At 41.6% G+C, this 71,983-nt stretch overlaps 1 protein-coding gene and 1 pseudogene across 1 annotated transcript; both read left to right on the top strand.

Annotated features, from left to right (window-relative positions):
* The first annotated feature begins 13,032 nt into the window (after nucleotides 1-13,032).
* On the top strand, nucleotides 13,033-14,823 carry LOC100653521 (ribosomal L1 domain-containing protein 1-like; annotated as a pseudogene).
* Nucleotides 14,824-43,559: 28,736 nt separating this feature from the next.
* Nucleotides 43,560-49,943, top strand: LOC100653805 (nuclear RNA export factor 2-like). The gene is made up of 17 exons (XM_023541157.2): nucleotides 43,560-43,808; nucleotides 44,226-44,317; nucleotides 44,567-44,628; nucleotides 45,282-45,365; nucleotides 45,476-45,580; nucleotides 45,699-45,779; nucleotides 45,902-45,971; nucleotides 46,127-46,215; nucleotides 46,332-46,439; nucleotides 46,613-46,722; nucleotides 48,439-48,475; nucleotides 48,907-48,975; nucleotides 49,062-49,117; nucleotides 49,253-49,360; nucleotides 49,455-49,513; nucleotides 49,618-49,733; nucleotides 49,831-49,943. Exons 1-17 carry the CDS (start codon nucleotides 43,585-43,587, stop codon nucleotides 49,885-49,887), a joined length of 1,527 nt encoding a protein of 508 aa, XP_023396925.1. The 5' UTR covers nucleotides 43,560-43,584; the 3' UTR covers nucleotides 49,888-49,943.
* The last annotated feature ends 22,040 nt before the right edge of the window (nucleotides 49,944-71,983 follow it).

Genomic DNA, 71,983 nt, shown 5'->3' with positions numbered 1-71,983 from the left:
GATGAGGAACATGGCAAGACCAGTGAATTCCATGAGCATGGGCCCAATGCCACACTTCGTTTGCTGTGAAGTGGGTCCTTTGATCTGAAGCAATGCTGTGTGGGATACCATGACGATGGATAAGGCATTCTGTAAGTCCACTGATGGTAATTTTGGCAGAAGCATTGCACGCAGGGAAGGCAAATCCATATCCAGAGTAAGTGTCTTTTCCAGTAAGGACGAAACGCTGCCCTTTCCATGATGGAAGTGGTCCTTTGTAATCAACTCGCTGCCAGCTTGCTGGCTGATACCTCAAGGGATGGTGCCATACTGGGGACTCAGTGTTGGTCTCTGCTGCTGGCAGATTGGGCACTCAGCTGTGGATGTAGCCAAGTCAGCCTTGGTGAGTGGAAGTCCATGTTGCTGAGCTCATGCATAACCTCCATCCCTGCCACCATGGCCACTTTGTTCATGAGCCCATTGAGCAATGACTGGAGTAGCTGGGGAAAGAGGATGACTGGATTCCACAGAACATGTCATCTTATCCACTTGATTGTTAAAATCATCCTTTGCTAAGGTCACCCTTTGGTGAGCATTCACATAAGACACAAATATCTTCACGTCTTTGGCTCATTCAGAGAGGTCTATCCACATACCACTTCTGCATAAATCCTTCTCTCCAATTTTCCAATCGTGTTCTTTCCATGTCCCTGACCATCCACCTAAACCATTGGCCATGTCCCATGAATCAGTATACAATCACACATTGGACCATTTCTCCTTCCAAGCAAAGTGAACAAACAGGTGCACTGCTTGAAATTCTACCCATTGGGAGGATTCCCCTTCACCACTGTCCTTCAGGGAGGTCCCAGAAAGGGACTGTAGTGCTGCCGCTGTCCACTTTGAAGTGGTGCCTGCATATTGTGCAGAACCATCTATAAACCAGGTATGGTTTTTCCCTTTTTCAATCAGCTGAGGCCACAGGTGCAGACTGGGAAATGGAAGAAGTGGAGATCATGGGGTTTGGGCCACTTCCTCATACAACTTACTTGTGCCTTCAGGTCCTGCTCAGGCCCGATCTCTTATATACCACTTCCATTTAATGATGGAGGGCTCCTGTGCCCATCCAACTTTATGACTCTGTGGGTCAGACGACACCCGGTTAATGATGGACAGTTCAGGCTACATGGTGACTTAATGTCCCACGGTTAAGTGTTCAGTCTCTACTAAGGCCCAGTAACGAGCCAAAAGCTGTTTCTCAAAAGGAGAGTGGTTATCTGCAGAGGATGGCAGGGCTTTGCTCCAAAATTCTAAGGGTTTGCACTGTGATTCACCAATAGGGGCCTGCCAAAGACTCCAAACAGCATCTCCATCTGCCACTGACACTTCTAGCACCATTGGATCAGCTGGATCATATGCCCAAGTGGCAGAGCAGCTTGCACAGCAGCCTGAACCTGTTGCAGAGCCTTCTCTTGTTCTGCGCCCCACTCAAAACTAGCACCTTTTTGAGTCACTTGATAAATAGGCCAGAGGAGCACACCCAAATTAGGAATGTGTTGCCTCCAAAATCCAAAGAGGCCCACTAGATGTTGTGCCTCCATTTTAATTGTAGGAGGAGCCAGATGCAATAACTTATCCTTCACTTTAGAAGGAATATCTCAACATGCCCAACACCACTGGACCCCTAGAAATTTCATTGAGGTGGAAGGTGCCTGAATTGTTGTGGGACTAATTTCCCACCCTCTAGCATGCAAATGTTTTACCAGTAAGTCCAGAGCCATTGACACTTCTTCCTTACTAGGTCCAGTCAGCATAATGTCATCAATGTAATGGACCAGTGTGACGTTTTGTGAAAGGGAAAGTCAATCAAGGTCCCCATGGACTAAATTATGCCATAGGGCTGGAGAGTTGATGTAGCTCTGAGGCAGGCAACTGAAGGTGTATTGCTGGCCTTGCCAGCTGAAGGCAAACTGCTTCTGGTGGTCCTCCAAAACAGGTATGGAGAAAAAGGCATTAGCCAGATCAATAGCTGCATACCAGGTATCAGGAGATGTATTAATTTGCTCAAGCAATGAAACTACATCTGGAACAGCAGCTGCAATTGGAGTCACCACCTGGTTAAGTTTTTGATAACCTACTGTCATTCTCCAAGATCCATCGTTTTTTTGAACATGCCAAATAGGAGAGTTGAATGAGATGTGGTGGCAATCACCACCTCTGCATCCTTCAAAACCTTGATGGTGGCAGTAATCTCTGCAATCCCTCCAGGAATGCAGTATTGTTTTTGGTTTACTATTTTCCCAGGTAGGGGGAGTTCTAATGGCTTCCACTTGGCTTTCCCTACCATAATAGCCCTTACTCTACTTGTCAGGGATCCAATGTGGGGGTTCTGCCAGTTGCTGAGTATATCTATTCCAATTATGCATTCTGGAACTGGGAAAATCACTACAGGATGGGTTTGGGAACCCACTGGACATACTTAAGATGGACATAAGCTAAGACTCCATTAACAACCTGACCTCCATATGCCCCCACTCTGAATGGTGGGCCACAGAGATGTTTTGTGTCTCCTGGAATTAGTGTCAGTTCAGAGCCAGTATCCAGTAATCCCCAAAAAGTCTGATTATTTCCTTTTCCCCAATGAAGAGTCACTCTTGTAAAATGCTGTAGATCCCTTTGGGGAAGGCTGGAAAAATATTAACAATAAAAATTTTTGGCAGTGTATTCCCGTCTTTCCTCAAAGGGACCCGGCCTCCCCTTCATTCAAGGGGTTGTGGGCCGTTAAATGCACTCAAATCTGGGGATTGATTGAGGGACCATGACTATTCTGGCAATTTGAGTTAGACTGCTGTTCACCTGATCCAGAATTCGTCTGTTTGTACAGATCAAGTAAATATTTAGTAGATTTCCTATCTATTTCACTCCTAGGGACACCATGGCTGAGTAGACAACACCATAAGTCCATACGAGTCAGAATATTCTGATTACCGCTTTGACTCCGCTGTCCATTACTGTAACCCTGTACACCTTGTCTTTGTCGACTGAGTGCAACCACTTGGCCCCTACTACCACCAGGTCCAATCAGCCCCATTGTAGTTAGGCATCTTAATTCATTTAGGGCACTTCCCACTGTCAAATCTGATTTACATAAAATAGCAATCACAACAGTATTCAAGACTGCAGAAGCTCCCTTCACAAATTTGTTCCTCACAGTTGTGGTAAAAGGTGTGTCCTCTGGGTACTCCAGGTGTGGTTCTGTAGGTATAACCTGATAAACCCACTCTAGCACGCCAATTTCCCTAAGCCTTTGGATACCTTCTTCTACAGTATACCAAGGTAGGCCTGGTACTCCAACTTGATTTAGTGTAGGCCACCCTGTAAACCATGCTTCAGCAATCCGACCAACGAAGCTGTTAGGTTCTTTCCTAACTTCTTGACCTGAAACACTGAATGAAGAACCTGTGCTTAGTAGACCTATATCAATAAACTCAGAGTGATCCATGTTTATGCTCCTTGCACCATTATCCGATACCCTTAATAGCCATTCCCACACATATTCCCCAGGTTTCTGTTTGTACATATTAGAAAATTCAAGCAGTTCTTTTGGAGTGTAGCATACCTCCTCCTGGGTCACAGTTTGTACTTCACCGTTTTGGCCTCACTAGGACTTAAGTCTATCTATAGGTCTAGAAGCCAGAATCAGTAATGTGGAATTGTTTTGAGAACATTCAGCATTGTCTTGTGAAGCATTTGCCTCAGATGATGCCCCAGGCAACGACTCAGGCAAGGGCTCTTTAGAGGCAGCTGGGTTAGGGCTAATCTCATTGGATGGGAGTGGAGGGGCTAATGATTTTTCTGGGCAGGGTGGTGTAGCAGACAAGCATGAAATAATCTCTTCAGATAGAAGTGGTTCTGCAGGCAGGAGTGATTCAACAGAATTTAGGGGCTCAGTGTCTCCTGCTTCCGGATTATCTGCCCGTATGTCCTCATCCCAAGTTTCAGGATCCCATTTCTTCCCAATCAATGCCCTTACTTTAACTTCAGACACCTCTCTAGGTTGGCAGTTGAGCTGGCATTGTAATTCGGCCACTCTTACAATAAGGCTCTGGGTTTGGTTTTTGGCAATTTCAGCTCTGTTACTACAATAAATAAGGCTTTCTTTCAAAGCACAAGTGGGAGACTTAGGTAATTTATGCAGCACTTGAGCTTTGACTCTGAAGCCATGAGTTCATCTCTCTCTTTCACCAGTTTGTCTAGTGAAAGTAGGACCAACCAACAACCTTTCTTATACTTCTCTTTCTGACAAAGCTGTAGAAAGATATCACACATGTGTTCACCCTGAGCCTCGCCTTTCACCAATTCCTGATCTAAAAAAAAAAAAAACCAAACCCAGTGCCATCGAGTTGATTCTGACTCACAGCAACCCTATAGGACAGAGTAGAACTGCCCCATAGAGTTTCCAAGGAGTGCCTGGCGGGTTCGAACTGCTGGCCTTTTGGTTAGCAGCTGTAGCACTTAACCACTACGCCACCAGAGTTTCCATGCCTGATCTACTGGTGGTGATATTTTTGCATAATTGTATCGCCGCCTCACTCCATGGATTAGCAGTGCCCTTTTTACTGCTGGAAGCAGAGCCATCAACATTTTTAAGACTAACCAGACTTGAGAACCAATTTAGAAAACTCATCCTTACAATTTTGTTTCTCTAGAACCACTCTCAAGGTACCAAATGTCTTAGGCTGGGTTCTCTAGGGAAGTAAAACTTTTAAGCATATAAATATACAGATTTATATCAAGGAAATGGCTCACACAATTGTAGACGCTGAAACTTCCCGAGTCCATGTATCAGGATAGAGGCTTCTCTCAACTCACCTAGGCACCAAACCAAACCTAACCCAACCCAGTGCCGTCGAGTCGATTCCGACTCACAGCGACCCCATAGGACAGAGTAGAACTGCCCCATAGAGTTTCCAAGGAGCGCCTGGCGGATTCGAACTGCCGACCTTTTGGTCAGCAGTTGTAGCACTTAACCACTAGGCCACCATCACCTAGGCACAGGGGCTGGCAAACCCAAAATTGGCAGGTCGGAGAGCGGGGCTTCCACTCTCAGGCTGTGAAGATCAAAGAATTCCACAATCTGCAGATAAGCTGATAGCTCAAGTTCCAAGAGCTGGAGGCCAGACTAACAGGAGGCAGTGCAGAATCCAGAGTAAGTAAAAAAGCCAGAACATCTACTTATATTTGGATGCAGGCCACACCCCCAAGAAAACTCCCTTTCAACTGATTGGCTACTCACAGCAGATTCAGTCATGGGAGTGATCACATATAAACCCTGAGAATCATGGCCCAGCCAAGTTGACACACAACCTTAACCATCACAACTAGGGAAGAGCTGCCTCCTCAAAGTAGAACTGATCTTAATGACGTGGATAGAGTCAAGCTGTCGGGGCCTTTATTTGCTGAAGTGGCATGACTCAAAATGAGAAAAAACAGCTACAAATATCCGTTAATAATTGGAACTTGGAATGTACAAAGTATGTATCTAGGAAAATTGGAAGTTGGCAAAAATGAAATGGACATTCCATGCACACAAAGGAATACTATACAACAATAAAGAACAGTGATGAATCTGTGAAGCATCTCACAACATGGATGACTCTGGAGGGTATTATGCTGAGTGAAATAATTCAATCACAAAAGGACAAGTATTGTATGAAACCACTACTATACAAACTTATGAAAAGGTTTACACAGAAAAAGAAACAATATTTGATGGTTACAAGGGAGGGGAGGGGTGAGAGGGAAAAACACTAAATAGGCAATAGATAAGTGGTAACTTTAGAGAAGGGGAAAACAGTACACAATACTGGGGAAGCCAGCACAGCTTGCCCAAGGCAAGATTGTGGAAGCTCCATAAACCAAAAATATGAAACCAATTGCCGTCGACTCCGACTCACTGTGACCCTATAGGGAGGACAGAGTAAAACTGCCCTATAGAGTTTCTAAGGAGCTGCTGGTGAATTTGAACTGCCAACCTTTTAGTTAGCAGCCAAGCTCTTAACCACTAAGCCACCAGGGCTCCATAGACACATCTGAACTCCCTGAGGGACAAAATCACTGTGCTGAGGGCTGTGGGGACCATGGTCTTGGGGATCATCTAGCTCAATTGGCAGAAGATAGTTATAAAGAAAATGTTCTACCTTCTACTTTGGTGAGTAGCATCTGAGGTCTTAAAAGCTTGTGAGTGTCCATCGAAGACACTCCACTGGCCTCACACCATCTGGAGCAAGGAAGAATGAAGAAAACTAAAGACACAAGGGAAACGGTTAGTTCCACAGTTTCCACCAGACTAAGTCCAGCGCAACTAGATGGTGCCTGGTTACCACCACCGACTGCTCTGACAGGGATCACAGTAGAGGGTTCCAGAAAGAGGTGGAGAAAAACGTAAAAAGATATTCTAAAAAGAAAAAAAAAAGAAATGGAACACATAAAGATCAATATACCAGGCATTAGTGAGCTAAAATGGACTGGTATTGGTCATTTTGAATTGGACAGATTCTTATGCCTGGAATGACAAATTGAAGAGGAACGGCATCACATTCACTGTCGAAAAGAACATTGCAAGGTCAATCCTGAAGCACAATGCTGTCCATGATAGAATAATATCTATACGCCTACAAGAAAGACAGTTAATATGATTATTATTCAAATTTACCCACTAACCAATAAGGCCAAAGACGAAGAAATTGAAGATTTTTACCAACTTCTGCAGTCTGAAATTGATCAAACATGCAATCAAGATTCATTGGTAATTACTAGTGATTGGAATGTAAAGATTGGAAACAAAGAAGGATCAGTAGTTGGAAAATAAGCCCTTGGTGTTAGAAAATGATGCAGGAGATCACAGGATAGAATTTTGCAAGACCAATGACCTATTCATTACAAATACCTTTTTTCAACAACATAAACAGCAATTATACATATGGACCTCACCAGATGGAATACACAGGAATCAAATGGAGTACATATGTGGAAAGAGACTATGGAGCTCAATATCATCAGTCAGAACAAGGCCAGGATCTGAATGCAGAACAGACCATCAATTGCTCCTATGCAAGTTCAAATTGAAGCTGAAGAAAATTAGAACAAGTTCATGAGAGCCAAAGTACAACCCTGAGGCCCTGTGCCATCCTCACAATTGTTGTTATGCTTGAGCCCATTGTTGCAGCCACTGTGTATTGATCCATCTGGTTGAGGGTCTTCCTCTTTTTCACTGACACTCTACCAAGCATGATGTCCTTGAGCATATCCCACCTGAATTTAGAGATCATCTCAAGAACAGATTTGACACATTGAACACTAATGACCAAAGACAAGAGAAGTTGTGGGATGATATCAAGAACATCATACATGAAGAAAGCAAAAGGTCATTAAAAAAAAAAAACAAGGAAGAAAGAAGACCAAAGTGGATGTCAGAAGACTCTGAAACTTGCTGTTGAAAGTAGAGTAGCTAAAACGAATGAAAGAAATGATGAAGTGAAAATGTTGAACGGAAGATTTCAAAGGACAGCTCAAGAAGACAAAGTAAATTATTATAATGAAATGTGTAAAGGCCTGGAGTTAGAAAACCAAAAAGGAAGAACACACTCAGTATTTCTCTAGCTGAAAGAACTGAAGAAAAAATTTAAGTCTTGAGTTGTAGTATTGAAGGATTCTACAGGGAAAATACTGAACAACACAGGAAGCATCAAAAGAAGATGAAAGGAATACACAGTCACTGTACCAAAAGAACTGGTCAACGTTCAACTATTTCAGGAGGTAGCATATGATCAAAAACAGATGGTATTGAAGGAAGAAGTCCAGGCTGCACTGAAGGCACTGGCCAAAAAAAAAAAAAAAACAGACCTCAGGATTTGACAGAATACAAATAGAGATGTTTCAACAAACTGATGCAGCGCTGGAGGTGCTCACTCACGTATGCCAAGAAATTTGGAAGACAGCTACCTGGCCAACTGACTGGAAGAGACTCATAGTCATGCTCATTCCAAAGAAAGGTGAGCCAACAAAATGTGGAAATTATCAAACAATATCATTAATATCACACACAGGTAAAATATTAGGGAAGACCTTTCAAAAGCAGTTGCAGCTGTACATAGACAGGGAACTTCCACAGATTCAAGCCAGATTCAGAAGAGGACGTGGAACCAGGGATATCATTGCTGATGTCAGATGAATCTTGGCTGAAAACAGAGAATACCAGAAAGATGTTTACCTGTGTTTTATTGACGATGCAAAGTCATTCAACAGTGCGGATCATAACAAATTATGCATAAGATTGGGAAGAATGGGAATTCCAGAACATTAATTCTGCTCATGCAGAACCTGTACATAGACCAAGAGGCAGTTATTCGAACAGAACAAGGGGATACTTAGTGTTTTAAAATCAGGATAGATGTGTACAAGGTCGTATCCTTTCACCACATTTATTCAATCTGTATGCTGAGCAAATAATCTGAGAAGCTGGACTATATGAAGAAGAACAAGGCATCAGGATTGATGAAAGACTCATTAACAACCTGTGATATGCAGATGACACAATCTTGCTTGCTGAAAGTGAAGAGGACTTGAAGTACTTACTGATGAAGATCAAGACTACAACCTTCAGTATGGATTACACCACAACATAAAGAAAACAAAAATCCTTACAACTTGACCAATAAGAAACATCACGATAAATAGATAAAAGAAGATTGAAGTTGTCAAGGATTTCATTGTACTTTTATCCACAATCAACACCCATGGAAGCAGCAGTCAGGAAACCTAACGACATATTGCATCGGGCAAATCTGCTGCAAAAGACCTCTTTGAAGTGTTAAAAAGAAAAGACGTCACTTTGAGTACTAAGGTCTGCCTGGCTCAGCCATGGCATATACTAGGCACTCAGTATTTGTTGAATAAATGGATGAAGGACTGAATGAATGAATAAGGAGTGGTGATATTTTTTAGAGTAGGAAAGTTGACAGAAGGAATTTCATTCCTCAGATATTTTCCCTATATTATTCTGTTGTCAACACTCATCCTCGAATAGCTTCCTGTCCCTTGTTTTCCTCCATATCTTCTCTTTTTTCCCCATGCCACCCACTTCTCACAATCCATGGCTTCAAGCACTCTTCAACCAACTTCCAGCCATAGATTCTGGACCAACCGCTTGGCAAAACACCAACCTTGTAATGCATATTGGGTACACTTGCCTTTATTTCAGGACTGGATATTGCTTGATCTTGGGGTTCAGGGTTCCTTGTGCTTACCTAACCCCTCTTTTCTTCTCTGGAGATATGTATTTTAGTTAACCTCTCTCCTGTACCCTACACTGTGCAGAAGGAGCTGAAGTTAGAAAAGGTGGAACAGGTAGATCCAAGACAAGATGTATGCCCACACCCAGACCCACCTCTTCTTCCCTCACTGATTGCCTCCTCCACTACCTCAGCTTCATACTCACTGACCCCCATCTCTACCTTTGAAGCTGACCAAGCAAAATGATATGATGTCCCCCAGCAAGCTCTTGACCTCCAGAGACTCCACTCAGTCTCAGATACGGCTGAGAACAGTAATTATAGGGCAGGCGAGGGCAGAGGGGTCTTAGTGGGGGAGGGACACTAAGAGGGAAGTTATTTGTTGATGTTCTTTCTTACACTTTATGGAGATATAATTTATGTACTATACAATTCACCTATTTAAAATGTACAATTTAGTTTTTTTTTTAACTTTGTTGTGCTTTAGGTGAAAGTTTACAACACAAATAATTTCTCATTCAAAAATTTATACACAAATTGTTTTGTGACATTGGTTGTAATTCCAGCAACGTATTGGCACTCTCCCCCTTTCCCTTTACACCCCAGGTTTCCCACGTCCATTCATCCAGTTTCCTTGTCCCTTCCTGCCTTCTCGTCTTTGCTTTTGGGCAGGTGTTGCCCATTTGGTCTCGTAGACTTGACTGAACTCAGAAGCATGTTCCGCTTGTTTGTTATTGTTTGTTTTATAGGCCTGTCTAATCTTTGGTTATTCATAAGGTTTTCACTGGCTAATTCTTATCAGAAGTAGACTGGCAGGTCATGAAAAAGACAGGAATGAAAGAAAAGACCAAAATGGATGTCAGAAGAGACTCTGAAACTTGCTCTTGAAGGTCAAGTAACTTAAGCAAAAGGAAGAAACGATGAAGGAAAAAACTGAACAGAAGATTTCAAAGAGCAGCTTGAGAAGACAAAGTGAAGTATTATATTGAAATGTGGAAAGAACTGGAGATCGAAAACCAGATGGGAAGAACACACTCAGCATTTCTCAAGCTGAAAGAACCGAAGAAAAAATTCAAACCTCAAGTTGCAATAGTGAAGGGTTCTATGGGGAAAGTATCAAATGACGCAGGAAGAATCAAAAGAAGATGGAAGGAGTACACAGAGTCACTATACCAAAAAGCATTGATCAACGTTCAGCCATCTCAAGAGGTAGCATATGATCAGGAACCGATGGTACTGAAGGAAGACGTTCAAGCTGCCCTGAAGCCATTGGCAGAAAACAAAGCTCCAGGAACTGACAGAATATCAATTGAGATGTTTCAATAAACGGATACAGCGCTGGAAGTGCTCACTTCTCTATGCCAAGAAACTTGGAAGACGGCTACCTGGCCAACCAACTGTAAGAGATCCATATTTATGCCTATTCCCAAGAAAGGTGATCCAACCAAATGCAGGTATTATTGAACAATACCATTAATATCACACACAAGCAAAATTTTGCGAAGATCATTCAAAAGCTGCTGCGGCAGTATATCAACAGGGAACTGCCAAAAATTCAGGCCAGATTCAGAAGAGGACATGGAACTAGGGATACCATTGGTGATGTCAGACGGATCCTGGCTGAAAGCAGAGAACACCATAAGGATGTTTGCCTGTGTTTTACTGACTATGCAAAGGCATTCAATTGTGTGGATCATAACAAATTATGGACAACACTGAGAAAAATGGAATTCCAGAACACTTTATTGTGCTCATGAGGAACCTGTACATAGATCAAGGGGCAGTTGTTCAGGACAAGGAGATACTGTGTGGTTTGAAGTCAGGAAAGGTGTGCATCAGGGTTGTTTGTATCCTTTCACCATTCCTATTCAAATTGTATGCTAAGCAAATAATCCGAGAAGCTGGATTATATGAAGAAGAACGGGGCATCAGGATTGGAGGAAGACTCATTAACAACCTGCATTATGCAGATGACACAACCTTGCTTGCTGAAAGTGAAGAGGACTTGAAGCACTTACTAATGAAGATCAAAGACCACAGCCTTCAGTATGGATTGCACCTCAATATAAAGAAAACAAAAATCCTCACAATTGGACCAAAAAGCAACATCATGATAAACAGAGAGAAGACGAAGTTGTCAAGGATTTAATTTTACTTGGATCCACAATCAACACCCATGGAAGCAGTGGTCAAGAAATCAAACGATGCATTTCATTAGGTAAATCTGCTGCAAAGGACCTCTTTGAAGTATTGAAAACAAAGATGTCACCTTGAAGACTAAGGTGCACCTGACCCAAGCCATAGTATTTTCAATTGCATCATATGCATGTGAAAGCTGAACAATGAATAAGGACGGAAGAATTGATGCCTTTGAATTGTGGTGTTGGCAAAGAATATTGAATATACCATGGACTGTCAAAAGAACGAACAACTCTGTCTTGGAAGAAGTACACCCAGAATGCTCCTTAGAAGCAAGAACGGCAAGACTGTGTCTTACATACTTTGGACCTGTTGTCAGGAGGGATCAGTCCCTGGAGAAGGACATCTTCCTTGGTAAAGTACAGAGTCAGTGGAAAACAAGAAGATCTTATGAGATGGATTGACACAGCAGCCGAAACAATGAGCTCAAGCATAACAACGATCATGAAAATGGCACAGGACCAGGCAGTGTTTCATTCTGTGGTACATAGGGTCGATATGAGTCGGAACCAACTTGATGGCACCTAACAACAACAATCTTTGGCCGAAAGGTGGACTTTGAGAGTGGCTTCAGTTCTGAGTTAGCAGGGTGTCCGGGGACTATACTCCTGGGAGTTCCTCGAGTCTCTGACAGACCAGTAAGGCTGGTCTTTTTTTTGGAATTTGTAATTTTGTTCTACATTTTTCTCTCCAGGACCCTCTACTGTGATTCTTGTCAGAGTGGTTGATGGTGGTAGCCGGGTACTATCTAGTTCTTCTGGGCTCAGGCTGGTGGAGGCTGTGGTTCCTGGGATCCATTAGTCCTTTGGACTAATATTTTTCTTGTGTCTGGTTTTCTTCATGTTCCTTTGCTCTGAACGGGATGGGACCAATAGATGTATCTTAGATGTCCACATGCAAGCTTTTAAAACCCCAGACACTTCTCACCGAAGTAAGGTGTAGAACATTATCTTTATGAACTATGTTAAGCCAATTCACCCAGATGTCCCCTGAGACCATGATCTCCAGCCCTCAGCTCCAGTAACTTGGTCCCTCAAGATGTTTGGACATGTCTATAAAGCCTCTATGATTTTTCTTGGTCAAGTTGTGCCAACTTCCCTTGCATTGTGTGTTGTTTTTCCCTTTGTCAAAGTTAATATTTGTCTACTATCTAGTTAGTGATTTCCCTCCACCATCTCTCCCCTCCCTCATAGTGTTTTTTTTTTTTAGTATATTCACAGAGTTATGCATTCATCACGACAATGTAATGTGTAGGCTTGTCTGTTTTTCTTCTTTTATTTTGTAAGATTTCTCCATATATTTTTAGTATGATTGCTTTGCCTAGAAAATATATTAAAAAGATTTTTCCCAGTCTCCCACTTGTCTTTTTATTTTATTTATGGTGTCTTCTCATAGAGAAATTATTAGTTTATGTGTATGTCTCACTGCTTTATTCAGTCCTCATCACGACCTTGTGAAATTGCTAAAACTTCCTCCGATTTACAGACACGGAAACCAAGGTTCGGAGAAGTGATAAGCCCCAAGACTCTAACTTGGGATCCTAGCCCGGGTATCTAGGACAATGCCAGTGCAGGTGGGTGCTGCTGTCATGGAGTACAGAGGAAGGCATTGGAGAGTGAAAACACTTAGATTAAATTCCAACAGTGCCTTGGGGAGAGAATTTCCTGGGCTGTAACCTTTGTTAGTGAAAACGCCAGCTTGTTCTTAATAACCACACCCAGCAGTTAGAGTACAGTTTAGCACAGTATAAGTAGATGCTCAGCAAATGCTTGTTGAAGCTCTCTTCCCCATGACCATCTCCCTGGGCAGAATTCCTGCTCCCCAATAATCCTTCTGGAAACTCTCCCAGCCTCTCAGATATTAGAAACCAGAACGAGCCCTAGCCCCTTAATTCTGGCTGCGGGCCTGGGTTCATGCGTGCACGGGAGGAGTTAGCTTGCTCTTTCCCCGTGTTCCACTGCACGAGGTGAGGGCGGTAGGAAGGACTCGGCTTTGACCCCAACCTCAGCCTCGGCTCAGCGACCCTTGCTGCAGCAGAGCCGCGGCAGGAGCTGGACAAAATACAGGTTAAAAAAGCAGTGAAGGCTCTGTTGGTGCATTGACAGTCCAGAAAAACACGCTAATGAAGTGCTTTTAAATGAGAATGAAAATTTATTTTTGATGGCGGTGGTATGGAAAATTCCAAAGAAAGAACTCAGGGTCAGATTATCCTTGCCTTACGGTATTCGATCAGATTTAGCAGAAATCTGTTTATTTACCAATGACGAGTCCAATTTAACTCCTGAGAAGATGGAACATTTCTATAGGAATATTTTGAAAAAGCATAAAATTAAAATCATTTTTCAGGTTATCCTATTCTGAACTTAAAAAAAAAAGAATATAAACCCTATGAAGCCAAGCTCTGCCTCTTGGGTAGTTTTTACTTCTTCCTTACTGATACAAGTATTAGGAGGCTTTTACCCTCAATTATAGGGAAACATTTCTATCTCTGAAAGAAAGTCCCAGTATGTGTAAACCTCCTGGCCAAGGATTTATTAAAAAGAAATCAATGACTGTCTTGGTGGAACTATCATGAACATCTCTAAAAATGGCTCTTGGAGCATATCTGCATTGGTCACACTGGAATGCTGATCCAGCACATTGTTGAAAATGTCGTTGCTGTCACAAAAGGGCTTTCAGAAAAATAGCCAGAGAAGTGGGGAGTGTGAAACTCTTAGACCTGAAAACTGAGAAAGCAGTTGCCCTTCCAATCTTTTCTTTGTTCATCAGTGCTTTTTGTGAAGGGAAAGGAGGACCTCTTCCCGGCCAGAAGAAAAAAGAGGCAAAGAAAAAGCAAAAAGAAAAGCTCCAAAAAAAGGAGAAAAAGGGAAATGCAACAGGCTGCAAAGACTAAATCAGCCCAAACTAAAGACAAAGTGGCAGCTGAAGTCAATGGTGCTCCAGCACCCCAGATCCCAGAAGGGAGAAACCCCAGGAGAGAAAGAGGAAATCCACAGAGTAAAAGCCCAGCTTAAAGTGGGAGATGAATCTGAGGATGAAATTCCACTGCTGGTGCTAGTGGAAAAAAATACCTGCTAAGAAAAAAAATGTAGAGATGCAAAAAGGTGCCACAGTAAAGGAGTCTCCAAAAAAGAGTCCTGGTCCCAACACACCTGTTGGGAAGAAGAGAAAAGCCTCCCCAGCTCTGGAGACCCCTAAACCTTCAAAACCAAGAACCCCAGGTAAAGGCCCAGGGAAGAAGCCAAGAATCAAAGAAGAGGCAGAGAAAGAATGAAACTCTGCACCAGAGAAAAAAGACCTGAGACAGACTACAAAGAAGCCCAGGCCCAAGTTCTTCAAAACTCCTAATAGATTTTCCTGAAAAACACCCCAGAACCCCAAACAACAGCGAAATAAACCCAAACTTCCCTAGCCAACCTAAAATCAGTGGCTCAAGCAGAAGGAAAACCAGAGTTATCTGAAGCTTTAAAAAATACTCAGGTCCTGGCCCCTGTTGAAAACTTCCCCAAGAGTGAGGCCTGGGCTTAAATATTTTTAAAAATCTCCACAGATAATTCTGGTACATGTTCCTGGGTGTAACAACCTGTGTTTTGAAGTAAAACCTATTTTTAATTGCTCTTCTGTGTATTTGCTAATAGAATGAGGAGAAAACACAGTGCTTCTCTGTGGTTGTGTTTTCTTACTATTAAAGTGTAACATTTGCTTCTGAGTATTAAAAAGAAAGAAAGAAATGGGAGCCCTAGAGACTGACCCTCCCACTAATGTAACAGGAAATTTCAATCCCTCTTTACAATAGGTGAAGGGTAAATGGGCCAGCTTCTTTTAGGAGTGATTCTTCAAGTATCTGCTCACCCATTAGCTGGCTGACAGAAAAAACTGCTCACACCATAAAGCTGAGAGCCCCACTGTGGAAGCTCCAGTGAGGTGAAGCCCCTCATCTTTGCAACAGGAACGCAGTCATAGTGATGGGGTCCCCATGCAGTCCCATCGTTCATCCACTTGGGTCTGAAATATGCACTATTAGGCTCACTCTTTGGTTTAGACCAGTGCTTTTCAAATTATGCTCACTAGAGCTCCTAGGGTCAGTAAAAGTGCTTGAAGGGATGATGGGAGATAATGAAGGGGTAGTCCATGTTTTCATGTCCTCTACCTCTTATGGGCTTCCCCTTTGTGATTTCATTTGAAGAAACTATTCCACAGCAGAGGTTTAGTGTGGTACAAAGAATGAAAGAAACGTCTCCACTTAACACCCATCCTCCTTAGTTCCTTAGCTCTAGTGAGTGCAGGACTGGAAGCCGTGAGTTCTTCCCTAGGAGAATTAAATAAAAGATGTGAAAGATTGGCATCTCCCAGTTCCCTGGTTGAGGGCACTGGCTCTGAGGCTGTGGTCCTGTGACGAGAAGTGGGAAAGCTCTTCTCTTAGATGCACCTCGGTATAAATTCTGGATCTGCCCTTTCCAAGTGGGGTAACCTAAAAATAAAGATCATATCATCTGCATGGCTGGGGTGTTGGGGGAATTAAATGAGAGCACTTGAAGCCTCTTTAACACAGAATCAAATATTTGGCAGAGTTCGTGCAAATAATACCAGCTTCCCGATATTTCTCAGAACTTGCTGGAATTCATCTCTCACCAGAGAAAATGGATCAGGGCTCTTAGACAGTGACATTGTTCCCATTTATAGTCTACACAGAATGGCTCTGTGGTTTGCTTCCTGGAATCCTGGAGCATCCAACTTGGGATTTCCTAATCCTTTGCCTTTTCCTGGGACACTGCACTCTCCACCCACCTACCTGAGCAATCCCACAGGCATGAATAAAAAAACATGCTAGGGATGGTAACAGGGAACAGAGAATCACTCGTGCAAACCTGACGACTTTTCAGCCACAGAGGACCCCTCCCTATAAGCGTTTTCTCTTTGAATTCTGACAGTTCTGAGATCCAGGGATATCAGGTCCCCTTTGGAGAAGCACAGATAAATCCCAGAAAGGACAAGAACACGCATAGCTAGGAGAACATGAATTACTGAAAACCCAGGCAGACACCACTTGAGGAACCTTGATCATAGGCTGTTCCCCATCTTTGCTCACTGGAGTCTGTCTCTGGGCCTGATGGTGCTTGTGCCCACCCCAGGAAGGCTGAGGAGATGAGGGGATGTGTAAATTTTCCAGGTCTACCTACAGTCTAATTAAGCTCTGCATAGGTAGCCATAACCACAAACTAAGACTGGGTTCTTCACTCCTTTTTGCTTATAAACCCAGCCCAAACCCCTTACTGCCAAGAGTCATTTCCGACTCATAGCAACCCTATAGGACAGAGTAGAACTGCCCCCCATAGAGTCTCCAAGGAGCACCTGGTGGATTCAAACTGCTGGCCTTTTGGTTAGCAGCTGAGCTCTTAACGCCTGAGCCACCAGGGCCCCTTTTTGTTTATGTTGTTGTTGTTGTTAGGTGCCTTCAAGTTGATTCCGGTTCATAGCGACCCTATAGGACAGAGTAGAACTGCCTTACAGAGTCTCCAAGGAGCGCCTGGTGGATTCCAGCTGCCGCCTTTTTTCGTTAGCAGCCATAGCTCTTAACTACTATGCCACCAGGATTTCCTTTTTGCTTACAGTCTCTCTCTCAAAAAAAATAGCAACCAAAACCATTGCTGTCAAGTCAATTCTGGCTCATAGAGATCCTATAGGACAGAAGAGACCTGCCCCATAGGATTTCCAAGGCTATAATCTTTAAGGAAGTAGACTGCCACATCATTCTCCCTTGGAGCCACTGGTGAGTTTGAACTGCTGACCTTTTGGTTAGCAGCCGAGCACTTAACCACTGCATGACCAAGACTCCTTATAGTCTCCATAAATATTATTTATTACATATTAGTACACAAATTAAAAAAGCAACATTAGTATATTACAAATTTTCATCAAAATTAGAAGTTAATTTTATTGGAAATGCCTTCCTTTGACATTCTGAACAATTTTATTAAGCATGAAATTATTTGTCATCAGATATTTATCTTTAAGCATTTTGATAGTCTCCGCCCTTCAGAATTATTTTATTTTGAAATTTTAGTTGGAAATCTTGTTTTACATTTAATCTCAGAAATTAATAACCTCTAATTTATAAAATGAATTATACCTGCTCATAGAAACTTCAAATAGATGTGAAATATGAAATCAGCAGAGCAGAAGCAAATAATATGTAAAAAACTGGAGAAATTATTTTTTATCAAAATAATTTGATAAAAAAACTTATCAAAAAGTATAGGCTTGTCACAATTTCAATGTGTTCATGTATTCATCAGTATTTTGAAGGAAAAAAAAGCCCCTCTTAATTTCTCCTCATTTGAAATAATAACATCAGAGATTAAAACACCCATCAAAACAAAAAATATATATTGTTTTGAAAAAAATTAAATATATAATGTTACATAAAAATAGGTTAAATATATTTCACTAGGTTGAACATAGTTTTCTTTTCCAGTTAAATTTTATTTCAATTGGATTTTAATCTTTGGTATTGAGTGATATTTTCAAAGCTGCAAAATTACATTTGACTCATTTAGAATCTTTCCATATTCTTGGGTCTGTTTCTGAGGTTTACATTTAGTTCCACTAATACTTTTGTCAGTTTTTTTTTCTGCAGTGCTAGTCTGTGTGATGGGCTAAAGATGGCTACAATCCCTTTGCCAATCCTCACATTTAGAGGTAGAGCCAGTACTTCTCTGTTTCAATCAGGATTGGCCCTGTGACTTGCTTCTGCATTTTTTTTCCTGAGCTTAGAACACTCCTTGGAATCCAGCTGCCGTACTGTGAGAAGCCCAAGCTGGAGAAGTCACATGGGAAACTGAGACAATATGGGCAAAAACCCCAGCTGAACTTCTACCTGACAACTAGCACCAATTGCCAGCCATGTTTCTTTGGTATGCCTCATCCCCACTCCCCATCTCCTCCCACTCTGGACCCAGGAGGTAGGACTCCAAAAGGCGAAAGCCTTAAAGCCCTAAAATTACACTAGCACGGTGCCTAGACAGAGTTTCCAGGCCGTGATGCAGAGATGGGGAACCCAGACAGAGCCTGGTGGTCTCCCTGAGTTGACGAGAGAGCCCTGAGAGTCTGAAGAGGCCAAGGAGACTAGATTTCACAGAGCAGAGTCTGGAGGGAAGGCAGCTACACAAAAGGAAATTGAGAGGTTTGGAGAGCACTGAGTAGCATATGTGTGTGAGGAAACTTCCCAAGGTCAGGGAAATAATTATTTTAAAAGACTAGCAAGGAGGAGCTCCCCTTCTGAAACAGTAATGTGAGAAGCTCCTTGGACACCCACAACACTGGTGAAAATCATAAAAAAAAAAAGAAAAAATGGAAAGTATCTTAAAATGGTGCTAAGGACACACAGAAAACGAAGAACCATTTATTCAAGAAAACCTACTAAAACTTGGTAAGAACAGTGAGAGTGGGTGGGATTTGAGTCAAGATCTACATGCTCCCTTCCTTGTCTCAGCCCATTAAGACAGAAATTCCACTCCCAGGGAGTGCAACCAAGAATACAGTACTCCCTCTTCCCACATCTCCCAGATTAGGTCTACAGTATATACCCAAGAGGGGCAGGACATCAGCACTTATCATCCTTCCTCCAGTTACCTGTTGTAGAGGCTAAGTTCCGGATAAGTGTGGCCAGAAAGTTGTGGGGGGGGGTCCCTTATTCCACCCAACCCTCATTTATGGGAAGCCCTGGTGGCATAGTGGTTAAGTGCTACAGCTGCTAACCTAAAGGTCTGCAGTTCAAATCTGCCAGGTGCTCCTTGGAAACTCTATGGGGCAGCTCTACTCTGTCCTATAGGGTCACTATGAGTCGGAATCGACTCGGCGGCAGTGGGCTTGGTTTTTTGTTTCCTCATTTACGGGACACAGGCTCTACTTTGCAGCCTCCACTTTCGGTGTGGTGTACTGAGAATACTGAATCCCCAATCACACTCTTTTTATCCCTTATAAATATAGATGCAAAAATCCTTAACGAATAGTAGCAAACTGAATCCAAAAGCATAATAAAAGGATTATACACCATGAACAAGTGGGATTTATCCTGGGAATGCAGGGGTGGTTGAATGTTAGAAAATCAATCTATGTAATATACCACATTAATAGAACAAAGGTAAAGAGCCACATGATCAATCTGAAAGCATGTAGAAAAAAGCATTTAATAAAATTCAACACTCTTTCATGATTAAAACACTCAACAAGTTAGGAATAGAAGGGAAATTCCTCAATCTGGTAAAGGGCTTTTATGGAAAAGTCCACAGCTAACATGATACTCAGTGGAGAAAGACTGAAAGCTTTCCCCTTAAGATCAGGAACGGAAAAAGAATGCCTGCTCTCACCACTGCTATTCTGTATAGTACTAGAAGTCTTAGCCAGAGGAATTAGGCAAGAAAAAGAAATGAAAGGTGTCCAAATCAGGAAGGAAGAAGTAAAACTATCCCTTTTCTCTGATGACATGATCCTGTATACAGAAAACCTCAAAGAATCCACAAAGACAGCTAGTAGAGCTAATAAATGAATTCAGCAAGGTGACACAAGATCAACACACAAAAATCAGCTGGGTTTCTATATATCAGTAACAAGCATTCTGAGAAGGAAATTAAGGAAGTAATTTCATTTACAATAGTATCTAAAAGAATAAAATATCTATGAATAAATTTAACCAAAGAAGTGAAAAAAAAATTGAACACTAAATCTATAAATCATTACTGAAAGAAATTAAAGACCTAAAAATATGGAAAGATATTCTGTGTTCATGGATTAGAAGACTCAATATTGTTAAGATGTCAGCACTACCCAAAGCTATCTATAGATTCAACACAATCTCCATCAAAATTCCAACAGCCTTCTTTGCAGAAATGGACAAGCCAATTCTGAAATTCATATGGAACTGCAAAGGGCCAAAGCAATCCTGAATCTTGAAAAAGAAGAGCAAAGTAGGAGAACTCACACTTCTTGATTTCAAGATATACTGTAAAGCTACAGTAATCAAAACAGTCTGGCATTGATATAACAATAGACATAAAGACTATTATAGTGGAAATGAGAGTTCAGAAATAAACCTGTACATTTACTGATTTTTTACAAGGGTGCTAAGTCCATTCAAGGGGAAAAGAATACTCTATTAAGTGGTGCTGGGAAAACTGTATTTTCACATGCAAAAGAATGAAACTAGACCAATACTTCACACTAATACAAAAATTCACTCAAACTGGACCAAGGACCTAAATGCAAGAACTAAAACCATAAAACTTTTAGAAGAAAATATAGGGACAATGCTTTGGGATCTAGTTTTTAACAATGGATTCTTAGATACGACACCACAAGCATGAGCAACAAAAGACAAAATAGATACGCTGGACTTCACCAAAATTACAAACTTTCGTTCATCAAATATCTTTGTCAACAAAGTGAAGAGACAACCTACATATTGGGAGAAAATGATTGGGAGCCATATATTAGGTAAAAGTTTTTAATATCCATTATATATAAATAACTCCTATAAGTTAACAACAAAAAGACAAACAACCCAATCAAAAAGTGTGTAAAGGAATTGAAGAACATATACAAATGGCCAAATGAAATGATGCTTAACATCATTAGTCACTGTTGTTGTTATTAGGTGCCGTTGGGTCAGTATCGACTCATAGGGACCCCATGTACAATGGAATGAAACACTGCCTGGTCCTGCGCCATCTTACAATTGTTATTATGCTTGAGCCCCTTGTTGCAGCCACTATGTCAAACCTTCTCCTTGAGGGCCTACCTCTTTTTTGATGACCCTTTATTTTACCGAGAATGATGTCCTTCTCCAGGGACTGGTCTCTCCTGATAACATGTCCAAAGTATGTGAGACAAAGCCTCGCCATCTTTGCTTCTAATGAGCATTCTGGCTGTAGTCATTAGGGAAATGCAAATAAAAATCACAATGCGATATCATTTAATCCCCATTATGATGGTTATGTTCCAAAAGAAAGAAAGAAAAACAACAGGTGTTGGTGAGGGCATGGAGAAATTGGAACCCTCATACATTGCTGGTGGGATTGTAAAATGGTACAGCCACTGTGAAAAACAGTTGGCACTTCTTCAAAAAGTTAAACATAGACCATTTGTCCTGGCAGACATCTAGGTCAATTGGCATAACATAGTTCATAAAGAAAATATTCTACATTCTACTTTGGTGAGTAGCATCTGCGGTCTTTAAAGCTTGGGAGTGGCTATCTAAGACATGTTTATTGGTCCCATCCTGTGTGGAGCAAAGGAGAGTGAAGAAAACCAAAGACACAAAGAAAATATTAGCCCAAAGGACTAAAGGACCACATGAACCACAGCCTTCACCAGCCAGAGCCCAGAACTAGATTATGCCCGGCTACCACCACCACCACCAATCGCTCTGACAGGGATCACAAGAGAGGGTTCTGGACAGAGCTGGAGAAAAATACAGAACAAATTCAAATTTACAAAAAAAGACCAGACTTACTGGTCTGACAGAGACTGGAGGAACCCCCAAACCTATGGCCCCCGGATACCCTGCTATCTCAGAACTGAAGTCACTCCTGGAATCCACCTTTCAGCCAAGAATTAGGTCTATAAATAAACAATAACACAAGTGAGGAACGTGCTACTTAGTTCAATCAAGTATATGAGACCAAATGGGTGACACCTGCCCAAAAGCAAAGACGAGAAGGCAGAAAGGGACAGGAAAACTAGGAGAATGGACCCAGAGAGACTGGGGTGGAAAAGTGGAAAGTGCTGTCACATTGCAGGAATTGCAACCAATGTCACAAAACAATTTGTGTATAAATTTTTGAAAGAGAAAATAAGTTGCACTGTGAACTGTTACCTAAAGCACAATAAAAAAAAAAAAAAGTTAAACAAAATTATCATAGGACCCAGTCATTTCCTTCCTGGGTATATACCCAAAAGACTTGAAAGCCAGGATGTAAACAGATACACGTTCACTAATGTTCATTGGTGCACCTTTCACAACAGCTGCAAAGTGGAAATGACCTAAATGTCCAACAACAAATGAACGGATAAACAAAATGTGCTACACACATACAATGGAATATTACTCCGCCATAAAGAAAAACGAAGTCCTGATACATGCTTCTACATGGATGAACCTTAAAAGCATTATGTGAGTGACATAAGCTAGTCACAAAAGGACAAGTATTATATGATGCCACTTAGATGAAATATCCAGAATAGGAAAATGTATAGAGATCAAAGTTTATTAGTGTTTACCAGGGGTAAGGAGGAGGGGGAACGAGGGAGTCACTGCTTAGGGGGCACTGAATTTCTGTTAAGGGTGAGGAAAAAAATTGGAAATGGATACTGATGATGGCTACACAACACCATGAACATAATTAATGTCACTGAATAGAACATGTGAAAAGGGTTGATATGGCAAATGTTTTGTTATATATACATTTACCACAATTTAAAAATTTTGTCTAAAAAACACAAAACATCCATGTGAAAAGAAAATTTAAATAATCTAATCACCCAGCCTACAAATATGTATATTTGAAAACCAAATGTCAAGACAAAAATATAAACTTTTAACAAATACGGCTTAGTATCAAAGTTTGTGATGTAGTTTTCTTTCTTTCTTTCTTTCTTTTTGCTCGTATTTTGTCTTAGGATGCATCCACGTAGTCAAACTAGTTTGATTCTGGTCATCGATTCTTTATTTACTAACTTCTTGATTGACCAAGCTACCTGAGCAATCTGGCCAATGAACCATTTTATAACAGTCAACATACTTACAGATATTTTCAATAGAAGAAAAAAATCACGGACTATCCCACATTCTCATCAAGTATAATTACTGATAATAGTTTATCACTGATAGGTTTGTTACAAGAAACAAATTATAAAATTCATCCTACAATCCCTTGCAGGAGAATGTGTTTCCTTTAGGAACTACACTAAAAAAAGTAAGCTTCCTCTTCTGCAGTGTCTTTTAAGTTCTGCCTGATGGCATGTATTTTTTAGGATGTTGAGTTTGTGCTTGCTGAATTCACCAGCCAAAGATTTTGTTGGTAGAGTACAGTTTTATGGTTATGGTAACAGATATAAAAATAATTTTAATCCCAATTACACTTAAAAACCCATTGACGTCAAGTCAATTCAAACTCCTAGTGACTATAGGACAGAGTAGAACTTCCTCATAGGGTTTCCAAGGAGCTGCTAGTGGATTGGAATTGCCAACCTTTTGGTTAGCAGCTGAGCTCTTAACCACTGTGCCACCAGGGCTCCCAATTACACTTAGTCATATATATGTTCCATGACTGTTTCTCCATAAGTGACTTGAGTGAATTTAAAAATAAATTTCCAATTTTTCTGGTTTGTCAAACCTATATGTATTGGTTTGTATTATTAGAGACACTCTTAATTGTTGGTTTGCATAAAATTGTCTGTTATTAAGAAAAAAACTGGTACTCTAGACTAAATTCAAATTTCAGAATCTAGTTCTGTAGTTGATTTCCCGTGTACCCATCAGTTTTTAGAAAGCAGAGGACATACCATGATTTGTTTAGATTTTGTAGGAAAAACTAAGTTCGCTAGAATACTTGTACATTTTGAATTATAATAGGGCCCAGACAGACTATACGAAGTAGTTAATTAGGAAATCATCTGGTAATATTAAAGAAGTATAAAGTCGATTGATATCATTTAGTCCCCAAAGCCTAAATTTCTTCTGAAGAAAACTGGCTAAGCTCACTCATTCCCATCATATGCAAATTTATTCACCACCAGAATATAAAGTGTGATATAGTAACAAGAAGGAGCCCTGGAGGCACAGTGGTTAAGCGCTGGGCTGCTAACTGAAAGGTCAGCAGCTGGAACCCACTAGTGGTTTCGAGGGAGAAAGATGTGGTAGTCTGCTTCCATAAAGATTTACAGCCTTGGAAATCCTATGGGGCAGTTCTACTCTGTCCTATAGGCAGGAGTGGATTATCCAATATGCAAGGTAAGCATGGTGCTTACCTTGCTTTCAGGATCATCTGTAGTGAACAATTTCACATTTTTCCATCACATCAAAGACCCTACTTCTAGGTATAGCTGGCATCTGTCTCTCTCCTAACCCCACAGCACCTTCCTATAGAATCAAAGCCTTTTATCAAATTTAAGATCTTTAACAGAGGCCAGTGGCCCAGTAAGCAAGGTAAGCACTTTTTTGTGCATATTTACTAATCCGTAGTGAACAATTTCACACGGGTGGCAAGGAAGGTAAGCACAGTGCTTATCTTGCCTATTGGCTAATCTGCTCCTGCCTATAGGGTTGCTATGAATTGGAATCGGCTCAATGGCAATGAGTTTGGTTTATAGTAACAAGAAAACAGTTTGGCTGCTTATATAAAATAGTTTGGCTGCTGATACAAAAACTGATCTGGAAATATTTTCAAAGAGAGTAGTAAGAATTTTTTTGAGAAGCAGAAAAAAAAAAGTTGCATTGAGCAGATAGTAAGAACCAAGTTGGGACAATGTAAATTTCCCTTCTAATAACATAAAAATCCTTGACTAACAATTGTTTATTTTTTCCTGGTCTTCACATGGAGGGGGTTTTCAAACTGTACCAGAGTCATATCGTCACAATGACGCAGCTCATGAGAAACACCCTATAAGGGACCTCTACCTTGTCATTTCTCCCCATCCTTTGGCCGACAGATGTTCTCCCTCTGGATGGGATCTGCTATTTGCATGCTGTGGCAGTCCCCAAAGAGTGAGCGCATTACCCAGAGCTGTAGGATTTCACATTGTGTTGGGGGTGGACACATTGTGCAATGGGACTTTTTTTGTGCAAAGTGCTCGATGCAACTTTTTTTTTGCTTCTCAAAAAAATTTTTTTATTACTCCCTTTGAAAATATTTCCAGATCAGTTTTTACATAAGCAGCCAAACTGTTTTATATATCTCACACAGAGCACCGTGTGTAACTGCTTCCCCCTTTTCCATTGCTTGACACTGAGAGGAAAGTGACTTCTAGCTAAGTTAATGAATTTCATAAGGGAACAAAGAAAAACATGTTTTGATTACAGTTTCCATAATGATACAGCCCCATCTGACCATTTCTCCTGTACAGTGTTGATGGGTAAGTCAATTTTATTTTTCTGAAAGTAAATTCAGAATTAAGTTGTATATATTGGCATTTGACTCAAAAGCATTTGAGTATTTATGTTTCACTTAACCCATCATAACCCTTCTGTTACTCTCCTTTCTCACTTCTCTGAGTTAGGTAAAACTGTTCCTCCTGAAGTCACAAGCTCTGACCTTCAAAATGTCCATCACAAAACAAAAAGGAAAAGTTGTTTCCAATTAACCCCACCACATTGTATGTAAGCGGAATGGCTTATCAACCTGCCTCATGTAATAAACACGAAAGAAAAAAAAAAAACAACTAATTTGTTGCCATCGAGTCGATTCCCTATAGAACAAAGTAGAACTGCCTTATAGGATTTTCAAGGAGCAGCTGGTGGATTTGAACTGCTGACCTTTTGATTAGCAGCTGTGGCTCTTAACCTCTTCAACACCAGGGCACCACAATAAACACAGCACCTGCTAAATGCAGTGTCTAAGCTGCTAGCATATATGGACCTCGGACATAACAGCTGTTTATCCATAGAGTTACCTCCCCTCCAAATGCGCATTAGAGAGTGCTGACAGACTCCAGTGATGTAACTCAATATTTTTTAAATCCTAAGAAACTCCGGATAATCATCTCAGAGGAAGTGTGACTTATGTATTAGGTTTGAGAGGATCAAAATCTGCCTCTTCAAAAAATAAAAGTTACAATTAGAACCCCAGAGATTTTCCTTTGGTGAGAGAAGTTACCCCTAATCATCATCAATGTTATGTAAGTCCTAGTCAGTTGCCGTCGAGTCGATTTCGACTCATAGTTAGAAAGATAGTGACCCCATAGGGCAGAGTAGAACTGCCCCATATAGTTTCCAAGGAGCACCTGGCGGATTCGAACTGCAGACCTCTTGGTTAGCAGCTGTAGCACTTAACCACTATGCCACCAGGGTTTCCAGTTAAGTGGGCTGTATGTAATTCTGCTGTGTCTTACATTGTTAATCTGTCCATCCACATGTAATTAAAGAAACTAGGGGTGGAACAGACATCACGTCTTGACGTCAGATTCCACGCTGTGACTGCATAGGTGCTTCTTAAATCCAAATTGTGAGTTTCTTATTAGACTCTACTGTAAATATGTGGTCACATTTTCACATCCCGCATTTCTATCGCGATAGAAAATTTGGCCCGCTGGGTTTTCTTCAGTTTGTATTGGTAACCAAGCCACATTGCAGGGACCTAGCAAAATAGTCTCACTACTTGTATAGCATTAAGGTTGTCTAAGCTAGCAAACCAGAAGGACCACATTGAATTTATTTTGGACATGTAGACAAAGTTGCAATTTCCCGTAAAAATTGGCAAAAAAGATGCTAGTCAAATTGCAATTTTTAAAACTACAGTGTATACTCTCCTTTTCCTGTCTCTGTTCTTTCTAAAGAGGTGCATGCACAATATAAATACAGTAAAAAAGAAAATTTTTTTTAAATACAGTAAGGTCTAATTAATTCAGATTCCACTCATTTATAATTTTTGTATTCCAGGCAAGAGTCAGATATGATGTTTAAGCTTTGCAACATTTCTCTTTTTAGTGATTATTTAAAAGAAGGAAATGTTATCAACTAACATCTAGCACTTTATATCCTCCTTTTATATCCAAGTATTTTATGTATTAATAAGTTTTATCTATATATTAAAATAAATCTCTTAAAGTCCCTAATTAGATTCAACTTTGGTTCTAGTTACTGCTGGTAAAAAAAAAATAGTACTTGAAAGTATTTAAAAGGCTTTTCAAAGAGATCTTCATTGAGCTCAACCTTTCAGTAACTGAGGCTGGCTTCCCAGTTCGTCTGAATTAATAATACTGAATTAATATTAATTTTCTTTGGGGAATCTGGTGGGTGATGAGAACATAGAGTCTGGAGCCAAACTGCTTGAGGGCGAATCCTGGCTTCACCACCTACCTACAAGCTCTGTGACCTCTTAGGCAAGTGATGTAATCCCCCTGTACTTCAAGTTCCTCATGTGTAAAATTTGAGTGCTAATAGTACATCCTCCACAAAGTTACTGGTATGAAATGAGTTAACCTTTTAAAGTGCCTGTCACTCTATGAGTCAGAATCAACTAGACAGCAACGGGCTTGATTTTTTTGTTGTTGTTATACTCATTTTTTTTCTCAAAATTAACAACCAAAACTCATTAGGTTTGCTTTAATTTTGTTTAGACCAGGTGGAATTAAGTCATCAACGCTTCCATTTACACACTGCTTAGGCTCTTGCAATGCTTCCTACAGGATGGCAACAGTTATGGTTTTAGGGAGGACCTATTTTATTGTTGTGTAGTAATTTTTCTGTATTAAAGATTTATTAGACAAAAACTCATAAAATTGGCACATTAAGGAGGGGTAGGGTAAAGTTCAAGCTTGTGTGCTGTGGAAGGTCCCTTGGAGGTACCACTATCATGGGGGAGTCCAATAACATGGCAATCTCAGATCTCCAGGTCACAGGAACACTAGGGTTTCCGGAACAATGCAGATCAGGAGAATTCTACAATCATTGGACCCTACTGTCAGGAGGCCAGCCTAGCCCTCCCAGGCACCTGAGTATTGTGGGCTCCTAACACTGCGGGTCACATGATCCTCTCATTTTGTGGATGCTGCAGTCGTGTGATAGGCACAGCCCTAGTCTTGTCAGCACCATGGACATTAAAACCATGACATCATGTGGTCTCTCTAGTCATGCGACCACTATGGTCACGTGGTAGGCCTAGCTATTTCCGTCAGACGAGCATTGTGGGCTCTGGAACGCTGTGCGTCACGTGGATCCTTCCGTTAGATAGCCCCCTAGTGGCTACCAGCATGCGGAAGGCTCGGCCCGGAAGGCTCGGCCCTAAAACTCACATCGATGACCTCCTTTCTGGGTCACCTGTATCCTATGGTCACTGGCATCCTATAATCACGCGTCAGGCTCTGTCCTCTCAGTTTGTGAAGACTGAGAGCTCCTGAATCTTGAGGTGAACGTCCCCCACGAGGCAAGGACCTAGCAATGAGATAGGGCCGTATAGTCACACGTCACGCAGATCTTTTGGTCACGTGACCCTTTGGTCACGTACCAGGCCCCGCCCTCTGTTAGACGTCTCCTGAGTTACAGTCGTGCGTAGCCTTCTGAGGAGATAGAGTTCTGAGGTGAAGAGGAGTTTGTTTAGAACTGCGTTCTCTGCTCTGCCTCAGGCCGAACTTTGATCAGACTGTGGTTCAGATCCCGACCATTCCACAAAGTTTTACACCTAGCCTTGGTGAGCGGGCTGTACTCCTGTAGGAGGGCGCTAGCCGGTACTAGAAGTTTACTCAGAGAATTGGGCGCGAAGGAACAGCCTAACGGGCCAAGGCCTCGAAAAATCCGGGAAGGTCCGAGGAGGGGGGGGGTTGGATGTGGTCAATATTTCACTCCTGACAGAGAAAAACTGTGAGTGTTTGCGACCTGATCCTGGCCTCCCAGAAACTGTTATTGGTAGGGCGGGAAGTAGAGGAAGAAAAATCACCGGAAGGGGCTTATAGATCATCTGTCATTGGTCATCTGTGGGGGGGGCTCTCCCCCCCACAATAAAAATCTACCCTTGTCTATCGTTCTGTCATGTTTACTGTCTGTGTAGTGTGATGACCTCCTTTGCTCTTGCTCTGATCACATTTTTGTTAAGGACACCAGAAACAATTGCAAATCTAATCTTAATTTCTGTCTCTTACATGCTTCTACAAATATTCTCTTTATTCCTTTGACTTCTTTTCCCAGTAAACATTCTAAACATAAGCTTAGGGAAGCAGCAAAGGAGAGAGAGAGAGAAATATATTTTTAAATAATTCAGTATTTCAATGAAAGTGTCAAAGTAGCCATCATGTGAAAATTCAGAATTTATTTCTTATACTTAATTTGAAGTTCGTAGTTTTACAAAGTACCTCTGAAGTGTCACCGTAATATATTTGTGTTTAGAACCTCTAAATGGCTTAAACGAGTCCAGGCAGACTCTATTTGTTTCTGTTTTCCCCGTGATTTTCTAAGCATGGCTTCTTGGACTCTTTGAAAACTCCCTCCTTTTCTTCAAGTGAAAAGTAATAATTTAAGGAAAAATATTAAGTAAAATTATAGTGATGTGCACATTTGGAATATCATGAAAATGGTGCTGGATAAATAAAGTTCAGTAAATAAGGCCATGCTTACTTTTATGGGTGATTTAAACATTGTTTGATAGATGGTTGAAGAATATTGTCACTTGTTATATTTTTACTACATGTAGATTAAATAATCCACTTTGGTTTTCTCTCATTTCAGCGTTTCCAGGCTTGTTCTGCAGAACTCTAGGCCTGAGATACAGCAACCACAAAAATGTACTCTACTATAAAGAAATGTGGGACATACGAAAGTGAAGGTAAAAGGACTTCCATAAAAATACTGTACGTTTTTTAAAATAATATGCTAGTATGCATCGTGAATCTCAAAGGAAGGGTTAATTTCCCCAATTTTCGTAGAAATAGAACATTTTTCCACAGAACATTTGAAGTACTAGTGTTCTTCAGAAAATATTTTGGAAAACCCTGTTCAAATTAAATCTCTTCTACCTTCTACCTTTGTTTACTGACAACAATGGAATGTTTGTTTACTAAATAATTATAATCTGTTCTTCTCATTAAGAAATTATATATTGCCCTTTAGCTCATTTTATCTTATTTCATTAATCATTCTTCCTCCTGCTTTAATTTTTCCACTTTTTAATTCTTCAGAAAACCAAAAAATCAAACCTATTGCCATCGAGTCAATTCGGACTCAACTTGACCATACAGGACAGAGTAGAACTGCGCTATAAGGTTTCCAAGGAGTGGCTGGTGAATTAGAACTGCCGAGCTTTTGGTTAGTAGCCAAGCTCTTAACCACTGTGCCACCAGGGCTTCAGTTCTTCAGAGACACTCCCAATTTATAAGCATCCTTCTGATAACATGGTGGCAAAAAATAAATGCATAAATGAAAGTCACTAGGAAGTGTCTATAGGGAAAAATAAAGTGCCCACTATTGAAAGTCGGAATCAATATACCTTTCGGGATGAGCAGAATTAACACCTCTCATTCTACACAAATATTCCACATTTTTTCAAAAGTATGATTTATTACTGTTTAATAATTATGGCTGCAATTTTTGAGTCGCTGTTATAGGGTCGGAAACCCTGGTGGCATAGTGGTTACGTGCTAAGGCTGCTAACCAAAAGGTTGGCAGTTTGAATCCACCAGGCATTCCCAGTAAACTCTATGGGACACTTCTACTTTGTCCTATAGGGTCGCTATGAGTCGGAATCGACAGCAGCAGGTTTTTGGTTTTTTATTATACGGTCGCTATGAGTCAGAATTAACTCGATGGCCACGGGTTTTTTTTTTTTTTATTATATGTCAGAGGAGCCCTGATGGTGCAGTGATTAAGCACTCACCTGCTAACCAAAAGGTCAGCAGTTCGATCCCATCAGCTGCTCCGTGGGAGAAAGATGTGGCAGTCTGCTTCTGTAAAGGTTACAATCTTGGAAACCATATGGGGCAGTTCTACTCTGTCCTATAGAGTTGCTATGACTCGGAATCGACTTGATGGCAACAGGTTTGATGGATTATATGTCAAGCACTGTGATAACCTCATTTAACCCTCAAAAAATCCTGAGAGGGTGTTATTTTAATTTGCAGGTGAAATGTATGAGCCAATAGAGGCTGGGCTATGCTGTGGTAATAGACAATCCCAATATCTCAGTGGCTTAAACCAGAAAGGTTTATTTCTCACTCCTATTACATGTCCATGGCAGGTATATGTCCATCATAGGATGGTTGATATTGGGTGTGTGAGCTATTCTCATTGGAATGACTCAGAGACCCAGACTGACAGATCAGCCACTGTCTTGAAAATTGCCAGTCACTGTGCCAGAGGGGTAGAGGGCTTTGAAGGGTCTCTAAACAACAACTGTGTATTCTGGCTCCGAAATAGCCCATGCCACTTACAGTTCATTGGCCAGAACCAGTCACATACATGGCCCTGCCCAAACCAAGGGGGTCAAGAAGTGCACCCTTACCAGGTGCCTGGAAGAGGAGAGGAACAGAAATACTTGGCAAACAGCTCCTCTGACTACTGCAAGAAGGAATTGAGGCTCAGAGAGATTAAATACTTGCCTAAAATCACATAGGCAGTAAGTGACAGAACCAGGATTTGAATACAAAACAAACAAAAAAACAAAACAAACCAAAACCAAACCAAACCCACTGCCATCCAGTCGATTCCGACTCATAGCGACCCTATAGGACAGAGTAGAACTGCCCCATAGAGTTTCCAAGGAGTGCCTGGTGGATTCGAACTGCCAACCTTTTGGTTAGCTGCCATAGCGCTTAACCAGTACGCCACCAGGGTTTCCATTTGAATGCAGATATGTGTGATTTCAAAGCCCCTGTTCTTTCCATTCCTACTCCTTTCTACACTGCATGCTCGTCTCCTAAATGAAGTTCATACGTATTTATAATAGAAATCCCTTTACTTTGGTGCTGCAGTCCCCTCTTCCTTAAACATCTGCTATTTGATCATTTGAATTAAATAGATGTGATGGTATTGGTTAAAATCCCCAGTATTGACAAGGTTCAGATCTTTCCCAAGCAAATCAGTGTATGGGATATTTTGATAACCATTGTGTTTAAAAAAGAAAATAAATAAAACCTGATGGTAGAGTTAAAGACTTACTGTATCATTTCTCTAATAAAAATAATCTCATGTCTTCCTGCTACTGTCTAGGAAAAACTAATGAAAAGCAGAAATTAATAACAGATAAACAGTTGATCAGAAATGCTAGTGTATACTTTCACCAAAAAACAACTTAAAAAAGTATTTTGAGCTACTTTTTCATTCAAACATGGTTAAAAGCTAAATAAGTTCTAAAAATGCTGTGTCAGTGCTTACAAAAGATAAGATAATAAAGAAACCTCTGGCAATATGGATCAAGAAAATTAAAGAGAAGTTACAGATACGCCACATTTGCAATCAAAAAGGTGTGAATACAGTTACAGCAATGATCTAAACAATAAGAATATTATGAAAAATACATGCTGATAATTTGAAAATTCAGAAGAAAATGGATAAATTCCAGGAAAAATATAACTTTCCAAACTGACTGAAGAAGAAATAGAAAACCTTAATATTATTTAAAGTATTTCAAAGAAGGATTCTATGTGGAGGCAAAATTATTGGCCTATCTCGATTAGTCATATAAATGCAAACTATCTAAATAAAGTAATAGCAAACTAATCCAGCAATGGCTAAAAAGGATATTTCAGAATGGCAAAGTTGTGTTTATCCCAAACATGGAACATTGGCTTAATATTGGGAAATCTATAATGTAATTGAATATAGTTATAGAATAAAGGAGGGAGAAGACGACTATTATCACAAAAGATCTAAAATAAAAGGTATACAATAGAATTAAACAGCCATTCACCATTAAACAACAACTCAGGAAACAGAATAGATATTTCTTTAAGCTGATAGTGAGTATTTTTAAAAAATCGTATCAAACACCACAAGTGGGTGACTTTAATGAACAGAAATTTATTCTCTCACAGTTTAAAAAAAAAAGTTTAGGAGGCTAGAAACTCAAATTCAGGGTGCCAGCTCTAGGGGAAGGCTCTCTCTCTCTGCCCTGGGAGAAAGTTCTTGTCTCTTCTCAGGTTCTATTCCGTGGCTCCTTGGTAATCTTTACGTGGCATCTGAGAAGAGACGTAACTAGGGTATGGTAGGTATTGCACCAGCCCTGATGCCACTGAGTAATTTCTTTTAACCCCGTGCAGCCAGCAGCATATCTGTGAAAAATGACGCCTATGGCAAGCCCTGAAATTGCGCCCCTGTCCAAACATCTGACACCCCTCTTTTAGATAACTTTACCATAATATCAGCTCCAAAATACAAGTCAAGCTCATTAATCTTTTAATTAACACATTACTGTGCTTGAGGAAGGACGTTGGGCGGCACCGGATTAATAGAAACTGTTCAGGGGCACCAAGAGCCCCAGGCCAGTGCAATACCCTAGATATACCATTGGTGGCATGGCATCTGTCTTTCCCCATCTCTGCTTGCTTTCTTGGTTGCTTGCTCAATCTGCTTTTTAATATCTCAAAAGAGATTGACTTAAGACGCACTGTACACCAATACAGCTTCATTAACAGGTATAAAACAAAAAACCAAATCTGTTGCCGTCAGGTCAACTCTAACTGTTAGCGACCTTATAGGACAGAGTAGAACTGCCCCATAGGATTTCCAAGGAGCAGCTGGTGGATTTGAACTGCTGACCTTTTGGTTAGCAGCCGAGCTTTTAACCACTGTACCACCAGGGCTCCATTAACAGGTACACGGTTTAGGATTTACAACACATATTTTTGGGGGGACACAGTTCAAACAAGAGTAACAATAACTCAGGAAGCTGAGAATAGAAAGATATTTCTTTAAACTGATAATGGGTATTTAAAAAATTATATCAAACATCGTACTTAATACTGAATCATCAAAACCATCCTCTTTAAAATAAGAAACAAGAATAACCCGTATAAACAGCACTGTTCAATATCATGGAAACCCTGATGGCATAGTGGTTAAGAGCCATGGCTGCTAACCAAAAGGCCTGCAGTTCGAATCCACCAGGTGCTCCTTGGAAATCCTATGGGGCAGTTCTGCTCTGTACTATGGGGTTGCTATGAGTCAGAATCGACTCTACGGCAACAGGTTTTTTTGAGGTTCGATATCATACTGAGTCTCCTGGGCAGTCCAGTAAGACCCCAAATACATAAATAAATGTATAAAGGTAAAAAGAAACAATATTGTCAATATGATATGATATGTCTTTATTTAAAACTCAAGAGAATCTAAAGGGAAAAAAAACTACGGTAATAGAAATAACAGTTTTGCTGGATGTAAGACTAATATACACAAGCAAATTGCATCACATATAAAATACCATTTGCTTTGTGAATATACCATATACGATAGCAATAAATATAAGATATTGTGGAATATACTATGAATTGGCTCACATGGCACCTACTCCAACACTCTTTATTTGTTTTCCTGTACTATAGAGACCAGGCGCTCCTTGGAAACTCTATGGAGCGGTTCTACTCTGTCCTATAGGGTCACTATGAGTTGGAATCGACTCGACGGCACTGGGTTTTTTTGGATAGAGACTAGTGGAAACCCTGGTGGTGTAGTGGTTAAGTGCTATGGCTGCTAACCAAAAGGTCAGCAGTTTGAATCCACCAGGTGCTCCTTGGAAATGATACGGGGGCAGTTATACTCTGTCCTATAGGGTCACTATGAGTCAGAATTGACTTGATGGCAAAGGGTTTGGGTTTTTTTTCGGTTTTTTTTGGATAGAGACTAGAAAGCTAAAAACAAGAAAGGAAAGCTTCTGTGTGTGTTTGTGTGTATTTCTGTATATGATCCAGATGTTTACTGGTGATTGGGCACTTGCTCTAAGTTAGAGTTCAACAAACGTTTTCTGGGAAGGGGCAGATAATAAATATTTTAGGTTTTGTGGGCCATTAGGTCTCTGTTTTAACTATTCAACAGAGTATTGAGAAAGGAGCCATAGACACGGCATGGCTGTGTGCCAGTAAAACTTTATTTGTAGATGCTGCAATGTGAATTCAAATAATTTTCAGGTGTCAGGAGACATCCTTCTTTAGATTTTTTTTCAGTCTTTTAAATATGCAAAAACCATTCTCAACTTGCAGGCCATACAAAAACAGGCCACAGGCTGGCTCTGTGCTAATAGAATCAGTAGGTCCTCAAAACAGCACTTGACAGAAATTCAGCCAAATGGCAAGCATAAACCAAAAGCTGGTGCTTAAGCGCAGTGTTTTTCAAATGTGGATGCGTGCTCCAATCACGTGGATAGTTTAAAAATGTTGGTATCTGAGTCTGACCCCAATTCTGCTTTCATTGTTCTGGGGGTAGCCTGCTCATAGTGATTTCTTCAATTTCTCGCAAGTGCTTCTGATATGTAATCAAGGTTGAGAACTACCTGAACAATTTAAAATGATATAGTTTAAGTGTTGTACGATATTTCATTAAAAAAATTATAGCTGTGAATTTGGAATAACAATATTCCAATAATAATAAATACATAGCTATGCCAGAAAATATGAAAGAAAAATTCCCATGTAAGAAATGGAGAAGAATTTCTTTTTTAAAAAGGAAGGAAATGGGAAAACAATGGGAGAACAGGACCACCACTGGTTGGGGCAGGGATGAAGCTACACCACTGGTGGGGCCAGAGCCAGATATGGATTAAAGCCAAGTTTCCGTGGGCTCGGGGTTGATTCAGCAGTGTACCCTTCTCTGCAGGAGAGAGTCACAACCCAGGGTAAGCTTGGAAGAGACACAACAGATGCAACAAATGAAATGATTTGCACTGAGGGCATAGAAAAAATAGAAAAGGCTGAAAGGACTTTAAAATAATAGTTCCCCAGAGAAATAAAGGTGGGGTAAAATAATTCTAGAAAAGGCAAAACTAATCTATAGTGACAGAAAGCAAATCAAGGTTTGCATGGGGTTGTGGAATGAGGAGATGGAACCTTGTAGGGCAGGGTATATATTCTATGTCTTGATTGAGGTGTGGTTCATCCTGATCCCTCATTTTTATGTACAAGGAACCTGGGGTCAAAACAGGTTGGGAGAATCACCCACTGTGATGTGTCTAAATAATCAGAGAGAAGCTACTCAGATCTGGTTATCAATACGAATTAATTCTGTTATGCTGTGTAATGAGTCAGGAAGGTAGTACTTCTCCCCAAGCACCTGACAAAACCCCGTTCCAGCCGCACACATCATTTTACACAAGGAAAGCCTAGGCATGAAAGTATAAATGTTCGGCGTTCCAACCACTGACATTCTGATGTGCTCCTTTACCTTGACTTCTTTATGTTTCTATTTATACACAAAAACATAGGCTTTCATTAAGATTTTCTTCTGAGGAATCATACTGTGATGTACAGTTTTATATCCTAAAATTTTTTCCTCCAGGTGCTTTCCATGTATGTACATATTTAGCTCACTTAATTCTCACAATAACCTCCTGAAGCAGATAGTGTCACTATCCCCCATTTAGGAAAAAAATAAAAATCAGGAACTAGAGACACAGCAAGGTCAAAGTTATCTTCCCTGGACCATTTAGCCCCAGGATTCAAGCCCTGATCCATCAAACTCCTACTTCCACAGCCAATAACATGTGACTCTGTGTTAGGGCTGAGGTGAGCATTGGGGACGGGACTCACTCAGGGTCCTGTGGGCAGTGCTCGGCATGGTGGCTGGGACCAACACCCCCTGACTCCAGCCTCTCTGCATGAGACCCATCATTGCACTCTGTTCCCCAGTACCATCTCTCCTTTCTCAGATCCATGTAGGAACTGCTTCGCCAATGACCAACTATGAGGTGAAGTAACAGGGCAGACAAGATACGTGCAGACAGAAAGGAAGGTTTCCAGAGGGGTGTGCCTTGACTCCAAGGACAATCATTTCTACCCCTCTCCTGACAACATCAACCACTCTCTGCTCCCCTTGTCCTTCTGTCCTCCAAAGCCTGTAAAGCACAGGCATATAATTGTACATATTTAAGCAGAGAGTGTTTTGCACGATAAATCCATAAACTGAAATGTCTGGATTAAAGGGTAAGCTTGACTTTTGAATGGTTAAGCACATTGTAGGAAAACAGGCGCTCACACGCTGTTAGTGGCAATGTAAATATTATGATATATCCTTAGGGAAAAAACTCGCGTGTTTAAAAGTCTTCATGTGCTTTGCCTGAAAAACTGCAGAGCAGGGACCCAAGTCCTGGACCACTTATATATCCCAGGCCATGCTCTGCAGGGTCCTGTGGTCTCTGTAACCATGGTCAACCCAAGCACTGGCGTTCTGTACCCTCCAGAGGACATTCTTTTTCATACACAGATCTCTTCTTAATAAAACTCATTTCAAATTATAGAACACCAGGATATTAAAAGAAACATCATTAAAAAGCATATTAAAAATAAAGGGCAAACATAGGCCACATGAAAAGGAAACACAACACATGAAAAGCAAATGCACAGTATAAACCACCTTTGTGTGCCAATGCATTTACCAGCAAAATTTTGAATATGTGTACCTGTAGCCTAAGTATAAAAAGCATGTAAAGCAAAGTATTCACACACACATGCCCTTCCCTCCCTCTGAGGCAGCGATGGTACTTCCTGTCTGTCACAAGGCTGAGTGATCACAGACACGCCTGCATGTGCAGAACGTTCTTCCTACACACGCCAGACGCCCTGGGAGCCATGTCTGCTGTATTCGGGGAAAGCCTTGCCCTCATTTCTGTCACCACTGCTTGCAAAGCCTCTTTGTCTGAAATCATCAAAGCTGCAGTTGTAGCATTAGTGAACAGGGAGGTACTCAGCTCTATTTCTAAGTGTCCACTGATGAATAAATACTAATTTTGGAAACAGAAAGTTGAATTCATGCTAGTTTTACAGAGCAGGTTATGAAACAGTTCTGCAGCCCAAGTGTATCTGGAATAAGCAGATGTAGGTAGAAAAGAATGAGACAGATGCATTCTCAAAAGTGGTTTTGTTGATGATTCCAAATCTACACACATAAATTTACTAAATATTAATTAAAAACTAATTGCTGTCAACTCCAACTCATGACGATCCCACGTGTGTCAGAGTAGAACTGTGTTCCATAGAATTTTCAATGGCTGATTTTTCGGAAGTAGATTGCCAGGTCTTTCTTGGGAAGCGCCTCTGGGTGGACTCAAACTGCCAACCTTTCAGTTAGCCCCTGAACACATTCACTGTTTGCAGCACCCAGGTACATGCCAGACACTGGCAGCCCAAATCTTTGCATCGTTCCCCAAAGTGTGTTTGAACCTGCAAACCCTCTGAACCAAGCAGATATCTCCATCTATTCCAACACACCTGGTTCCCACCCAAACAGGAGTGACTAGCACAAAACATCATCCCCAGCCTGTTCACAGCAATCTGTGCGTGAGACTTGAAAGCTCACCACTGGTGGGGAACCTGTGCAATAGCTAGGGAAGAACTTGGGATGTGAAAACAGACCAATAGGTGAGGACACAATTCCTGTTCTGCCACTTCCTTGGCTGAGAAATATACTTAAGCTCTGAGAGCCTAAATTTCCTGATCTGAAAAGGGACCATGGATATGATCCTCATGGGGTTTCTGCAAGGAGGGGAAGAGAAACCCAGTGAGTTTGCCCAACACTGAGCAAATGTTGGTTGCCACTGGGTAAGTGTTTGGTTTTCCTCTTACTCCATTCTTTGCTACCATAGTAGGGATGCTGTTGCCATGTACTGAGTGGCATAGTAGTGACACAGGCAGAATTCCAAAGTAACACAGGAGGTAGCAATGTGAGCACACATGATGTCATAAAGGATGCTCACTGCCATTTCTCTGTGGGAGGATCAGCTAATAATACATGGTGGAGCCTGAGGGGGAACCCAGGAAGCCCGGGTGACTGGCACTAGCTGTTTTGTAATACCTTTCATTCTGGCAGCATGAGTGTGACACAGGGATTGTGCTGAGATGGGAAAGTTCAGTAAGTGACTACACTTGTGTGTGTGTGTTGTCTGCAGTGTCTCTGTCCATCTGGTCCTCCCGTGGCTTTTTATCACTTGCACGTTCTCCTATGAGCTTCCCAACACAAAGACTTGCCTGAGACTGCCTGTGTCTGAATCACCTGGCTTAGGCAGTCTGGAGACCGCTGTAGCTGTTAGCTAGTTCACTTTTACACCTCCCCCTTGGTGATACTTTTCCTGAAGTAATGTCAGTTCCCAAAAATTACTCTGACTCTTCCTGTATTCCATACATTGACCGCGAGCCATTACTCCACCCCTTAGGTGCATTTCCCCCCTGACATTTAAACTGCTTCTAGTTTGTTGAGTGCTACAAATCAATTTATGGCTTTCGTTAACTTTACAGTGGCTCGAGTATCCTCTTTCCACTAATTTATTTCCAATAGTCATTTTGAAAATGTCAGTTACACAGGTTCTATTCATTTTCTATAGAAAATTAGAGAATATGGCTAAAAAGTTTAACATGACCACTCACATTTCTGCAGTAGTTTCTGCAGTAATTACTCTGTGATCCAATGCTGTGATAAATATTCTCCTCCTCAATTTCTACTATTTAAATAATTATAATTAATATAGATGCAGTGTAATATAATTATGTTTCAATCATTGTTACAAAGCAATAGCTTCTATCATATGCTTGATATACGTATTTTCTTGGAATATGACTATTATAAAGGGTACATTGTAATTGCTTTGGTTCTTCTTTTCCTTTTAAATGCTCAGAGGTCCTCCCTGGATTGGATCACCACAACCGGGTGAGGGAGGGCTGTGTGAGTCATGAAACCAGCAGAAGATGAGTAACCTAGATGGGTGGGGCTCTCAGGTCCAGATGAATTGACTGTCACTTCAGCGCTTGCTCGGCCTTGATCCTACCGAGTATCTTTGCAGCCTCCAGATATAGCGCTGACACCCGCTCACTTCCATATATCGTTATATTTGAGAGTCAAAGAAAGTGATGGGAAAAGAAAAGCAAATAAATGCACAGGAGGGAAATGACACATTTTCTAAGAGGAATGATTTCCAGAGTGTTCGGTGTTGTCAATATGAGTTTAGTTCCCCAGATATTTTTCAAGTATTATTCTACTGCCGTTCCTTAATTTCACATTGATATCTCGTCTCTTGACCCTTCTCCTCTTCTCTCATTTATTGGGATCTCAGGGGGAGAAGGTAGATTGTAGCAAAATTCTTCCACTGTCATTCCAGTGCCCATCAAAACTCTGTTTTCTATTTCCTACAACTCGCTAAGCCTCAACAACATGAAGGAGGGCATGGAGTTGATGATTCTGCATATCACAGCAGTATTGTGAAAAATACACGAAATAACAGAATGTAATGCAGCAGGCACAGAGCCTGCCCCACAGCAGGCCCTCAGAGTTCCTTGGGTTTGCAGAATGAAGGAACAGACTATAACTCAGAAGGCACAGGGGCTGGCCCTCGGAATTCCCTGGGTATTCAGTTAGAAGTAACAGGGTCTCACTTCTCTCCTGTCTGGGACCCAAGCCTTCTGAGTCTCACTTGCTGCCCCTGTGGGGGTGGCTTCATTTGGAAACAGCTCTGTGGTGTTCTGCTGGTAGCAAACTTGGGGTGAGGGGCAGTAAGATCACCTGTGACCCTAGGGCTCTCCTTTCTGTTCCCATTAGGGAAGAGACTTTCTGTGAGGACTCTCTCTTACATACATAGCTCGGAAGGGTAGTTTCATGACTGCTCTCACATTCCTCTCATGGTTTTCATGTTTTTTGGCAAGACCACTTCATAGGTGGTGCTGTGTCTTCCCATAACAAGGCAAATTATGTCTCCCTTTTTATAATGTTTAGCGGGTATTGATGACCACTACCTAAATCGTTTATTTAATCAGAGGTTTATAAATCGTGATATTAAAATTCTACTATGACTTCTTCATATATTAGTTGGAATACACCAATAGAGACAAACTCTCCCTAATCAGTAGTTTGGCTTCCTTGATGTGCACCTTATACAAGAGAGGCAGAATAAATATTTGATTTGTACCTTTATTTTTACTAATTTTTATAAAAATTAGTTGGTTTCTTGGCATTCTTCAAAGGTCATTGACAAGTTTACTTTTTGTTGTTGGTGTTTAATATCATTATAAACTTACGGCTTTTTAACATTTTGTTGAGCTTCAAACCATTGTTGTAAAGTTTTGAGCAGAGGAGTGACATGATTTGACTTATGCTTTAAAATCACTCTGGCTGCTGTATTAGAAATAGACTATGGGAAAAAAAGGAACAAGGGTGAAAATAGGGGGACAAATTGGAAAAAGGCAAAGTAAATTCAGGAGATAGAATTTGGTGACTTGGCCAAGGGTGGTAGCAATGGACATGGTGAGAAGTGGCTAGATTCTGGATATGGTTTGAAGGTAGAGCCAAGAGAACTTCCTTATCAGTTAGATGTGGAGTATGAGAAAAAGAGAGAGAGAGAGAGTACTCCAGGCCACCTCCAGGCTTTTGGGCTTGACCAAGTGGAATTTCTGAGTCAAATGCTCTTCCCATATTACATCTCACTTCCAAGTACCACATAAGGCAACTACCAAAGGTTGGGAGTAGCAGGACTGTCCTGACAGTGGGTCACACAGTGAAGCCAGTGACTCCTCAGAGGAGTGAATCAGAGACCTGGGCATAATCAGTACATCGTAAAGTGCCATGAGTCAACATGGAGTATTTAACATATAAAATTGATTAGATTAGAAAAAAAAAACCCATTGCTGTCAAGTCCATTCTGACTCATAGTGACCCTAAAGGACAGAGTAGAACTGCCCCATAGTTTCCAAGGAGCACCTGGTGGATTTGAACTGCTGACCTTTTGGTTAACATTCATAGCACTTAACCACTATGCCACCAGGGTTTCCAGATCGAAATGTTGGAGCCCAAAAGGAAGCTGGGTTCTAATAATCTAATTGCCTTAAGCCCCCCTCCCCTTTGCCCCAAACCACTAATATTTCTAGCATCACCATCTGATGGTACATTGATTCAGTTGAGTGTGGGAAAAATAATACCCTTAGAGAATCCACCTGTCAGAGAGACAATTTAAAATATCTTATTTCCATAAATGCCAAAAGAACTTTCAAATCTTCCCACATGGTGAATTAGATATGTTAGCAGGGAGTGGGGGTGGGTGGGGAGATGGGGACAAGAAACAAAACTCCTAGGATTGAGTACCGGGTGCAATATAGGGAAAACACTTTTATAAGTATAAAGTAGACTTCAGAGCAAAGAAAATTACAAGAAACAAAGAGGGACATTACATAATAATAAAAGGATCAATCCACCAGAAAGATGTAGCAATCCTAAATGTGTTATGTACCAAACAACATAGCCTCAAAAGTACATGAAGTAAAAACTGATGGAGCTGAAAGGAGAAGAGCCCAATCCACCCCCTTTCAGCAAGTGATACAATTACTAGACAAAATACACAAGGACATAGAAGATCTGAATAACACAATAAACTAACAGGGTCTAAATAACATAGATGGAACACTCTACTCAACAACAGCAGAGCACACATGTTTTTTCTTAAAGTACCCATGTAACATTCACCAAGATAGATCCTCTCCTGGGCCATCAAACAAACCAACAAATTTAAAAGAATTGAATACAGAGTATTTTTCTCTGACCATAATAGAATCAGACTAGAAATCAATAGCAGAAAGAAAAAAGAAAAAAAATCTCTAAACACTTGGAAATGGTAGTTGACATCTGTCATTCCGGTTGGTCATTCAGATCCTTGTTTTAGAAGAGCTGAGTTTAGGAAGAGTTGTCTCCTGGGCCGGAAAGCATTTCAGGCCGAGCTAAAAGAAAGTAACTCTGGATATTTCAAACAGAGTATTTTGAGGGCAAGGCTAGAAGCGGGGAGGCAGTTTAGGAAGCTATTAATTCAGTTCCACCTGTCATTTAATCAAAGGAAGTACAGCTTGCTGATTGTTAACGAAATCAGTTTGATTAGATTCAGGAGGTGTGAGAAAGGTTGCTTCCCAGGTTTTGGTGCAATTGTTAGATTAGGGAGACGGGAAGGAAGGCAAGATTAGGAAACCTTCCTGGTGTATGGCTGGTGTCCAGTCAAACCAATGGACATTTACAACTCTGTTCTTTATAAATCCTGCTCCATTTTTTAAAGTGTCCACCAGAGTTGCCTCTTCCTCCAAGATTTCTCCCCTGATTATATCATCTGTCAAATAAGGTCCCATATCTGGACAGGTAAAGGAGTTTGACTTCTGGGGTTTGTGATTGCTCCTTTAGAGGTCGGTTGACAGTTTACTTGCCTTATCATGGTATTAGCCCAAGATGGGGTACGTGGTATATTAACCACTGATGTGTCCGCAAAAATTATTTTTGTTGTTGTTCCCAATTTCAGAATACAACAATGGTAGCAGCACCTCTCAAGGAAGAAAGAATGGTCAGAGGTCTTTCCAAGGGAATTGTGATGAAAATATTCATTATGAACGTCGTGGGTATGAGCTTTGGCGTTCGCACCTCCAGGAGGATGATGGAAACACAGCAATGAGGGAAGCCCACGAGGACCTCCATGTGAGACAGTAAGTAACTAGGCAACCAAGTTTGCATGTAGTTGCCACTGGGACTATGCGACTGTTAGCCTCTCTGTGTTTTTATTTTTCTTCTCCCACTGGAAAGTTGAAGGATGCTAGAAATGGAATAAAGGTTGAGCAATCATGATTGCGGCCCTGGTATCACTGATATGAGGGTATGTACTGGGGCCTATCTATGGGAAATAACACCTACGGCAATTGGTTTTAAATTGCTGAATTAGATCACACAGCTGGTGATGGGAACTGCAGTGGCCAATAGAAACTACTCATTAGCGGCCCTCCTCAAGCAGCACCCAGGGTACGCGCCCTACCTGCCATACCTTAGTTACGCCTCTGGGTATGTAGACGACTATTTATACATTTCTATACATTTATGAATGCATACCTTCTCTTCATTTCCCACAGCACCCCCCCAACCACCCAAGACTACAATAGAAAAGTAAGGTGGCATGATGAAGATCGCATCCATATTACTGTGTGGAGAGATGGAAAACCTCGAAGGAGGGAAATAGAGGAGAATAGGCCTGCGTGGAGAGACAGAACACCTCCGAAGAGAGAAATAGAGGAGAATAGGCCTGTGTGGAGAGATAGAACACCTCCAAAGAGAGAAATAGAGAATAGGCCTGTATGGAGAGATAGAACACCTCCAAAGAGAGAAATAGTGAATAGGCCTATATGGAGAGATAGAACACCTCCAAAGAGAGAAATGGAGGAAAATGGGCCTATGCGGAGAGAAAGAAGACCTTCAAAGAGAGAAATGGAGGAGAACGGACAGGATGGAACCTCCGAGACCTGGTTCAAGATCACAGTGAGTGTCCTGGAAAGTGTACAGAAGGTGCAGCAGAGAGGTTGTGGTGGGGCTGGTCAGGTCGAGGTGTACTGGTCTCGTGTAGAGACAGTAGGTGCTTTGCTGGGAACATGGGGAGTTGGTAACCTGTCCTTTTTATTACTAGGAGTTAACATGCTTGATCATTTAAGGGCAGGTTCAGAGAAGCGATAAAAAAGGAAAAGGCTGACTGCAGGAAGGCCTGGAAGGTAGTCTAAAGACAAAGGGAGGAACCTACTTCCAAGGAGAAGGAGCAGTTCCCCGAAGCATGGCTCAGTTTGACTCAAGCTGAGTGTATGTGTTGGGGGAGGAGATGCAAGGTTGAGTCTCTGGAGTTCTTATCGGAGGAGAAGGCAGGGTCTGCATTAGGTAGGAATTCCTGGAACCTTATAAAAGGAAAATCATGGCAAACATCTTAAGTTGATTATTTGGAGGAGAGTTTTTAAATAGAGAGAAAGGGGATTTAGGAAATCCATATTTGGAACAAATTTAAGAAATCATATCAGTGGTCCTTTCTTTAGAAGCCTTTTAAAGCTTTAAAGCCTTTAAAGAAGATCAGAACAGAACACTTGGTGGGTCCATTCTCCATCCTTAGTGTTGTCGCTCTTCTCTCTTAAACCTTCTTTTACCCTTAGGTTCCTTGCGGGAGAAAGTATGACAAGACTTGGCTACTGGATTCCATCCAGAGCCATTGCAGTGTTCCCTTCACCCCGGTTGATGTAAGAGAGAATGGTGAAGCCAGATGACTGGGTAGAGGGGAAGAGGGTGGTCTGGATCAGCAGGGACCTTTGTTTTCTGAAACTATTCCTCTTGCCTCTTCTCCCTGTAGTTCCACTATGTAAAAATGCAGGCCCAGTTCTTTGTCCAGGATATTAACACTGCATCTGCCTTGAAGAATATCAGCTACAAGATTCATGATGATGAGAACCAAAAGGTGTGTATTGAGGACATTAACTGTACCTAGTCTGAGGGCAGGAAGACAGACCAGGGGCTGGAATCTCTTCCTTGGAATTAGAGTTCCTAGGTGCTTACCTTGCCTCTCTTTCCTGCAGATATGTATTTTTGTCAATCACTCTATTGTACCCCATTCTGTGCAGAATAAGTTGAAGCCAGAACAATTGGAGCAGCTAAAGGTAATGCAGACACAAGGCATGCTGTGTACCCACACCCAGATCTACCTCTTTTTTCCCCACCCCAATCTCCCATCACCACCACGACTGCCTTAGAGCTGCTATCTCCATCTCTGCTTTTGCAGTTGACCATGAACAAACGATATGATGTCTTCAAGCAAGCTCTTGACCTCCAGAGCTTCCGCTTTGACCCAGGTATGGCTGACAGCAGTAATTCCAGGGCAGGTGAGGGCAGAGGGATATGCACAGGAGGGAGAGTTAGGGACGGTAACCTGGGAAGGGGTTAGTGCTGGTGCTGGTCTAGCTGGTCCATCTCAGCCTTCTGATTCCCTTCTCTTGACTTCCTGAAGACTTGGTGGACCATGATATTGACATGATCCTGAATCGAAGACACTGCATGGCTATCACCCTGAACATCATCGAAGAGAATTTTCCTGAGGTGAGGCCGTAGGCCCAGTGCTGGTATTTTGGTAGAGGGGCGGAAAGGATGAGATGGAGGGCAGATTTGTCTCTGAGGCCCTAGATAGTAACTGTCACTCTAACTCTCCTCAAAAGCTCTTGTCCTTGGACTTGCGCAGCAACAAACTCTACCAGCTAGATGGCCTGTCTGACATTATACAGAAGGCCCCCAAAGTTAAGATCCTGAACCTGTCCAAAAATAAGGTGAGAAGTGGGAGCCAGATTGAATTTGGGTTGAGGGTGGGTGACAGTGCTCATCAGGGTGATGACAAGAGCATGAAGGTGCCTGTGGGTGAGGGTGAGGGCCGGGGGTGCAGGGGCTCAGATGTCTCTCTTTCCGTGGGACTCTTCTCCCTCATTCCTCCCCATTTTCTCAGCTGAAGTCAGCATGGGAGTTGGACAAGATAAAAGGTCTGGAGCTCAAAGAGCTGTGTCTAGAAGGAAACCCACTGTGCAACAACTTCTCAGACCATTCCGCCTATGTGAGGTCAGTGGTAACCGCTGTCAACCCTTCTGAGGACCTTCACCCCCGGGCAGCCTGAGCTGCCCCTGACAGTGCCCATCTGCAGGCTGCAGCTCCACACCTCTGGGAGGACCACATGTCCTGCCCTCTCCTTTCCCTGTCTATCACCTGTGTTTAGAGGTCTCCCTGCCTTCCTCTGGCCTGCTCACTGCTCCCCTGGGGCTGGGGTCTGTTTTCTGCCTCTCTGTACCCAGCCTTCTCTGGCATGGCCTCCCCTGAATGTGCTCCAGGAAGCAGGGCTCCCCCTTCCTCCCCAGGACCAGGGGTATCCAGACTGTGCCCTGCTCCCCCACTGGGGCTGCCTGGAGCCAGATCCTGGTGCCCTGGACTGTGACGGCTCCTCCTGCAGAGACAGGCCTTCCTGACTCTGAGCTGACATGGGGCTTCCCTCCCGGTCCAGTGATGGGCCCTCTCTCCCTTGCTCCAGAAGGACTCCCTGACCTGCCCCAGGCCAATATCTTATCATGACATCTGTTCCTCTGGCCCATTGAAGGAGCTGGGCCATCCTGGGGGAGAAAGCTGGGTTCCCTGAGTCAAAGGTCAGAAGCGGGTCACCTCCCGTGAGCAAAGGGCATCCTGAGGCAGGTGCCAAGTGTGGAAAGCAGGAGGCAAAGGTGGATGAGGAGACAGGGGTACAGTCCTCTCAGGGGCACTGCCCACCTCCCTCCACTATGTCATGGCATCCTGCGTGTTCCTTCAGAGGAGCACTGTGTAGACCAAAGTGCTCTGACTCCTCAGACAAGGGACCAAGTAAGACAGGCACAGCTGTACAGGGGCCATCAGGGGAGAAGGCAGCCCTCATAAGAGGGGCTACAGGCCCTGAACCCCATGCTGTGCCTTTACCTGAACCTTTCCTCCTGGGGAAGATCTTTTGCCTCATTGGCTGCTGTTTCTCATGCCCAGCTCAGATGGCATCACACAGGAGACAAAGGCCAATGGGCCCCAGCCCAACAAGTACCTGTTTTCCACTCCTACCTTGACCCCAGGGCCAGCCAAGGGTGGCAGCAGGGAAACCATTTCCCCTTTCCTCCTTTCTCCCTGATCCCCACCACCCACAGTAAACTTCTCCCCCTTGCCTTTCCTTGGTTTTCTCTTTCTCTTCAGTCTCCACTCTCCTATGTCTCCCCTCCCTATCTATACTCGCTTTCTGTCCTCACCCCCTCCCTGCCTGCTGAGCCTGCCTCCCCCATCTCTATCCCCAGCATCCGGGGCCATCCTTGGGGGATGTTCTGGTGTTGTCCAGGGCCAGCCTGGCAGAGCACTGGACACCTGGTGAGGGAGCAGAGCCCTGGCCCCCACCCCATTCCCTCCTCCCTCCAGAGCCTTCCCTGGGGACTTGGAGGGAGGTAAGTAAGGCAGGGAGAGGAAGGAATCCCTGGAGCCTGGGCTGCACATGCTGCTTCTTTGTCACTGGAGAAGGGGGTCAGGGCCTTCCTGTGGGAGCTTCCCAGGAGGAAGGAGAGGGGAAGAGCAATGTAGGGAGAGAGGTGGAGAGACTGTGCCTTTAAGACAGTTCATATGGGGGATGTCCAGTGCTCTTCAGGGAATGTGGACCCAAAACCCCTGAACTCAGGCTGAGGGCAGGACACTCTGGGGTCTGTTCATGGTATCAGTGTGTTAGCAAAAAGTAGGTAGCCTGTCACTGAACTGTTAATCATTTCTATTTTTGGTTTTGAGTAGGGCCATCCGGGATTGTTTCCCTAAGTTGTTATGCTTGGTAAGTGCTTACCTTCATTAGTGTCTCCTCTCACTAACAAAAAAAATTTTTTTCTCACTAACATGGATGACCTGCACACCTGCCCTCAAGTCCTTTGTGTCTTGCCTAGCTTACATTTTTGCACTGGATTCTTACCTATTTCAGGGGACATGTACTCCTGAAGAAAGCATGGCTATTCTTCTTTTAAGAAATGCCCATAAACACACACACACGCCCACATGTACACAGCCATGCAGGCACACACACACATTGCATATATTAGAGGCTTCTAGGCCCTCTGGTGAAGATGCTGACTTTAGTCTGGCTTATAGAATTTTCAGGGCCATTTCACACCTGAGCTCTGACCATCACTCTCTCCTGGACCCCTTCATTTCATTGTTCATCCAGCGTGACCTCCTTGGTCTACACTGCTGACTTCTTTCTTTCCCCAGGATGGCCAGCAGTTAGACGCATCACTTACTGTTGAAATTGAAGTCCCTGATATAATGAGACCCTGCAAGGTGAGTTGGACATACTAATCAAGATTTGGCATGTTGCAAGGGGGGCTTTGTCAGTCTCATAGTCCCAAGGTGTCTTTTAATTCCAGGAAAGTTATAAAGGATCTGAGACCCTAAAGAATCTAGTCTTGCAATTCCTGCAGCAGTAAGTACCCCTTAAATCCCAAGCCAAGGAGGGCTGGGATGGGCCAGGCCACCCAAGCACAGGCCTACCCTGGCATTTTCAAGTTCACATAGGGGCACAGACCAGAGACAGCCTGCCCCCTTTACTTCCCCACAGGTATTACTGGATCTATGACTATGGTGACCGGCAGGGTCTTCTGGATGCTTACCACGATGAGGCTTGCTTCTCGCTGACCATTCCCTTCAACCCTGAAGACCCAGCTCCGTAAGTTTCACATACCCAATGACACCCCTGGGCCATGTGATTCCCCAGCAGACACTGGCCAGTCTCACACCTCCTGTTCCTCTTTTTCTCCTAGAGTCAGCTTGGACAAGTACTCCAAGAGGAGCAGGAATATGAAGAAACGCAAGGACCCCAGTAAGTGTGTGAGGGGGAAGATTGGGTGGGACAGGAGGTTTGAAGGGGTCAATCGTAGGGGCTTAGGGAGTGAGGCAGCCCCTGATCTTTTCCTCCTCCCACAGTCCTGCGGGTTCAGTTGCTGAAACACACAAAACATGACGTTGTTGACTCCCTCAGTATGTTGCCCAAAACCCAGCATGACTTCAGTTCCTTTGTGGTGGACATGTGTGTCCAGACGGTGAGCACCTGCTTCCTCCCTGACACTGGCCCAGAGGGCGGAGGTGGGTAGGAGGTCTAGGGGGGTCCTGGGAGCCTGAGCTGTTTTACTCTTTTAGGAAAAGATGCTCTGCTTTTCTGTCAATGGGGTGTTCAAGGAGGGTGAGTGTCTGTAGAGCCCCTTTCCCATGTCCCCCAATTTCCTTCCCCCTGACGGGCTCCCTCTCAGAACTCTCCAGAATTCCCTGATCCCTTCCCTTCCTGTTCCCTCTGTGCTCTCTTGCTCCCAACCCACCCTGATCTGACCTACGTCCATACCTGTCTGCCCCAGCACAGCCCAGGGGTTAGGGACACAGCCTGTGGAGGTTGATGGCTCTCATCCCAGTCCCTCACTCTGATACCTTGGGACAACTGTTTACCTCTCAGTATCCTCATTTGTAAAATGGGGCTAGTAATACCCATCCCTTGGGCTGCTGTGATAAATGAGTCAAATGAACTTGTGAAGAGTGTGTCACATGGCCTGACACAGAGTAGGGGCCCTATCACTGGGAGGTGGTTGTTCTTGTTGTTGCCCTCCCCATTGCTGACACCCCCTCCTGGATCCCAGTGGACAGTTGTCCCCATCTGGCCCCCTTCAGGGTGCCACAGGAGTATCAGGTAAGACCATGACTGGGAAACGTCGATGGTGAACGAACGTGTAAAGCATGGGCAACTCTGAGGGGAATTGTTGTTTGTTGTCGTTCAAGTGGAAGAAATGCCTCAGGTTCATGTTCGTGGCTTCACCCGGATCTTCATTGCTATTTCTGCCAGCAACTTCAAGTAAGTGCTATGTTGTGGTTGCCATGTGGGAACACCCAACCCAGCCTCAGGCCAGTGGTGTGGGAAGGTGATGGTGCATTCCTCAGGGTTTCGCCAATATTGCAGAATCCTGAAATTTAGATCCCAGGAGCAGTCTAGCCCAGTGGTTAAGATTATAGGCTTTGGTGTTGGACTAGAGGGTTCTCACCCTGACCCCAGCATTCACCAGCTGTGTGACCTTGGTCAGTTTACATGACTTCTCTGTAACTCAGTGTCCTCCTGTGAATATGGAGATTAGAGTATCCATCTCCTTGGGCTGTTGTAAAGGTAAAGGCGGAAATGAAACTATCCCTGGGTTGGGGTAAACTTACAAATCCAGTGCAGCTGGCAGAAATATCTCCAAAGGTAGATTCTGTGGGAGGGGAAAGGGTACCAGCCAAGGAATCCAGGAGACAGGCAGAGTAGGGGATGGAAGGAAAGTGGTTGCTGAGTGGGAAGTGGATCATTGTTGGGGGTGTGGGGTTGTCCATATGTCCAGCTGTCTAAGGGCCCATTCTTCTTCCAGCCTATGTATTGTGAATGACCAACTGTTTGTGAGGGATGCCAGCCCCGAAGAGACCCTGAATGCCTCCTTCATCCCAGTGCCTGCACCCTCCTCCAGCTCTGTGCCCATCCTCCCCAAGGAGCAGCAGGAAATGGTACAGGCATTCTCCACCCAGTCCAGGATGAAATTCGAGTGGTCTTGGAAGTGAGTGCTGGGAGTTCTGAGGTTAGGGTGAACTGGGAGGAGCAGGGTAGTAGAATAAGAACTTTCAGGTAATTTTGAAAAATAACTATTTGGATTTATTGCTTCCAAGAAACCACAGATCCATGAAAAAATTACCCTAATTTTACACTGACATACCCAAATAATTTTTAAAAAACTGTAATGCTCAGATGACATAACCTTTTATATGGAAAATCCTAAGAAATCTACTAAAAATATATTAGAACTAATAATCAATTTTAGTAAGGTTGCAGGATGCAAGTTCAATAAACAACCATCATTTGTATTTCTATGCATATGTAGTGAACTATCCAAAAATGAAATGAAGAAAACAATTTTATTTATAGTAGCATCAAAAAGAATAAAAAGCAAAAAGACAAATAACCCAATCATAAAATGGGCAAAGGACTTGAATAGACATTTCACCAAAGAGGACATTTAAATGGCCACCAAACACATAAAAAGATGCTCAGTGTCATTAACCATCAGAGATGCAAATCAAAGCCACAATGAGATACCATTTCACTCCCACTAAGAGAGCTAAGTGGCGTAGTGGTTAAGTGCTACAGCTGCTAACCAAAGGGTCAGCAGTTTGAATCCGCCAGGCGCTCCTTGGAAACTCTATGGGGCAGTTCTACTCTGTCCTGTAGGGTTGCTATGAGTCAGAATCAACTCGACGGCACTGGGTTTGGCTTTTGGTTTAAGAGAGCTAAGGAGACCCTGGTGGAATAGTGCTTAAGAGCTACAGCTGCTAACTAAAAGGTTGGCAGTTTGAATCCACCAGGTGCTCCTTGGAAACTCTGTGGGGCAGTTCTACTCCATCCTATAGGGTTGCTATGAGTCGGAATCAACTCCACGGCAAAGAGTTTGTTTGTTTGTTTTTAAGAGATCTAAGATTTAAAAAAAAAAAACAGAAAATAACAAATGTTGGCAAGGATGTGAGGACATTGGTGGTGGGAATGGAAAATGGTACAGCCCTTGGGGGAAACAGTGTGGCAGTACCTCAAAAAACTAAAATTGAACTACCATGTGAACCAGCAATTCCATTCCTAGGTATATACCCAAAAGACTTGAAAGCAGAGACTCAAAAAGAGACTTGTACAACAATGTTCATTGCAGCACTATTCACAGTAGCCAAAAGGTGGAAACAACCTAAATGCCCATCAGCAGATGAATAGATAAACAAAATGTGGTACATAGATACGATGGAATACTTCTCAGCCAGTAGGAGAAATGAACTTTTGATACATGCAACAGTATGGATGGAGCTTGAAGACATTGTGCTGAGCAAAATAAGCCCAATTACGAAAGGACAAATATTTATGACCTCACTTACATAAAAAGAGAAGAAAAATCAACTGTATAGAGACCAAAGCTTATTAGTGGTTACCAAGGGTGGGAGGGAGGGGGAAAAGAGGGGTTAACAGTGATGGTAAAATTGCATTGATTAAGGGTAGGGTTGCAAGCTGATTATTTTAATTGCTGTCAATAAGTTGTACACCTGAAAAAAGTTGAATCTGCCCTCTAGCTCAATTGGCATAACATAGTTTATAAAGAAAATTGTTCTACATTCTATTTCCATGAGTGGCATCTGGGGTCTTAAAAGCTTGTGAGCGGCCAGCTAAGGTACTCCACTGGTCCCACCCCATCTGGAGCAAGGGAGAATGAAGAAAAACAAAGACACAAGGGAAGGATTAGCCCAAAGGATTAATGGACCACAACTACCACAGCCTCCACCAGACGGAGTCCCAGATGGTGCCCAGCTACCACCACCAAATTCTGTGACAAAAATCATAATACAGGGTCCCGGACAGAGCTCGAGGAAAATGTAGAACAAAATTCTAACTCACACACACACAAAAAAAGACCAGACTTACTGGTCTGACTGAGAATGGAGAAACCTCAACAGTATGGCCCCTGGACACCCTTTTAGCTCAGTAATGAAGTCACTCCTGAGGTTCACCCTTCAGTTGAAAATTAGATAGGCCTATAAAACAAAACGAGATTAAAAAGGCACACCAGCCCAGGAGCAAGGACAAGAAGGCAGGAAAACTGGCAATGGGGAACTCGAGGTCAAGAAGGGGAGAGTGTTGACATCTCGTGGGGTTGGCAGCCAATGTCACAAAACAATATGTGTATTAATTGTTTAATGAGAAACTAGTTTGCTCTGTAAACCTTCATCTAAAGTACAATAAAAAAAATTTTTTAAACATTTGGTTTTAAACTTAAAAAAAAGTTGATTTGGCAAAAGTTGCGTGATAGATATATTTACAACAATGAAAGAAAAAAGAGTGGCTACTGAGGCTGCTTAAGTACAGCCAAAAACCTCATGGGATTTGGTTCCTTGGTTTGGAGGTTTAGGGCCATGGTTTCATGAGACATCCTAGTTAATTGGCCTAATGATATGTTTAGTGCTTCTGTTCTACCCCCTAGTTTGTTGCGTAGTGCCTGGGATCTTAAAAACTTGCAAGTGGCCATTCAAAGCACAAAAATTGGTCTCTATTCACCTGGAGCAACAGAGGAAGAACGAGAGTCAAGAATAGGAGGAGGATATGGAATGTGTGGCTAGTCGCCTCCATGAGGAACTGCCTTCTTTGCCCTGAGACCAGAACTGGATGGTGCCTGCCTATAGTTACTGAACGTTTTGATCAAAGATTCCATAGAAGAATCCTGATCAAAAAAGGGAAAAATGTAGAAGAGAACTTAAAATTCTTATGGACTCTAGACTTTCTGGAGCCACGGATGGTGGATTGAACCCCTGAAACTATTGCCCTGAGATAATCTTTAAACCTTAAACCGAAAATATCCCCTGAAGTCATCTTAAAACCACACAGTAGTTTAGCTTAACTACTAAAAAAGGTCTGCTTTGAGCATTATGCTCTTTTAAGAACTATCCATATAGGATCAAATTGACAACAGCAACTTCAAAGATTCGATAGGAACCCTAGGGGACTGTGAGTTTATGTTAATGAGAGAGGAACAATTCAGAAAAGGAGGGTGAGAATGGTTGCATAACTCGAAGCATGTAATCAGTGTCACTAAATTGTACATGTAGACTCTTAAATTCGTGTGTTTTTTGCTGTGTATATTCTCAACAACAACAAACTAAATAAAATTTAGAAAAAAAAATACACGGTGAATTTTATCACTACCAAAGCTTTCTATCAGTGTAGGTTCCTTTTGTTCATCCTCCTCCTCTTCGTCAGACAATAGTGAAAAGTCAGACATGACAGAACAAAAGTAGAACAAAAGAAAAAAATTAGAAAATTTCAAAAACTGTTCCACCCTTTGGATTTTACAGGACTAATTACTGAAAATGCAATTATAGCCATTCATAAAATCGGCTTAATGAATAGTGAAATAATTCTTCTCCTTTGGAAAGCTCCTAATTGCCTAATTAGCAAGGGAGATGCAGTACAGTATCATGTTTGTGAGTTCAAGGTACTTTGCAGCAGATTTGCCCAATGCAATGCGTCTTTTGATTTCTTGACTGCTGCTTCCATGGCTGTTGATTGTGGATCGAAATAAAATGAAATCCTTGACAACTTCAATCTTTTCTCCGTTTATCATGATGTTGCTCATTGGTTCAGTTGTGAGGATTTTTGTTTTCATTATGCTGAGGTATAATCCATACTGAAGGCTGTGGTCTTTGATGTTCATCAGTAAGTGCTTGAAGTCTTTTCAGTTTCAGCAAGCAGGTTGTGTCATCTGCATAATGCAGGTTGTTAATGAGTCTTCCTCCAATCCTGATGCCCTGTTCTTCGTATAGTTCAGCTCCTCGGATTATTTGCTCAGCATACAGATTGAACAGGTATGGTGAAAGGATACAACCCTGATGCACACCTTTCCTGACTTTAAACCATGCAGTAACCCCTTGTTCTGTACCAGCAACTGCCTCTTCGTCTATGTACAGGTTCTTCACGAACACAATTAAGTGTTCTGGAGTTCCCATTCTTCAAAATGTTATCCATAATTTGTTATGATCCACACAGTCGAATGCCTTTGCGTAGTCAGTAAAACACAGGTAAACATCCTTCTGGTATCCTCTCCTTTCAGCCGGGATCCATCTGACATCGGCAATGATATCCCTGGTTCCAAGTCCTCTTCTGAGTCTGGCCAGAATTTGGCAGTTCCCTGTTGATATACTGCTGCAGCTGTTTTTGAATGATCTTCAGCAAAATTTTGCTTGAATGTGATACTAATGATGTTGTTCTATAATTTCCACATTCGGTTGGATCACCTTTCATGGAAACAGGCATAAATATGGATCTCTTCCAGTCAGATGGTCAGGAAGCTGTCTTCCATATATCTTGGCATAGACGAGTGAGCACCTCAAGCGTTGCGTCTGTTTGTTGAAACATCTCAATTGATAACTCCATCAATCCCTCGAGTCTTGTTTTTCACCAATGCCTTCAGTGCAGCTTGGACTTCTTTCTTCAGTACCATCGGTTCCTCATCATATGCTACCTTTTGAAATGGTTGAACGTTGGCTAATTCTTTTTGGTGTAATAACTCTGTATATCCCTTCCATCTTCTTTTGATGCTTCCTGCATCATTTTATATTTTCCTCATAGGATCCTTCACTATTGCAACTCGAGGATTGTTTTTTCTTCAGTTCTTTCAGCTTGAGAAACGCCAGGCGTGTTCTTCCCTTTTGGTTTTCTGTCTCCAGCTCTTTGCACATGTCATTGTAATACTTTACTTTGACTTCTTGAGCCGCCCTTTGAAATCTTCTGGTCGATTATTTGACTTCATCATTTCTTCCTTTTGCTTTAGCTGCTCGATGTTCGAGAGCAAGTTTCAGAGTCTCCTCTGACATCCATCCTGGTCTTTTCTTTCCTATATTTTCAATGACCACTTGCTTTCTTCATGTATGATGTCTTTGATGTCATTCCACAACTCATGAGTTGTGGAAAAAATTAAATAAGTTATTACAAATAAAGTGCTTAGATCAATACCTGACACATAATAAGCAGTCAATAAATGTTCACTTACAAGGGTATGTATCACACAGAGGTAAGTAAATTCTCATGCAATTTAAAATCTCAGCCTTCAAATAGGGGGTTAAGAAGATGGAAGTCTGATCTTGTGTTTCCCAGGTAATTTAAAATCTCAGTTTCCAGGTGGAGAGCTGAGAAAAAGAAGGCCTGTCTGGTATGTCTCAGATGCCCTTCTTTTCCAAATTTTAAGAGATTCAGCAAAGCAGCTTCCAGGAGGAAAAAAAAAAAGAAAGAAAGAAAGAAAAGCAGCTATCAGACAAGTAGTTACCAGAATACTTTAGCTTTGACCTCACTGTACTTTCCGTTTTATACTTGCCTGCTGTTCATTCTAACTTGTTTTTAAGTCTCTCTTTCATGATAGAAAACTCTTAATTAGCTGGGAATAGTAGGGAACTTCTCTAACTGTTTAAAGAGTAACTAATAAAAATTCACAGTAAATATAGTTGATGATACTTGAGAAGCATTTATTTTGAAGTCAGAATAAAATGAGGAAGCCTACTCTCATTACTTCTATTCAATATTATATTGGAGGGCCTCACCAACATAATACAAGAAACAAAAAGGAGGCAGAAAGATTATTTAATAAGGAAGGGACAACATTGTCATTACTTTATACAAAAAGATTGACTACTAAATTATCTACAAACTCTCAGAATCAACAAGATGTAGGATGACTGATAAATTTAAGATAAATATACAAAAATCAACAGCAATTCTATACATTTGGAAAAGCCATATATATTTTAAAAGTTTGCATTTTTAAGAACCACAAAATAAACTTAGTAGAAAATATTTACAGTGCCTAGAACAGGCAAAAGATTGGTATCCAAAATATACTAGAAACAAAAATAGAAAAACAAAGCATCTAGAAATACCTGTAAATCAATAAGAAAATGATCAATAAGCCAATAAAAAGAAGAAAAAAAAAAGCCAAAGATTCACAGAAGACCTAAATGGCCAATAAAGACATAAAAAGTAACTCAGGCTATTAAAGTAACATTGAACATTACTTCTCATCTACCACTATACACTGCAAAAATTAAAATGATGGGAGGCGTAAGGGGAAAAAAAGGAGTTTCTCTCATACCATTATGGGTACCTATGCAATTTGTTTCAGCTTTTTTTGGAATGTAATCTGGTAATACTTTAAAAATTATGAATACTCATACCCTTTAGTCCAGCAATCTCAAACCCACTCATTAAGCTAATATTTTTTGCTCTATGCCAGAATATAGTAAAAAATTAACTTTATCCAAAGAAAGGTGTGGCCTTTACCCTTGAATACTAAGAGATGATCTCTAGGCCCCTGAAATGTCCTGCCTGATAGGAATGTCTTTATCTGCCTAGGAACTTTGGCCACTCAGCAGTCTAACAATGTGATTTATGTTGGAGGCTTTGGGCCAGACCGTATCAATTCTGACCTCTGCAGGAACTGGAGACTAAAGTTATTAGCCTGACCTATGGAGGGATCTGGAGACTAAATGTCACCCACTTGAGCGACATATGGTCAAGCCCTAATAATAAAAACCCTGGACACTAAAGGCTCGGTGAGCTTTCCTGGTTGGCGACTCTGCATATTGTCACACATCCATTCATGACTTCCAGGGAGAGGATGACCAGGAGCTCTGCCTATGGACACCCCCTGGACTCTGCACTATGCATCTCTTCCCTTGGCTGATTTCCATTTGTATCCTTTCTCTCTAATAAACTGTAGCCATGCCCATAACAGCAATAATAATAGTAATAATGAAATACTTAGGAACAAATTAAAAGAACTGCAAACTTTATACTTTAAAATCTGCAAAACATGTTGAAATGAATTAAAGAAGACCCTAATAAATGGAAAGACACCCCATGCTCATGGATTAAAAGATGTGATGTCGTTGAGATGGAAATACACCCCAAATTGGTCTACAGATGTAATGCAATCCCCATCAAAACCCAACTAGCTTCTTTGCAGAAATTGACTGATGAACCTAAAATTCCTATGGAAAAGCAGTAGACCCAGAATAGCCAAAACGATCTTGAAAATAAAAACAAAGTTGGAGAACTCATAATCCTCCGATTTCAAAACTTAACTACAAAACTACAGTAATCAAGACTGTGTGGTACAGCTATATGGATAGACATATAGATCAATGAGTAGAATTGAAAACCTATGGATAAACTCTCATATTGATGCTCAATTGGTTTTCTACCAGGGGGCCAGAAAAATTAAATCAGTGGCTCTGCAACACTTGGATATTCACTGGCAAAAGAATTAATTTGGGCACCTATTTCACACCCCCTGCGTGTCTGTCAGTTTGTCATACTGTGGGGGCTTACGTGTTGCTGTGATGCTAGAAGCTATGCCACTGTTATTCAGATACCAGCAGGATCACCCATGGAGGACAGGTTTCAGCTGAGCTTCCAGACTAAGGCAGACTAGGAAGAAGGACCTGGAAGTCTGCTTCTGAAAAGCATTAGCCTGTGAAAACCTTATAAATAGCAGTGGAACATTATCTGAAGATGAGCCCCCAAGGTTGGAAGGCACTCAAAAGATGACTGGGGAAGAGCTGCCTCCTCAAAGTAGAGTTGGCCTTAATGACGTGGATGGAGTAAAGCTTTCGGGACCTTCATTTGCTGATGTGGTGAGACTCAAAATGAGAAGAAACAGCTGCAAACATCCATTAATAATCGGAACCTGAAATGCATGAAGTATGAATCTAGGAAAATTGGAAATCATCAAAAATGAAATGGAACGCATAAACATCGATATCCTAGGCATTAGTGAGCTGAAATGGACTGGTATTGGTCATTTTGAATCAGACAATCATATAGTCTACTATGCTGGGAATGACAACTTGAAGAGGAATGGTGTTGCATTCTTCGTCAAAAAGAACGTTTCAAGATCTATCCTGAAGTACAATGCTGTCAGTGACAGGATAATGTCCATACGCCTACAAGGAAGACCAGTTAATACGACTGTCATTCAAATTTACGCACCAACCACTAGGGCCAATGATGAAGAAATAGAAGATTTTTATCAGCTGCTGCAGTCTGAAATTGATTGAACATGCAATCAAGATGCATTCATAATTACTGGCAATTGGAATGCAAAAGTTGGAAACGAAGAAAGATCAGTAGTTGCAAAGTTTGGCCTTGGTGATAGAAACAATGCCAGAGATCGAATGATAGAATTTTGCAAGACCAACAACTTCTTCATTGCAAATACCTTCTTTCACCAACATAAACGGTGACTATACACATGGACCTCGCCAGGTGGAACACACAGAAATCAAATTGACTACATCTGTGGAAAGAGACGATGGAAAAGCTCAATATCATCAGCCAGAACAAGGCCAGGGGCCGACTGTGGAACAGACCATCAATTGCTCATATGCAAGTTCAAGCTGAAACTGAAGAAAATCAGAGCAAGTCCACAAGAGCCAAAATATGACCTTGAGTATATCCCACCTGAATTTAGAGACCATCTGAAGAATAGATTTGATGCATTGAACACTAGTGACAGCAGACCAGACCAGTTGTGGAATGACATCAAGGACATCATCCATGAAGAAAGCAAGAGGTCACTGAAAAGACAGGAAGGAAAGAAAAGACCAAGATGGATGTCAGTGGAGACTCTGAAACTTGCTCTTGAGCGTCGAGCAGCTAAAGCAAAAGGAAGAATTGATGAAGTAAAAGAACTGAACAGAAGATTTCAAAGGGCCTCTCGAGAAGACAAAGTAAAGTATTATAATGACATGTGCAAAGAGCTGGAGATGGAAAACCAAAAGGGAAGAACAGGCTCGGTGTTTCTCAAGCTGAAAGAACTGAAGAAAAAATTCAAGCCTCGAGTTGCAATAGTGAAGGATTCTGTGGGGAAAATATTAAACAACACAGGAAGCATCGAAAGAAGATGGAAGGAATACACAGATTGAGGTGGCATATGATCAGGAACTGATGGTACTGAAGGAAGAAGTCCAAGCTGCACTGAAGGCATTGGTGAAAAACAAGGCTCCAGGAATTGATGGAATATCAGTTGAGATGTTTCAACAAACAGATGCAGCGCTGGAGGTGCTCACTCGTCTATGCCAAGCAATATGGAAGACAGCTTCCTGGCCAAGTGACTGGAAGAGATCCATATTTATGCCTATTCCCAAGAAAGGTGATCCAACCAAATGTGGAAATTATAGAACAATATCATTAATATCACATGCAACCAAAATTCTACTGAAGATCATTCAAAAACGGCTGCAGCAGTGTATCGACAGGGAACTGCTAGAAATTCAGGCCAGTTTCAGAAGAGGACGTGGAACCAGGGATATCATTGCTGATGTCAGATGGATCCTGGCTGAAAGCAGAGAATACCAGAAGTATGTTTACCTGTGTTTTATTGACGATGCAAAGGCATTCGACTGTGTGGATCATAACAAACTATGGATAACACTGCGAAGAATGGAAATTCCAGAACACTTAATTATGCTCATGAGGAACTTTTACATAGATCAAGAGGCAGTTGTTCGGACAGAACAAGGGGATACTGATTGGTTTAAAGTCAGGAAAGGCATGCGTCAGGGTTGTATTCTTTCACCATACCTATTTAATCTGTATGCTGAGCAAATAATACGAGAAGCTGGACTATATGAAGAAGAACGGGGCACCAGGATTGGAAGAAGACTCATTAACAACCCACATTATGCAGATGACACAACCTTGCTTGCTGAAAGTGAAGAGGACTTGAAGCTCTTACTAATGAAGATCAAAGACCACAGCCTTCAGTATGGATTACACCTCAACATAAGAAAACAAAAATCCTCACAACTGGACCAATGAGCAACATCGTGATAAACGGAGAAAAGATTGAAGTTGTCAAGGATTTCATTTTACTTGGATCCACAATCAACAGCCATGGAAGCAGCAGTCAAGAAATCAAAAGACGCGTTGCATTGGGCAAATCTGCTGCAAAAGGACCTCTTCAAAGTGTTGAAGAGCAAAGATGTCACCCTGAAGACTAAGGTGCGCCTGACCCCAGCCATGGTATTTTCAACCACGTCATATGCATGTGAAAGCTGGACAATGAATAAGGAAGACAGAAGAAGAGTTGATGCTTTTGAATTGTGGTGTTGGTGAAGAATATTGAATATACCATGGACTGCCAAAAGAACGAACAAATTTGTCTTGGAAGAAGTGCGGCCAGAATGCTCCTTAGAGGCAAGGATGGTGAGACTGTATCTTACATACCTTGGACATGTTGTCAGGAGGGATCAGTCCCTGGAGAAGGACATCATGCTTGGCAGAGTACAGGGTCAGCGGAAAAGAGGACACCCTCAACAAGGTGGATTGGCACAGTGGCTGCAACAATGAGCTCAAGCGTAACAACGATTGTAAGGGTGGCGCAGGACCGGGCAGTTTTTCCTTCTGTTGTGCATAGGGTCGCTATGAGTTGGAACCCACTCGACAGCACCTAACAAAAACAACATTTCACACCATAAACAAATATTGACTCAAAATGGATCAACGACCATTTTTCACCAGGTCTTCATCGTTACACACAGTTTTCATTCTGGTACATGTGTCTTAGCCAAAAAATAGCATAAATTTAGTGTTAGCATTGTGTTGGCAGGATGTCCACAATGTGGTGTTAATGTAGATCGCCTGTTCTCCTACCCCAGGTGCCTTGAGGACAACGAATGGGACTACGTCAGAGCTGGGCAGGTGTTCAGTATACTCAAGGTGAGGTGTGAGAACCGAGTGGGTAAAAGATGCATGTTTCTGGGCCTTCAGGAGGGCCAAGAAGGTGGCAAGTGGCCTGGGGATGAAACTCAGGGCCCCTGGCTCTTTTGAAGTCTCAACTTTTTCCCTTCTCTTCCTCCAGGCTGAGGGCAGGATCCCAGAAGAGGCCTTCAAACAAAGCCCCTAAAAGGATTCCTTGGATGTAGTCTTCGTCTTCATCCATATCAGCTTTGTTTCTCTTCTCTCCAGCCTGAGGCCACATCCATGACTGGGGATGGAGGCCAGGCTGACCAAGAAGCCGAAGATAACTTGTCGGCCTGCCCTGAACCACCCAAAGGGCCAGCTGTTTTATGTATTTTCTCCACTCATGATTCTTGTTTATTTTCATAATAAAGAGTGATGTTGCATGTTGTATGTTGTCCTGGATTGCTCTTCTTCTGCTCCAACCATGAGCCACTGTGGCCAGGAGTCAAAGGCCTTGCCTCCCTGTCCTTAGCAGACTTATCATGCTTGCTGCTGTAGGTAGGTTGTCAGTGAGAGGACACGCATTGTTTCTGCGGATTGGCCTTTGAAGACAGTGTAACTCAATCAGATGTTGTACCTGGAGTGGGAATGTCATCTGGCACAACAGGGGCTTTGCAAGGGACACCCACTGGCTAGTGAGGGCAATGGAAGGAAGAAAGGTAGGGACTCATATGTTTTACTTCTTGTTCTTACTCATTTGAATTTTTTCAAAGACCATATCGTGTACACTCCCATGATTTACATACACGCGAATGGGAAATTTGCCTTTTCACACCTCTCACCATGCTTTCCCCAGCCTTCCCCTCCACTGTACTGCCCTCTCCCCCTTTCCGAAGGTGTACTGTTCCAGGCATCTTGCTTTAGTACCTGCAGGGTGTGTGAGAGTCAACCTGTCTGCCAGCGCGTTCCTCAGAGAGCTGACCCGGGTGCTCCATGTTCTCGTTCTTTAGGGGGTTCAGCCATTTATTTTCACTTCCAAACAAACAGTAATAGCACAGGATCTCACATCGGTTCTGTGGGGCCTTTCTCAGCACGTGGCAATTAGCAGTCCAGAATTGCAGGCAAATGTTGAACAGGACACTTGCACAACGTATTTTCCACACTTGTATAATGTTTGAGCTTTAGACAGCAAGAAGGCATAGCTTTTAAATGGAAATAATAGTAGACCCAAGTTTTCAAGTCACAATTCTGTGATGACATAGGTGAGGTATCACTGGTTTGCAAACTGTGTCTCTGATTTCTGGTTTTGCATAAGTTACTTCCTAACACTTGCCACTTTCGATTTTTATGTTTGAGTACACTGGGGATCCATATATTGGAGAGTGAATTTCTTAAAAATATGAGCTGAGGGAGGACTTGCCATTGCATAAAGAATGATTCCTATCTTGTTCTTCCATGTAGTGCCTCAAGGACCAAAGACAAAGTCCTGTAGCTTTCTAAGCCTTGGTCTTCTCACCCAGAGAACAGAAACCATAGTGTGCACCTCTCAGCTATATTAGGAGGAATAGAGGCTATCTCACCTGGCACAATTCTGGCGCTCTGGGATCATGGGGTTCCCTTGTGGCAGGGACCATGGAACCCATTCTCCGATCCCTCTACTTCCTCTCTGTACATGATCGGGATTCAACACCCTTTACCCCTTCCCTAGACAGTTGCTGGTGCATGCTTTTGTTGTTAGGTGCCATCGAGTCAGTTCTGACTCATAGCTACCCTATGCACAACAGAACAAAACACTGCCTGGTCCTGTGCCATCCTTACAATCCTTGTTATGCCTGAGCCCATTGTTACAACCACTGTGTCAATCCATCTTTTTGAGGGTCTTCCTCTTTTCTGCTGACCCTGTACTTTACCAAGCATGAAGTCCTTCTCCAGGGACTGATCCCATCTGACAACATGTCCAAAGTATGTAAGATGCAGTCTCACTATCCTTGCTTCTAAGGAGTATTCTGCATAGGTATGCCGGATCTCTTTCACCGTCTCCCTAGCTGCTAATGGATATCTATTAATGCATAAGATAAAGTGTGTGCTTTAGGCGTGTAAACCAATGGGAATGGGTCCAGCCCAGTGCAACCCCTTTAGTCAATTGAAAGACACCAGGCCTTTGAGAAAGAGAAAGTGGACTTTATTGCAAGCTGGTCAACCAAGGAGCTCGGAGACTAAGTCTGAAATCAAATTCCCCAAAGTTGGGGATCTTAGGGCAGTTATAGTGTTTGAGATAGGGAACTTATGCATAATTCATGAAGTTTCTGGGAATAGGTGGGCAATTTCAGGAATTAATATGTATGGGGGTCCAGCGGGGCTGCAATATGATGGCTGGCAGGGTATGACACATAAAGTTTCTCTAAGGCCAGCTTTGTGGCTTATTGCTCATGTACAAATTGGGGGTGGGGTGGGGTGGGGAGCGGTTGCCTAGTAGTGAAGCGGCCTTGAGCAGACAAGCAGTGAGATGACCTTGTGTTGTTACCCAGACCAAAAAAAAAAAAAAGACAAATATTTTATAAGGAACTCAGAGAGCCTCGCTGGGATGGGAGAAGAAGGGAGGAATAGTTTAACCCTTTTGGTTACATTTCAGAAGGGGGAACATTTTAACCCTGTCAGTTTCAGGAGGCAATGATTGCCCTCTGAAGAAACCCAGAACTCTGTGAAGCTGTCTTAGTGGGGTAAAGGAGGAAGGGCTTGCACCAGTAAATCTAGCCCACTCTGAACAGGGGCAATAAATGATGCTCCTTGCCTGCTGGGGGCTTTCCACTTTTATTACCACTTTTTACCTTTTATGGAGCCCTGGTGGCACAGTGGTTAAGTATTCGGCTGCTAACCAAAAGGTCCGAAGTTTGAATCCACCAGCTGTTCCTTAGAAACCCTATGGGGCAGTTCTACTCTATTCTATAGGGTCGCTATGAGTCAGAATTGACAACAACAGGTTTGGTTTTTTTGGTTTTACCTTTTATTATCTCTTTTATTACCCTTTTCCCTACCTGTCTCTGTAAATGCAATTTGGCACATGGTCATGGTTATTCAATAAGTATTAGTCCAGGAGGGAAGAGCTTAGGTGTTCTTCTCCCAAGATGTGAACTGAATCACGCTTGGATGTGATCTGACATGGCCCTGTGGATGGGAGCCGAACTCCAGGGAACCTAGGCTGATGATCATGTGTGCGAATCTGCTCATCCCTGTCCTATTTATCCTGTGAGTAACAAACACCTGTTGACTTCACCATCAGAACAGTGTCTGGTCTGTGCTCTGCTCCAAATGGCCTTCACTAAGAACTTGTGAATATGGTTACATTGCACCAGTGCAGACACTATGGCCTTGCAGTCAACCACTGTCCGGCCAATTCCCCCAATTTCATTTGGTCCCATCCTCCAGGCCAAATGCTAATCCCGCTGTTTCTTCCTCACACACATCTTTGTGCATATTGCCCTATACGTAAAGATCTCAGAAGTGTAATTGCTGAAACAGTGTATGCTCTCTCAAACTAGTTCTGAAATTGCGGGGCAATAAGTACTCTCATACTTTGTTTCTGAGCGTGAAAATTGGCACATCCATTTCTTAGCATCATTTGGAACAATTTAATGATATGTACACACATAAATGTATATGTACACACATGGATATATAAGTGGAATCATAATGTAGATGTAGTTTTGTATCCATTTCATTTTAGTTGTCAAATTTATTGGCATAAAGTTATTTTCAATACTCATTTAATATCCTTTGAGATTTTTGTAGAATCTGTGGTGATTACTTTTATTACTGAGAGTGGCAATTTGTGTTTTCTCCCTTTTTTTCTGTATCAGTGCAGCTGGTCATTTATCAATTTTGTTGATGCTTTCAAAAATCCAGCTTTTTTGTTGTTGTTGATTTTTTCCTTACTATCTGTCTAATTTCTATTTCATTGAGTTTTATCATCATGTTTATTATGTATTATTTACTTTCTTCTACTTACCTTAAGTATAGTATTTTCTTTTTCCTCATTTGTTAAGCTGGAAGTTTAGGTCACACTAATTTTTATCTTCTTTTCACGTATGAGCATTTAAAACTATACATTTTCCTCTAAGCACTATTTATCTGCATTTTCACACATTTTTGCATGTTGTGTTTCAATTTAATCGTAATATTTTTGTGACTTATTCTATAACCCATGGGATATTCATAAGTATGTCATTTAATATTAAAATATTTGGAGATTTCACAGGTATCTGTTACTGATTTCTAATTTAAGTTTGTTGTGCTCAGATACTCTGTATTATTACAACTATTTCATGTGTTAAAGGTTTGTTTTATAATGCAGGGTATTTTTATCTTGATAAATGTTTATTGTTATCTTATTTCATAAATCATCTCTGGGCTTTTAAATGAAAAAAAAATAAAACCCCACTTATTGGATTAAAAGATGCTTTAACACATGATTTTTCTCCTCTACTTCTTGTTCACATTTTATTGCACATCTAGAGGCTTTCGAACAACACCATGTTTATTAATCCAATAAAGATGCTAATGATAATCTATTACTTCACCTTTAAGAAACAGATATTTGTCTTTTTTGTGTAAGAAAGTTTTTTAGTTTTGGAAGTCTTTTCTTTAATTCTTCTTAGAGTCCATGGTTTTCAGGTTCAAAAAATAAAAAGAACACATGCATGCAAATCAACTTTCCCAGCATCTTTGTCCTTGGCATAGATTTTATCCTTTTTTTAAAAAATTCCCCTTTTGTTTTACTTTTCATATTCTGGCCCATTAAAATGTTTGTTTTCTTCACAAAATAGACAGTAGATAAGTGGTAACTTTGATGAAGGGTAAGACAGTGCACAATATTGGGGAAGCCAGCACAACTTGTACAAGGCGAGGTCATGGAAGCTCCATAGACACATCCAAACTCCCTGAGGGACCGAATTACTGGGCCGAGGGCTGTGGGGACCATGGTCTCTGGGAACATCTAGCTCAATTAGCATAACATAGTTTATAAGGAAAATATTCAACATTCTATTTTGGTGAGTAGTGTCTGGAGTCTTAAAATCTTGTGAGTGGCCGTCTAAGATACTCCACTGGTCTCACCCCATATGGAGCAAGGAAAAATGAAGAAAACCAAAGATACAAGGGAAAGATTAGTCCAAAGGACTAATGGACCACAACTACCACGACCTCCACCAGACTGACTCCAGTACCACTAGATGGTGCCTGGCTACCACCATTGACTTCTCTGACAGGGATCACAATAGAGGGTACTGGGCAGAGCTGGAGAAAAACGTAGAACAAAATTCTAACTCACAAAAAAAGACCAGACTTACTGGCCTGACAGAGACTAGAGAAACCCTGAGAGTATGGCCTCCGGACACCCTTTTAGCTCAGTAATGAAGTCACTTCTGATATTAACCGTTTACCAAAGATTAGACACTCCTGTGAACCAAAATGAGACTAAAGGGTCACACCAACCCAGGGGCAAGGACTAGAAGGCAGGACGGGACAGGAAAGCTAGTAAATAGGGAACTCAAGGTCCAGAAGGGAGAGTGTTGACATGTCGTGGGGTTGTTAACCAGTTTCATAAAACAATATGTGTACTGTTTAATGAGAAGCTAGTTTGTTCTGTAAAGCTTCATCTAAAGTACAATTAAAAGAAAGAAAGAAAAAAAATGTTTTCATAAAACAGTTCTTTATCAAACACTGCTTGAAACAAATTTGCATATCTTTGGATCAGGAATATCATTTTATCACTAAAAGATCTGAATTATTATGCGTTATAATAGCGTTTGGAAAACCCTGGTGGTGTAGTGGTTAAGTGCTACGGCTGCTAACCAAAGGGTTGGCAGTTCAAATCCATGAGGCACTCCTTGGAAACTCTATGGGGCAGTTCTACTCTGTCCTTTAGGGTCACTATGAGTCGGAATCGACTCAATGGCAAATGGGTTTTTTGGGTTTAATAACGTTTGGCCTGTAAATGTAGACAGAAGTATATTCATGGTAACTTTGTTGAAGATCTGCCTCATGACACGGTGATAAAGTTGAAAGCTTACCAACTTCGCCTGTAACCTGGTATTTAGGTGAGACTGAGCTCTTTGAGTCAGAACCAACTCGACGGAAATGGGCGTTTGGAGTTCTTTGAACTAATTAAACAGCTTTGTTCTCTGTTTGAAGGTACCACTACCCTGCTCTTTGAAACTGTTTCTCTTTTTATTTAATTTCTATTGCCCTTTAAGTGAAAGTTTACAAATCAAGTCAGCCTCTCATACAAAAATTTATATACACCTTGCTATATACTCCTAGTTGCTCTCTCCTTAATGAGACAGCACACGCCTTCCCTCAACCCTCTCTTTTCATGTCCATTCAGCCAGCTTCTGACCCCCTCCACCCTCTCATCTCTCCTCCAGACAGGAGCTGCCCACACAGTCTCATGTGTCTACTTGATCCAGGAAGCTCACTCTTCACCACTATCATTTTCTGTCCCATTGTCCAGTCCAATCCCTGTCTGAAGAGTTGGCTTTGGAAATGGTTCCTGTCTTGGGCTAACAGAAGGTCTGGGAACCATGACCTCTGGGGTCCTTCTAGTCTCAGTCAGACCATTAAGTCTGGTCTTTTTATGAGAACTTGGGGTCTGCACCCCATTGCTCTCCTGCTCCCTCAGGGGTTCTTTGTTGTGTTCCCTGTCAGGGCAGTCATCAGTTGTAGCCGGGCACCATCTAGTTCTTCAGGTCTCAGGCTGATGTAAGTCTCTGGTTTATGTGGCCCCTTCTGTCTTTTGGGCTCATAATTACCTTGTGTCTTCAGTGTTCTTCATTCTTCTTTGCTCCAGGTGGGTTCAGACCCACTGATGCATCTTCGATGGCTGCTTGCTAGCGTTTAAGACCCCATAAGCCACTCTCCAAAGTGGGATGCAGAATGTTTTCTTAATAGATTTTATTATGCTAATTGACCTAGATGTTCCCTGAAACCGTGATCCCCAAACCCCAGCCCCTGCTATACTGGCTTTCGAAGTGTTCAGTTTATTCAGGAAACTTCTTTGCTCGTAGTTTAGTCCAGTTGTGCTGACCTCACCTGTATTGTTTTGTCTTTCTCTTCACCTAAAATAATTCTTATCTAATATCTAATTAGTGAAAACTGCTCTCCCTCTCTCCCGCCCTCCCCCCTCTTGTACCATCAAAGAATATTTTCTTCTCTGTCTAAACTATTTCTCCAGTTATTTTAATAGTGGTCTTACACAATATTTGTCCTTTTGCAACTGATCAATTTCACTCAGCATAATGCCTTCCAGATTCATCCGTGTTATGAAATGTTTCACGAATTCATCGTTGTTCTTTATCGATGCGTAGTATTCTATTGTGTGAATATACCATAATTTTTTTATCCATTCATCCTTTGACGGTCACCTTTATTGTGTCCATCTTTTTGTTATTGTAAACAGTACTGCAATGAACATGGGTGTGCATATATCTGTTTGTGTAAAGGCTCTTATTTTTCTAGGATATATTCCAGGGAGTGGGATTGCTGGATGGCATGGTAGTTCTATTTCTAGCTTTTTAAAGAAGCACCAAATCGATTTCCAAAGTGGTTGTACCATTTTACATTGCCACCAGCAGTGTATAAGTGTTCCAGTCTCTCCACAACCTCTCCAACATTTATTATTTTGTGTTTTTTGGATTAACGCCAGCCTTGTTGGAGTGAGACGGAATCGCATCGTAGTTTGGTTTGTATTTCTCTAATGGCTAATGATTGTGAGGAATTCCTCATGTATCTGTTAGCTACCTGAATGTCTTCTTTAGTGAAGTGCCTGTTCATATCATTTGCCCATTTTTAATTGGGTTATTTGTCTTTTTGTAGTTGAGTTTTTACAGTATCATGTAGATTTTAGAGATCAGACACTGATCAGAAATGTCATAGCTAAAAACTTTTTCCCAGTCTCTAGGTAATCTTTTTACTCTTTTGGGGAAGCCTTGGATGAGCATAAGTGTTTGATTTTTAGGAGCTCCCAGTTATCTACTTTCTCTTCAACATTGTTAGTAATGTTTTAAATACTATTTATGCCATGTATTTGGGCTCCTAGCATTGTCCCTATTTTTTCTTCCATGATCTTTATCATTTTAGATTTTATATTTTGGTCTTTGATCTATTTTGAGTTTGTTTTTGTGCATGGTGTGAGGTATGGGTCTTGTTTCATTTTTCTGCGGATGGGTATCCAGTTATGCCAGAACCATTTGTTAAACAGACATCTTTTCCCCATTTAACTGACTTTGGGCCTTTGTCAAATATCAGCTGCTCATATGTGGATGAATTTATGTCTGGATTCTCAATTCTGTTCCATTGGTCTATGTATCTGTTGTTGTACCAGTACCAGGCTGTTTTGACTACTGTGGCAGTATAATAGGTACTAAAATCAGGAAGAGTAAGGCCCCTCACTTTGTTCTTCTTTTTCAGTAATGCTTTATTTATCCGGGGCCCCTTTCCCTTCCAAATGAAGTTGGTGATTTGTTTCTCCATCTCATTAAAGAATGTCCTTGGAATTTGAATCAGAATTGTATTGAATCTATAGATGGCTTTTGGTAGAATAGACATTTTTACAATGTTAAATCTTACTATCCATGAGCAAGGTATGCTTTTCTGCTTATGTAGGTCTCTTTTGGTTTCTTGCAGTAGTGTCTTGTAGTTTTCTTTTTATAGGTCTTTTACATCTCTGGTAAGATTTATTCCTAAGTATTTTATCTTCTTGGGAGATACTGTAAATGATATTGATTTGATTTCCTCCTTGATGTTCTTTTTGTTGGTGTGGAGGAATCCAACTGATTTTTGTATGTTTATATTGTATCCCGGTACTCTGCTGAACTCTTCTATTAATTTCAGTAGTTTTCTTGAGGATTCCTTAGGGTTTTCTGTGTATAAGATCATGTCATCTGCAGATAGAGATACTTTTAATTCTTCCTTACCAATCTGGATACACTTTATTTCTTTATCTAGCCTAATTGCTCTGGCAAGGAACTCTAGCACAATGTTGAATAAGAGCGGTGATAAAGGGCATCCTTGTCTGGTTCCCAGTCTGAAGCAGAATGCTTTCAGACCATTTAGGATGATGCTGACTGTTGGCTTTGTAAAAATGCCCTTTATTATGCTGAGGAATTTTCCTTCTATTCCTATTTTGCTGAGAGTTTTTTTCATGAATGGGTGTTGAATTTTGTCAAATGCCTTTTCTACATCAATTGGTAATATCATGTGGTTCTTTTGTTTTATTTATACGATGAATTACATTAATTGTTTTTCTAATGTTGAACCATCCTTGCATACCTGGTATGAATCCCACTTGGTCATGGTAAATTATTTTTTTGATATGTTGTTGAATTCTATTGGCTTGAATTTTGTTGAGGATTTTTGCATCTAAGTTCATGAGGGATATAGGTCTATAATTTTCTTTTTTTGTGGAGTCTTTACCTGGTTTCGGTATCAGGGATATGCTGGTTTCATAGAATGAGTTTGGGAGTGTTCTGTCCTTTTCTATGCTTTGAAATACCTTTAGTTCTAGTGGTGTTAACTCTTCTCTGAAAGTTTGGTAGAACTCTGCAGTGAAGCCGTCCAAACCAGGGTTTTTTTTTTGGGGGGGGGGTAGTTTTTTGATTACCTTTTCTATTTCTTCTTTTGTTATGGGTATATTTAGTTGTTCTACCTCTGTTTGTGTTAGTTTAGGTAGGTAGTGTGTTTCTAGGAATTCATCCATTTCTTCTAAGTTTTCAAATTTGTTAGAGTACAATTTTTCATCGTAATCTGATATGATTCTTTTCATTTCAGTTGGGTCTGTTGTAATATCGCCCATCTCATTTCTTATTCGGGTTATTTGCTTCCTGTCCTGTTTTTCTTTTGTCAGTTTGGCCAACGGTTTATCAATTTTGTTAATTGTTTCAAAGAACCAGTTTTTGGTCTTGTTAACTCTTCCAATTGTTTTTCTGTTTTCTATTTCGTTTAATTCTGCTCTAATTTTTACTATTTGCTTTCTTC

Source organism: Loxodonta africana, chromosome X (assembly GCF_030014295.1).
Source record: "Loxodonta africana isolate mLoxAfr1 chromosome X, mLoxAfr1.hap2, whole genome shotgun sequence".
Classification (NCBI taxonomy): Eukaryota; Metazoa; Chordata; class Mammalia; order Proboscidea; family Elephantidae; genus Loxodonta; species Loxodonta africana.
Note: the sequence above shows the minus strand (reverse complement) of the source record. Positions and strands in the feature narration are given on the sequence as shown.

Bases quoted from the DNA above. Each gene is read 5' to 3' on its own strand.
- LOC100653805 (XM_023541157.2), top strand. From the start codon at position 43,585: ATGTGTCCGCAAAAATTATTTTTGTTGTTGTTCCCAATTTCAGAATAC. The intron at 45,972-46,126 runs GTATGGCTGACA...GACTTCCTGAAG, and splicing joins GAGCTTCCGCTTTGACCCAG to ACTTGGTGGACCATGATATT. The intron at 49,734-49,830 runs GTGAGCACCTGC...TTACTCTTTTAG, and splicing joins TGGACATGTGTGTCCAGACG to GAAAAGATGCTCTGCTTTTC.